The 67,402-nt window shown below is 40.7% G+C and overlaps 5 protein-coding genes across 8 annotated transcripts in view; 2 read left to right on the top strand and 3 right to left on the bottom strand.

Moving 5' to 3' along the window:
- Window positions 1–2,084, top strand: part of LOC146621723 (uncharacterized) — a 2,595-nt gene extending 511 nt beyond the window's left edge. The window contains exons 2-5 of one of the 2 annotated variants that reach the window (XM_085366839.1): window positions 269–385; window positions 559–680; window positions 805–998; window positions 1,146–2,084. In XM_085366839.1, coding sequence (XP_085222965.1) covers window positions 289–385; window positions 559–680; window positions 805–996 — 411 coding nt within the window. In that variant the 5' untranslated portion in view covers window positions 269–288 and the 3' untranslated portion in view covers window positions 997–998; window positions 1,146–2,084. Of the gene's footprint in view, window positions 1–268; window positions 386–558; window positions 681–804; window positions 1,003–1,145 lie in introns of both variants that reach the window. The other variant, XM_085366837.1, reaches the window with a different exon arrangement.
- A 25,810-nt stretch (window positions 2,085–27,894) lies between these two features.
- Window positions 27,895–30,117, bottom strand: LOC146621722 (nesprin-1-like). The gene is made up of 4 exons (XM_085366836.1): window positions 30,080–30,117; window positions 29,008–29,156; window positions 28,142–28,306; window positions 27,895–28,062 (listed from the first exon to the last, which is right to left on the bottom strand). Exons 2-4 carry the CDS (start codon window positions 29,062–29,064, stop codon window positions 27,895–27,897), a joined length of 390 nt encoding a protein of 129 aa, XP_085222962.1. The 5' UTR covers window positions 29,065–29,156; window positions 30,080–30,117.
- Window positions 30,118–39,021: 8,904 nt separating this feature from the next.
- Window positions 39,022–40,378, bottom strand: LOC146621721 (uncharacterized). Its single transcript, XM_085367101.1, has 2 exons — window positions 39,394–40,378; window positions 39,022–39,074 (listed from the first exon to the last, which is right to left on the bottom strand). Exons 1-2 carry the CDS (start codon window positions 40,376–40,378, stop codon window positions 39,022–39,024), a joined length of 1,038 nt encoding a protein of 345 aa, XP_085223227.1.
- Window positions 40,379–50,852: 10,474 nt separating this feature from the next.
- LOC146621720 (transcriptional regulator protein Pur-beta) lies at window positions 50,853–54,079 on the bottom strand. The gene has a single exon (XM_085366835.1). The coding sequence runs from the start codon at window positions 54,062–54,064 to the stop codon at window positions 53,147–53,149; it is 918 nt and encodes a 305-aa protein (XP_085222961.1). The 5' UTR covers window positions 54,065–54,079; the 3' UTR covers window positions 50,853–53,146.
- Window positions 54,080–54,705: 626 nt separating this feature from the next.
- Window positions 54,706–57,487, top strand: h2az2a (H2A.Z variant histone 2a). 3 transcript variants are annotated; one of them, XM_085366834.1, is made up of 5 exons: window positions 54,706–54,813; window positions 55,775–55,852; window positions 55,991–56,104; window positions 56,235–56,364; window positions 56,485–57,487. In XM_085366834.1, the coding sequence occupies exons 1-5, from the start codon at window positions 54,706–54,708 to the stop codon at window positions 56,544–56,546; spliced, it is 492 nt and encodes a 163-aa protein (XP_085222960.1). In that variant the 3' UTR covers window positions 56,547–57,487. The 3 variants fall into 3 exon arrangements, with proteins under 3 accessions (XP_085222960.1, XP_085222959.1, XP_085222958.1); XM_085366833.1 differs by having other exon boundaries at window positions 54,747–54,809; XM_085366832.1 differs by lacking the exon at window positions 54,706–54,813 and having other exon boundaries at window positions 55,769–55,852.
- The last annotated feature ends 9,915 nt before the right edge of the window (window positions 57,488–67,402 follow it).

The raw sequence follows: 67,402 nt of genomic DNA, 5'->3' as shown, positions 1-67,402 counted from the left end.
CTCCATAAGAAATTTATTCAAGAAAGGACTTTTTTTAATCTCTTATCCTCTAATTTTAAAGATGGATATATCAGTAATCACAGAAATAAATCACAAGCTGGAAACCTTCAAAGCTGCAAGGAACTTAAGATCATTTCCAGAAAGCATTCATGAACTAGGAACAAACATTTAATCCTATTAAGTCAAATTACTGAACAAGGAGTCCAGTCTGTGTACCTTCTATTGTTTAAGATCTCTGCTGGTCTTAACGTTCTCCTCCTCGTGCCAGAACCCCTCTGAGCTGACAGGATGAATTCACGTGTTCTGAAGATTAAAGATGGGAAGTTTGTGAAAGTCCAGAAATTTTACGATGGACTAAAGCTGTGTGCTGTTGACTCCCAAACAAGTAAGAATTTTAACAGCAAAATCATTCAGATTTTTCTAAGTGGCAATCCAAAAACAGGAAACAGCATTGTTTACACTGATAGCTTTATATGTGCACTGATTTATTGCATGAAATGGGTTATTGTGTCACTAATAAAGAAGTAAAGTTAATGTTATTTTGTTTGGTTTTTTTAGATGATCATACGGTCTACATAGAGAAACACCGCTCATACAACTGGATAGCTTTTAAATTCAATCTGAAGCGTGACAATATGGTGAAAGACTATTTCCTAAAGGGGGACAAACACTCCCTTGAGGTAAATAGAACAATGCATTTTCTCTCTCTCCGTCTCCCTGTCGATCATTCAATCTAAAACTACAGATGTAGACTTGTATCAGTTACTTTTTTTACATCTCTACGTCTGCTACATCTGTTTACAGCTGGTTCAGCTGGATCAGCTGGATAGTGACTCAGTGGAGTACTGGTTTGAGAAGCACAACCATGGAGGCAGCGAACACTACAGCCTCAAAACTGCGTGTCAACCGCAGAAATACGTCTGCATATCTCAGAAATATCTCAGCCTCAGTGACACCAAGCGGGATTTGGCTGAAGTCAAAGATGAGGCAAAGTAGATGTATGTAAGTTAGTTTACTTAGTTCTTCTTTTTATGTTCCCTTTAAAATGTTCCCAGGGTTAAAATGGTGCAGGTTCACTATATGTATCTCACATTCTTTGCAGCAGCCTTCCCTAATTATTCCTCTGTGTGCTCTTTGTCCTGCAGGCATTCACCAACAGCCTTTGGCACACATTTACTACAATCCGCTCTGTCTACAAACTGAAGAGGAAGACAGTTTATCTTTAGCTAAATCCAAGCAGAACTCTCTCTTCCTGCTGTGATTTGATAAAGTAGCTGGACTAAGTAGAGCTACAAACTGGAGATTAGTCTGGCTGGCTAATTTTGTGTTCTTGGTATAGGGAGAAAAATGCTTTGGTAGTTGGGTTGGGTGGTAAAAGCACAAAATAAAACTTTGCTCTTTTTTTCATATTGTAAACTACAGGTGGTGCAAAGGGATGAGACTACTGGCCAATCTCAAAGAAACTGTACAAACATTGTCCATATGTTTTTAAAAAGAATTTATTACAAATCCCAATTCTTTAGATTTTCGTATTCATCGTTCCCCTGTGATTGCAATATACACTCTCTGTTTGTTTCGCATGCCACGCTCAGCGACAAAGGTTTGTTCTCGGCACCACAACAAACATAGTGAAGAATTCGGAAAAAGCACTACACACCACGTTTTTGTACGATATGAGTTGTTAGCCCCTAATATGATCAGACACTGTGGCGCCCGAAGTTGGTGTGAAATTTGTTTTTGTTATAAGGAAAGTTCCCAGCGACACACCTAAAATAAATTTCCTGGTCTCACACTCTGAAATGTTTGGCTTGAATAACAAAGGAAACAACTGCAGCAGAATTTATCATGATAAGAAAGGAAGGGCGGCAAAAGCATGCAGAGTGGCTGCAGTACACGAGGTTTTTTAGAGATTTGACGAACCTGGCAAAAAGTTCTTAGTTATTACTGCCGTCAGTAATATGTGGCACACCAAGGAATGTGGTCTACTGGTGGTTTGTGTTGTTGTTGGGTCTTTTTCCTTCGCTCCTGCATTTTGTCTTGAGAAGGCTATAATCATAAAAGATAAACAACTTCTGTTTTATAAGGTGGAAAATAAAGTGTAAAAACACCTCTGCTGCCATGTGTTTGCTTCTCATTTGTGTTATTTTAGAACTTTATGATCTTACCAGCTTTAAGCAGTTCTTGCCAAAGTGAGTAAAGTGCTCATTCATCTTTTTTTAATGTTTATTTATAAGATTTTAAGTTCGAAGTTACATAAAATCACACCAGACAAAGGACACAAGATTCAAAAACAATAACATTCAAGCACAGAAAAAAACAAACAGGAAAACAGGAAAGAAAAGAAAAAATACACCGATTAGCCAGTACAAATCAAAAGTTCAAAGAAATACCAGTGTCCAAAGAAGATGATCTTCTGTGTGAGGTCTGTACTTGTATAGCGCTTTACTAGTCCCTAAGGACCCCAAAGCGCTTTACACATCCAGTCATCCACCCATTCACACACTGGTGATGGCAAGCTACATTGTAGCCACAGCTGCCCTGGGGCGCACTGACAGAGGCGAGGCTGCCGGACACTGGCGCCACCAGGCCCTCTGACCACCACCAGTAGGCAACAGGTGAAGTGTCTTTCCCAAGGACACAACGACCGAGACTGTCCAAGCCGGGGCTTGAACCGGCAACCTTCCGATTACAAGGCGAACTCCCAACTCTTGAGCCATGTTAGACAGGGCAAGTCCAGAAGATGTGGGGAACAAGACCAGGAAGGAATCAGGGTCTGGCAGAAGTGCAGTTTCACACAAACACAAAGTGCAGTCAAATGGGTTAAAGTTTATGTTGAATCCCCATTAATATGATTGAGAGAGGGCCCCAGATTTCAACAAACTTAAAATGAGTGTCAGCCAGACAATAATGAACCTCTTCAATATACAAACGTGCAACCATCTCACGTAGCCAAACCCTAAACAGTGGAGGAGATGGTGATTTCCAGGCTCTGAGAATAAGTCTTTTAAGTGCTCATTCATCTTGAGGATTATCTTACCTTCTCTCTCTCTTCATGATGAATTCTGCTTGTTCAGGTGGCTTTTCCATCCAGGCAGACTGTGTCACTGAGCATAGCACAACCTGCAGTAAGTATCTGGAAGACAAATAGAGCTCCCAAAAAATGCCTCATATTTTTTTCTTTATCCAAAGAGCTGCTGGAACAGACACAAACTCTGCAATACGAATCTGGATCAACACAGTACCGCGCTGGGACCTTTATGCTTCGTTTCCTGTTTCCCTGGTTGCAGAGGTCATCCGGCTAGGTGTTTCTTTTTAAAGTTAAAATGTCACACTGCCAGTAAATTGACCTTTTTTCATGGCAGCAGAGTTTCCCTTGAATGTGAAAATGTTCCTTAAATGCTCTTTGCATGCGTCAACAGTGGCTATCTAGGCTAAAGAGTATTTTCTTACATTTGTGTAACTAGTAAGTACATTGTTGCAAAACTGTTGGGCGGCTTTTATTTTTGTTTGTTTTTCCACAAAAATGTCTATGGTGATTTTTTTGAGAATATTTAGTGATGTCCAGCTATAGTGAAACTTGCTTAATACTTCAATATATCCACCCAAACCCAAAAGAATGAATGCATTTCACAACGCTTACTCCTGAAGGTTAATAAACAGATATTTCTTCTTGATGGAGTCCTTTACACGGGTAGATAGGTATGAAGTTATTTATGTGTAGTGAGTGAGGTCAGATTCCAGTCGGGCCCAGTTTCCTCTCTCGTGTTGCCACTGTGCTTTTGTGTAGCTGTCAGTGGAAACTTTTTAGTCTCTTTGACATAACAAGCATCCTAAAACAAAACATACACAATTGCATTTATTGTTAAACAAATATGAGAAAGTCAAAGTGCATAAAAAATGGCCATAAAAGTAAAGGTTTACAGTTTCTATCTTTTATTGTTTTATAACCATTCAAACCTGACAATAATCCTGGACGTGTACAAAAACTTTCATACGTATTCGGACAGTGACAATGGTAAAAAGAGAGTGTGCGCTCTTTCAGCTTTAAGGTTTTACATTCCAGGACACAAACCCAGCTGGATCTCACAGGTCCTCAGATGAACCTTGGAATCACTTGGAATATTACACTGCCAAGTCAGCTCATGACGCTAAGCAGAAAGAAATGCAAAACATGACTGAGGTTACAGGGCTCAGTTACAGTGTTTAATGTTAAAATTCTAAAATTCTCCTTCCTAATACTAACTGGAAGGTGACTGACTGTCCAAAACTCAGCAGAAAACTCTGCTGCTGTTACGGTTGGAAGGAGGACTCAAGCGCAGGACTCCGGTACTGATGCTTACAAGAAGAGTTTATTTACAAGTCACCAGGTGTATATACAAGAATGTGCAGGGGGGTGTTATATACAGCTGAGTGGGGGAAGAAGGGGTCTCCAGGGAAGTCCAAGGGAAAGCATACGTTCTTCAGAATATCCACTCACACGATCACAGGTTCACACTCCAACACTGCCACACGGGAAACACACGGGGAAAAATCCAAGAGGTTCTATAGACAGGGTTAAGGACGATGCACAGAGGAAAACACTCTTCACTAAACTTGCTGTAGCTTTGACTTTACTAACGCGTGGTAGACAACGATCCAGCGACGAACAGCAGTCACCTCCTGGCTTAAATGCTGCTCCCCTTAATGAGACACCTGGGTCTCATCTCCCGAGGGCGTGGGCCAAGGGCATGAACCCACAGTGAGTTCCGCCCCGGCGAGAGAGAAGAGGAAGAGAAACAGAGAGGGCTGATCAGCGTGCAGCTGATCCGCCTGGCCGTGACAGCTGCAGGCTGCAATTAAGATAAAAAATACTTTATTCATTCCATATGTGAGAAATCCTTTTGTTATAGGGCCTGAAATGACATTATTACACCAGTAAAGGGATCTGCCTCTGTGTGGAGTTTGCATGTTCTGCTAGTGTTTGCACCTTTAATTAAAGTTTAACTAAAGCTTTTAGGATTTATTTATTTATTTATTTCCATGATTTCTTTTTTTTTTTAACTCCAACTACTCATTTGTACTATGCTTTTATTTCAGAGTGCAATGATATAATAAACTGCATAATTTCCAATAAAAAAAATGATGCGATGGCAGCTGCATCCATCTATACTGTAAACATTTTATTTCAGACTTTATGATGGTGATAATAATGACTGATATTTTTTCTCTCATATAACAGTGTTGACTAAACGAAGCTAATAAACCTATTGCACAATGCTTCAGATAACACCAAGGTTTAAAGACAGAAGTCACCCTGCAGGAACCGGGCGAGACAGTGTGGAGCAACACACAGTTAAATATTACTCTTCTGAGTCTGACTCATCAAGAATTTTTTTTCTGTAGGTTGTGGTCTCTTTTGAAATTAGGACTCAACTTTTGATAACATGTTTTCATTTTTTTTATTACTTTACATTTACAATCTTGCTTCAGTGCCATGACTCCCAGTCGTTGTAGTGTTTATCACTTGAAAAAAATGATAAGCGTTCTTTGAAGGTGTTATTTTCACCACCGTCAATAAAAAACAGCCTGGCTTTGATCCTCCCGGTTTAAAAGCTGCATGAATGCTTTCTTTGCTGTAAAATCATTGATTTTATCCTAACAGCCTGCATGTGGATTGCTTACTTTATTGCACAAGTGTAACGAGTAAGGAGGAAATGCCAGAGCTCCACACTTCAGTGCTACCTTTAGGCGACTGTTGCTGTGATTTGATGCTGTATAAATAAAACTGAACTGAACAGAAAGTGAACTGCATTACCTCCAGAGACATCTGCTTCTTTTGTAACTATTTTTTTTAAAACTAATTAGCCCTGAAATGGAAATTGAGCACTAAACGTCTGGGACACACTTAAACAAACAACGGAAGACTGGATAGATGTTGTTTGAAAGCTGTCACCCTTATAAACTTTCAGCTGTGACAAACCACAGCAAGTAAACAGGAAAGTTCCTCATGCCACAAGTGGACAAAACACTGCTGTAAAGTGGAAAAAGGCCTTAATCCAAGCTAAATCCAATTATGTACTCTTCTTCCATCAACCTTAAAATTATATGTTACACTGCTTGCCACCTTGACCAATACAGACCTTACTTTACTCTGGATGTGAAGTGCTTTATCTCACTCATCCACTCACAGAGCATGTGAGCCTGACATAGAAGGCCCTCAGGGAGGTGAATAATAAGAACAGTGTGTTGTGAGGAAAATCATGCGTACTTCTGAAGGGTGTGGACACATTTGACACATATTAAATCACTCTTTTTTATTACTTGTAATGGGAACATTTATTGGTATTTTACTGGTATGCAGTAAATGCTATATGTGCAATTCTTGTGCAATTCTTCTTCTGACGAAGTTGTATTCTTGTATTTTCCTACTCAGTTGTATATAGTATTTGTATTTCTATTTTATTCTATTGTATATATTATTCTATTCTATTTTATTCTATTGTATATAGTATTTTATTTTATTCTATTGTATTTTATTGCATTCCAGTGTTTTCTCATTTCTGCTACATATCTTTGCACTTTTGCTGTAACAAAACAAATTTCCCACCTGTGGGACTAATAAAGGTCATCTTATCTTATCTTATCTTATCTTAAATGTTATGAACCAAGTTGAGACTGTGGACCTGCTCCTCAGTTGGTCTAAGCCTGCAGGCAGTCAGGATATTACAAAAAATGCCAAAAATGAGTGCATCTGGTTATCTGGGACTGGTGTGCACATGTTTTAAAACAGTCGAACTGAGATAAAACATTGAGTGAATTAATTATAGGAATTTGGATTTTTAGGTTCTAGGTATCTATCAACGTTTACATCGCTGTATTTAAGATTATTTAAGATTTTGACAGTTTTACTGTTGATCAAAATGTTATTCATGCATAGTATTTTCCATTCGTGTTGCTATATAAACATATTTTAAAGCAATTAGAAAAAAACAGAAATAAAGTACAAAACCACCAATCAACTATACAAAGCCAATAATAACTGATCAAGCTTTGCATGACGCAGGGCTATATAGTATGTCCAGAACAGGATCGTCATTATGCTGTTAGATCACATGTATCGGTGTCTTTTGTCACCGCAGTTTTAGATAAAGTGGCTATTCAGGATTATATTTTTTCTCACCTGCTTCACAGTTACTGTAAAGGGAGAAGCTTCTTGAAAAACTAATATGAATTATTAGCACTCAAAACGTGCGGCTATCCTAAATGGGCGTTCTTAAAGTCAGCAAAGAGGCACAGAAAAGAAGACCAGACACCAGCGAGGGAGGACAGACGCAACAACATTGTCATCCCCTATGTAGCCGGTGTATCAGAGAAACTCAGGAGAGTTTTCTCCAAGCATGACATCCCGGTGCATTTCAGACCCAGCAACACGCTCAGACAAAAACTGGTTCACCCGAAAGACAAAACGCCAAAACACAAACTTAACAATGTGGTGTATGCTGTACAGTGCAGCGAGGAATGCTCAGACCTCTACATTGGAGAGACCAAACAGCCACTTCACAAGCGCATGACACAACACAGAAGAGCCACCTCCACAGGACAAGACTCAGCAGTCCATCTGCATCTTAAGGATAAAGGTCACTCTTTCGGGGATGCCAATGTTCACATTTTGGACAGAGAGGACAGATGGTTTGAAAGAGGAGTGAAAGAAGCATCTATGTCCACTGTGAGCGACCATCTTTGAACAGAGGCGGGGGTTTACGACACCAACTCTCTGCCATCTATAATCCAGTTTTGAGATCCCTTCCCAGATGCCTTAACGCCCACTCACATCCTGGGCCATCTGATCTCAGGAATTCGCATGATAAGGTGGGGCCAGGTTTCACAATGAACACACCCGAAACTCTGGCTGATTGGGACCCACGCCCAGTTTCACACCTTGGCCCGGGGGGATTAGAGGATCATCAGGGGGTCCTTTTGTCCCTCTGTGGGGGATACTCCCACTAGGTGGATTTTGTGAATATGAACAATAATATTTGTCTTTATTTATTTAACCTTTTTATAAACCCAAAAAATATAGCAATATATTTCCGATCTTCTTGATTATATAGGGGAGATGGTCTGTGGTCCTAAAGGTAAGCCCTCTTCCTCTCAACTATGCAAGAGGTAGTGTTCCCAGATGGTCCGTGACTTCCCCCACAGTCAGCCATGGGATCCCAAAACTTCCAACAACAAATTCTTGTGAAAATCAGAAATAAATCGAGGTGCACACACATAGATTGACTTTATGAGTTGTATTTGTCTTTGCAAAGGGATAAAGCAACAATAACAATGTTATCGACCAGCTAGATAATTCGGTATTGTGTTGTGATCACACAATACATTCAGAAAACAGTGAGCAAAAGATCAGTCATATATCAACATGTGGTCTGTCTGAAAGATTGCATGGAATGAGAAAAAGTAAGATTTTAGTAAGATTAGGAATTTAAAAAATTGAATGACTGTGTCTAATCAGATCAAGTAGTTGGATGCCAAACCTCACAAAGCAGGAATAAACCAGCAAACATTTGTTTAACTAAACCAACGAATGGAAGGAATGCAGAGGAACTACTGAAGGATCTGGATTCGTGACATTGGCAATTCTGAAAACTGGTTTTATCGTTTTGTAAGGGAGTACGTCTACATTTAATCTTTAATCCTTTAATCTTCTAGCCTATTAGTGTTGGGTGGCAGGTGTTGAAAACACGCAGTTCTTTGAATCTTTGGGCTGAAGGAAGGACAATACTCGGTGTATCAATGCTCAATCAACAATCATTTATTTCCATACAATTCAACAATAAGAGCATTAGAACGTCCGGACGGGAGAGATGCCACCAGAGGGTCAGGCACATGTCTCAAAATGGTGACGGGTTGCTCAGCTTTTTATAGTCTCTAGTGGCCCCCAGCTAGTCGTAAAAGCCAAAACATCACATTTTTTCTCTGTTACAGCGCCTAAGTTATGACCTCGGCAGTTGTTTCTCTGCTTTCTGTAAGGTGGGGGTGTGGAATGTGGTCTATCTATCTCCCCTGTCTTTAGACACAGAGTCTCCTGCTTACAACCTTCTCTTCATGATTCAACACTTAAGCATGTCAAGAAAACAGTGTCACACATTCCCAGCAGATCAAGGATACAGAGTGATGCACATTTATCTAATGAACTAATATGTGAATATGTTCTGTTAACTCAAAAGTATAATGAGAACTAAACTACATACAGCTCACACACTCTATATTAAAGGGTATAATGTGATCTACAGCAGTATTCTAATTCAACTACTTTGATTACATCTATAAGGTAACATATAATAACAGAATAATTTAATAATTCCCCCTTTTGATCTCTGAAAGAGATCACTTACAACATGCACTCCAGGGTCGCAAGGTCCAAGTTTTCTTGATCCTGAGGCCCTCTGTCCCCCTTTAACGGGTGGACCATATGTGGGATGACCTCTGTGTTCACGCAGTTCAGATGCAAGCAAAGTTAGATTTACAACCATAACAGCAGTTACAGATGACTCTCCCATCACTCCCCAATTCTCCCACAGCTTTATTTTGGTGCTCCAGTTTTCCACTCCCATTTTAATGCCCCCTTATACCTTTCAAATGTACTTAGACTAGAACCTCTGTCTAAGGAGCTTTTAACCTTTATTTTTATTGCTGCAGCTACCAGTGTCTTCCAGTTGGGTGATTCTCAGCTTCTTTCTTCGACCTCCGGGGTTAGACCACCCTTTAGTCATTGCACAGTTCTGGGGATTATTCTGCCCCGATTTCAAACAAGGATCTGTGTGTTTTGGGTTCACCGGCGTGTCCCCCTTTTTGCCAAGAGCCTCTCGAACCTCGTTGGTCTGGTGTTCCTGGTTTTCGCCAACCCCTTCATGGTTATTGCTGTGTTTGTGGGATCCATCTTCTCCAGGAGCCCAAACGTCATGACACTTGACCCCAGTTGCTGTCTCGGCAGTCCCTACATCTGTCCCTGCTGTGAAGGGTCCTCACATCTCCGGGTCCCCGTCTGGTGTCTCTTCCTTTCTCTGCAAGAGACAGAAAACCAAAACACCTCTCTCCCTAGCCTTGATAATCTAATATTGTTATCCATTGTTCTTCTAATGATTCAAATTTGGTTTAAAATATTATGTTCAGGACTTATTCTAATCATAATCTATGTGTGTGTAAAAGAAATAAAAAATTAGTGAACCCTTTCTAAGTCTAACACATTATAAGCTTAAGTTTTACCATCGCTAATTTATTAAACACACAAATAAAGTCATAAAATGTTCATAACACCATTGTTTGATGTTCGGACTCAACTCCCCCTTTTTGACACACTCCCATGTGTCAATTCATTGGAGCTAGACACTTAAAAGAGAAGGTTAGTGACATCATATCTGGTAACTGGTCCATCCAGAGCTGTAACATTTTGAAATGTACATACAACAAGCCAAACCACACCTTGGTCACACCAACCCTTTTCTGCCCCGAAGATGTCCAATGCCATCCTAGTATGGACTGTCAAAAGTGGCTTTAACGCTGACTATCCTGACAATCCATTTTATAACGTTTCCTGGTCAGATTTGCCAATCTCTGCACCAGGGTTTTAAACTTTTCGCCATTTCCATTAGTTGTTATTTTTATTTAGTTTCGACTCCAGATTTTCAATTTTTACCAGTTGTAATTAGTTTTTACCAATTCTTTGCTAGTTTAGTGTAGTTTTTATTTTCTGAAAATCCTTAGTTTCAATTTAGTTTTATTTGTGTTTTGCAAAAATTAAGTGTAACAAAATCCCAGTTCCATCATATCAGTCATGCTCTTCTGGTTATCCTTGGGTGTTGAGACTAATAACTATTAACTCTTGCCGCACCGTGTGGTCCTAATTTTGGTTGGAGTGAATTGATAACCTTTTGAAGGCGATTGTTTCACACCTTTATTTAGATGTCCCAGTCCTGTTGTCTCGGGATACATCACGCTGTCTTATCTGGGGTTAGCTGTTTTCTGGGGATGCGGGTTGAGTGGGTGAGCTCTTCAAGAAGGGGGAGTGTGCTCCCCCTGATGAGGTCTTCTAGGTAAGCTAGGTTAACCTTCTTGTGTGAGCTTTTCAAGTGCACTTTAAGGTTAGTGGGACTTTTAGTTTTATAAATGTCCCTCATGACCCCCTGATGACCCAGTATTTCATTTTTGCACACTGTAGTACACATTTTAGTTTTTGCTTGTAGCTCTCATACTCTACTTGCCACTCCTCTAATTCCTGATGTTTCTTAGAGAGGGCAACAGTACCTTTAAAATTATATCACATGTGTGGGGGTGTGGCCTTGCCAATCGCTTTGCCCACCTTTTCAAAATGGCTGGCGTGCCCACAAGCACATTTCATGGAAAAAGAAAGGTAAGCTTGATATTTACATTTAAAATGTTTTGTTAAACTCAGATTTTTATTTTATTCTTTTTACAAGTACCCCCCTCGGTGGCGAGAAACTGTTGGTGTGGTCAAGTGGGTGCTCTAGAAACAAACGCTCAGGACAGAACAGTTATCAGTCATGTACTTCCTACAAATTTTGCATATGTTTTATTCCATATTGATCCTCTGAGTGTAATGGTACATTTTAATTTGAATTTATCCAAACTAAACACAATATTTTCTTTATTTACTTTGCTCTTGTTCTTTTGCAGTACCACATCCTATCAAATGTCCCTGTCGATTATATTCTACATTTAATAACTTACTATTTCAAGTGAGAACCTAAATCATGTGGACCAATGTTTATCATTGCATATCTCTATTCTGAATGTGGCCAGTCATTCATAGGTATTGTTAAATTTTGGCGATTTTCCTCTATAAAATTTAATTGACTTTTTTACAGTGGCCTGCTATGGTTAATAATAACATATTCCAGTCATGAGTGATATCAATAGTTATCTCCACTGTAGCATTTGGCATTCCCAATAATATAACATGATACCTTAATCAAAACACAGCTAATATAGCACAGTTTTCTTAATGCAAACATCAGTAACTCAAAATCAGCAACCACAGTGTTAAGTCTGCAGTTCATACTTATGTGAAGCTAGAGTCTCCTCCTCCAGTCTCTCTTATCCTCCTGCTCCTGAAAAAACAAAACAAAACAAAGCGAAGCATCCACCCTTCTCTTGTCGGCTGGGTGAATTGTTTATTGGCATTTACTAATCCTAAAGTGGGTGCAGTCATTGTCTCAGTATCAAGTCAGTCAAAGCTTTTAGTCGTCAGTCCATCACAGTCCATTCACATGCATACCTCCATACACATTCATACCAGATGTTGCTGATAATGGAGTCTCACGCGCAACCTATTCGAGCATCCATCACCAGCAAGATGACGTCATCATTTTAAAGGAAAACAATTCCTTGTTGTTTTTTTTTGGGCCGGATTGACTCGGTGCAATCCTTTTAGACTCAGAACTTCTCAGTGTTCCCTATAAGTGAATTTCTCCCAAGCCAATTACAATCATGGAGAAGCACACTTTGCAACTGTTTACAGTAATAATATTTTATAGCGCTTTAAATTTCAATCTTTCAGGCCTTGTTTAAAGAGCTGATTGTTAAATCATGAACTCACAAAATATCAACATATCACCACCGGTGGATCACACCTCTCAGATGTTTTTTCTCCAGTGCACTGTAACAAAAACGAAAACAGACATAACCAACAAAACACTAACAACAATAACACAAACTAGGGCCCGTTGCAGACATGTCCAAGCATAAAACTATCCCTCTCTCGCTTACGAGACAGAACACAAGCCAAAGCTCACTGATAAAATCAAGCTAGCGCTAAACCAAAACCAAACAATTAACCAGAAATTCACAGGAACATTTTGCTTCCTGCCGGGACAATATTGTGTGGGAATGAGAACCTCAGGTGCCGTAACACCTTTTGTTCCTCCTTGAATTAAAACTCAATCACAGAAAATGCCGTACTCCAACCTAAAACTTACACTATTAATTCATCAATTTCACTCTGTGCCACTGTTCCTCATCAGGGCTGTGTGAAGCACAGCAAAGAATTCAGTCAAGGCCTTGAGCCATAAACAGACATCACGCACAGACATTGTTTTCATAACCAAACCGTTTTAGAGCTTATTCCTAAAATCTACATAAATGCCTTCTAGGTGACATATAACACATTCTAAGTAATCAATGGCTCCTCATAATAATTATGCATTGGGATGTTTGTGTGCAGCATTTTGCATATCAGCATAAGCAAAGCATTCTTCATTGCATCAGCGTGTATGTGTGTGTGCGTGTGGATCACTCTTTATTGCACAAGCGTGTGCATGTGTATGTGTGTGCATCACTTCTCAGTGAATCAACATTCCCGTGTGTGTGTGTGTGTGTGTGTGTGTTTCTCTTCATTCTGAGTCAGTGCATGTAGATGTGTGTGTTTGTGTGGGTGTTTGTGTTCATCACTTTCCTGTTCTGCTGTTCTGGGTAAACCACGGCCTGAAGCATGCCCTGGGGTCCTGCCCCCCTCCTTTTTCAGTTTGTTTGCGACCATTGCTGCTGCTGCTGCTGCTGCTCAAAATTCAGTCCGTCCTGGTTCTGACCCCAATTGGGGCAGTCCTTTCTCCAGTGTCGATGTTCACCGCAGGTGAAACCTGCATCTTCTTCTGTGTTTTTGTCCATTCTGAGGTGCCTTCTGTCCTCAGTTACTCCTCTTGTCTCGGTCACGCCCTTTTTCGCCACCCGATCATCCGTGTTGGTCCATCACTGTCCTGCACAGTGTGAATGCAAAGTTATCAAGGTCAGCATTCTTTCGCTCGGCCTTACTTTTCATTCGGGCTTGGCGGGCGTCTCGTCACAGCTCTGTCAGCTGACGCAGTCTGGGAATTTTCCCCCGTGTAGTGAAACGGGCCTTAGGTTTAGTGCTCTCCGTCTCGGCTGCATGAGATCACATTCCTGCAGGTCTGTTGACATTCTCAGGTCGTTGTTGTGGGTCCAGCTGTTGCAGCATTTGGTCAGTGTCACGTATGGGGGAGAGCAGGAGTCCAGTCAGCCTCGGCTTTCAGGGCCGGCAAAGCAGCCTGTAATTAAATATGTATAGAAAAAACAAAAACAAAACAAAACAAAAACAAACAAAAAACAAAAACAAACGAACAGGAAAATGATGTTGTGTTGGCTGTGTTATTCAGAGGGGAGACAATGGGGCCAGGCCCTGTGTCAGCCTTCTCTCCCCCTTTTTTTTTTGTTTTTTCTCTCCCGATATAATCAACTCCTAACCCACCAAGTTGACAGGACAACACAGGTACATATTAAAATTCTTAAGATCATGTTTAAAAGCCCAAAAAAGGAACTTTCTTTCATTCAGTAATCACTTTTATTAATCAATCAACAGAAAACATGTCACAATTTGACTCTTTTAACCACTAAATTTGTTGCGTCTTGCCTGGTTGGTTAGACCAGTGTTCCTTTTTTTTTTTTTTTTTTTTTTTTTTTTTTAGTTAAATTGTTGTCCTGCAACCCAGAGGGTTTCTTTGTCAGTAATGTATAGACTTCATCATTTAAGTATGTTAATTTTTCTTTAACCTTGCTGGAAAATCTTCACGTGTTCATGAGTGTAAGCTGTTTCTTCATTGCGTGTATGTGCATTTGTATAAAAGCAGGTTAATTTTATCTTTTCTCAAACTAGGCGTTACCTTAAAAGGAGCCTTTCTCTCAGATTTCTCTGCTTGTGTGTTTTTGTTTCACCTTTTTGTTGTGATGCTCCGGACGCCTTCCCAACCTCCACAAGTCCGTTGGCCCCAATTTTATGTGTTAAAACTTCTCTTAATTTCTCCTCTAATTCTCTCCTCGCTGCTGTCTTTTTCACAGCTGCTGATTCGTGCTGGGTGTGGTTCCCATTACCTATAATTTTGCTTCGGCCGCTGTGCTTGTGGGGGCAGTTGGTCCAGGTCCGCAGCTTCCTGTATTAACACACTAAGAGATTTATTTTAATTTCATTTTCATCACTTTTAAACCGATAAGCAGGCAACCCGCCTACCTTGACAGCGTAAACTGTACGCCAGTCTCCCAACACATTCCTCTCTCTACTCCTCTATAATTCTCCACTGCACACCTCTTACTATCTCTCCTTTTTATTTTTATTACACCACAGAGTAATACACCCAATTATGCCCGTCTATCTCTATGTGGCTCCAAATTCCCTCTTTATTTTAATTTCACACTCGTCAGGGGACAGGCACACAACAATTTCAACCACTGAAACGAGGAATTCAACCTTTTTATATTTCTTTACTAATCTAGACTCAACGTTTGTTCGCAAAATGTGTCTTGTTCTAGTCCGGAAATAAATGTGAACCCGTGATTACACGGCCGTTCCAGTGTTATTTCCGTAGCTATGCGGGGGCCCTCACCTCCCCAAGTCACCACCTCGGCACCCGGACAACGCCGGTCCTGGCCACGCGTCCACGGACAGGAGGGTCGCCACTCCTAGGGCAAAGTTCCACAGGTACACTAGGCATCAACCTTTGATCCTAAAATGTGTATTTGCTCTAATGTCCTCCTAATCAAACACATCAACCGTCACTGTCACTGTGTTCACGCTTCACACTCCACACAAAAAACACTCAGAGCGCGCCTCACTCACACTCTCACTCAGTGCGCGCTTTACCCACAAGACAGCACCCAGAGCGCGCCTCGCAGCTTCACACACACTCTCTCACCCAGAGCGCGCTTTGACACTCACACACAACACTTTTCCTCAGCGGGAATTTTACACAGAAACCTCTGAGCTCAACTATTAGATCTTCTTAAAGCACACTGCACCATAGACCAAAATACCCCTTTCTCTGCGATTATGACCGCCACCACGGGGCAAAGTCGCATCATAAAAGTGATGCTTGCATCCCCGAAGTTATACCTGACATCATAAACCAGGTGTTGCTATGTACTTAAATTTTTACTTTGTATTATGACCGCAGCCCTTTATACTCGACTGACGCCACAAACCACCGTCAAAACCTCTATCAAATGTACTAAAACTAGCACCAACCACTACTGCACTTCACGGCCGCACCACCGGAACACGCCGTATCATAAACCAAACCTACGGACGTGTTTCGCTCTCGCGTTGCCAGCGTCCAACTGCACCGTGAAGCCAGCATCTGCTTGTCCTCAAATCAACTTCTATTTCATAGCCGGCAAAAGCCAGGACATCACTGACACCATAAACAAAATAAACAAACCTCGACTTCAATGTACTGAACTAATGGCCGCGTCTTCAGAATAAATTCTAATGTATTATTGCTACAGAAGCCAGTATTAGACAAAATTAAATGTGGAAGGTAAAGTGGCTGCATCTAGTCCAACGTAGTATGTTATTAGTATCTCGGTAGAAGCAGATTACTGCAACTAGACCAACGTAGTATGTTATTAGTATCTCGGTAGAAGCAGTTTATTTAACACACTGGAATTCAGCCTCAACTTATGTTGTTAGTATCTTGCGCCAAAAACCAGACACCGACAAATTTACTGTGAAAATACATGTGACTCAGCGAACAGATTAATTTGGAAAGCCCAATATGCACATTTGGTATTTATAATACAACAGGCTGTGCTTACCTTTTTATTTTTGGACCGGTCCTCTGTTCACCTCGCCTCACGATCTCACCAAAGGTCAAATCTGCACCTCCTCAGCACACCAAAGATCCGGGTCACACGGCACCAAGTTGTTGAAAACACGCAGTTCTTTGAATCTTTGGGCTGAAGGAAGGACAATACTCGGTGTATCAATGCTCAATCAACAATCATTTATTTCCATACAATTCAACAATAAGAGCATTAGAACGTCCGGACGGGAGAGATGCCACCAGAGGGTCAGGCACATGTCTCAAAATGGTGACGGGTTGCTCAGCTTTTTATAGTCTCTAGTGGCCCCCAGCTAGTCGTAAAAGCCAAAACATCACATTTTTTCTCTGTTACAGCGCCTAAGTTATGACCTCGGCAGTTGTTTCTCTGCTTTCTGTAAGGTGGGGGTGTGGAATGTGGTCTATCTATCTCCCCTGTCTTTAGACACAGAGTCTCCTGCTTACAACCTTCTCTTCATGATTCAACACTTAAGCATGTCAAGAAAACAGTGTCACACATTCCCAGCAGATCAAGGATACAGAGTGATGCACATTTATCTAATGAACTAATATGTGAATATGTTCTGTTAACTCAAAAGTATAATGAGAACTAAACTACATACAGCTCACACACTCTATATTAAAGGGTATAATGTGATCTACAGCAGTATTCTAATTCAACTACTTTGATTACATATATAAGGTAACATATAATAACAGAATAATTTAATACATGCCAAATGTACTTGAATACTGATCATAATTTCATAATTCATATTATGTCTGTGAAGGTTCTCAGTCATCCAGGTCATCGTAGTCAAAGGAGCTTGCAAAGAAAAGCGTCTGGACTTCTTTAAGTTGCTTGAAGACGTTTCACCTCTCATCCGAGAAGCTTCTTCAGTTCTAAGGTCAAATGGTGGAGAGTCCCAGATATAAACCTAGTGGGAAGAAGCTTCTCGGATGAGAGGTGAAACGTCTTCAAGCAACTTAAAGAAGTCCAGACGCTTTTCTTTGCAAGCTCCTTTGACTCCTGGACCCTTCACACAGACACTGCTATCAGGAAAGCACGCCAGCGACTCCACTTCCTGAGGAAGTTTGGCATGAATGCCAACATCATGTCAAAGTTCTACAGGAGTGCGAACGAGAGCTTGCTGACAGGCTGCATTACAGTCTGGTATGGGAGCTGCTCTAAAGGCAGCTGGAAATCACTACAGAGAGTGGCGAAGGCTGCAGAGCGCATAACAGGCATGAGGCTTCAGGACATTCAGGACATTTATTTCCAGCAGTGCCTCTGTAAAGCATACAGCATTATTAAGGACCACAGCCCCCCAGCATGCCAGCTGTTCTCCTTGTTACCGTCTGGCAGACGTTACAGGAGTCTGTCTGCTCGGACTACAAGACAACAGTTTTTACCACCAACCAATTCGTCACCTCAACTACAACGCTTAAACACACACCACACTTCACAGGATGCACACAGAAGAATCTATCTATCTATCTATCTATCTATCTATCTATCTATCTATCTATCTATCTATCTATCTATCTATCTATCTATCTATCTATCTATCCATCTCTCTCTCTCCATATGTATATATACATATAGAGAGTATACTGTTATACTGCTGAGAGACTTGTGTTCTGTTCATCAAAGACATTTCATTGCAATGTTGACCCTTTGCTAACTTGCATATGACACATAAGGCGGAAGCTGATAAAGCTGAAACTGAGATGTCTCTATAAATATTCTATGTTTACAATTCGCCCTCATCAGAAAACATGCAAACGTTGACTTTACTGTTATTTGACTCATTTGCAAAGGCAAATAAAACTCATAAAAAAACAACCTGCATTTGTGTACACTTTCAGTTATTTCATCCATCTATTTGGTTGGGTTTAGGCAAAGATGGTGAATTGGACTGAAACAGAGCCATGTCACTGTCAACTAAAAAAAAAAAATCCCCAACATCTTAAAGATACTTTACTACCAAGGAGTACTGAACATGCATATGTGATGAGTGAAGAGTGAAACCAGTCTCACTTTGCGGTGCCAAATGTTTTGTGCCACATATTCCAAGGTTCACTACTTATTTGTAGGGAATGAAGACTGGCTTAAACAAAATTCTGAATTAGCATTATCTCCTGGAATGTTCTTCAACTCTTATGTAAGCTATCAAGAAAGGCATTACTTTATAAATTATTACCTGTCTGAAAACCCACTTTTATTCCTTGGCTTTTAAATCACAATGAGTTTGTGCTACTTTTATTCGTCTTATTTCTTACTCAAATTTTCTCATTTTATGCTTCTTTTTCTTAAATTCTATCATGTCTTCCTATGTTTTTATCTCTTCTGATTGACTTAAATGTACAGCAGCTTGGTCAACAGTTGTTGTTTAAAATGTGCTAAAATGCATTTCCTATAGTGGTCTTTTCTAAATATTTTTTCACAGGTAGATGGACTTGATGCCAGAAACCACAATCAGATCACTTAAACTGGTAGATGCAATCCAACAAAAACACATTTCTCCAAACAGATCTAAGACTGTCGAGATATGTAGAGAGTTTTGGTTCGAATGGCTAAAGTTTGGATTATATTCAGGACATTAAATATATCTGGGACTCTCCACCATTTGACCTTAGAACTGAAGAAGCTTCTCGGATGAGAGGTGAAACGTCTTCAAGTAACTTAAAGAAGTCCAGACGCTTTTCTTTGCAAACTCCTTTGACTATGATGACCTGGATGACTGAGAACCTTCACAGACATTCAGGACATTAAATTTTCTTTCATTTCCTTACCATAAAATGCCATAATTCAAACAGAATCAAGCTTTTATCAAGCACCATCTGGTCTTCTTGAAAATGTTACAAATGAGTTATGCAGACTGGATGGCTACTGGCAGCAACCTGAAATTCCCCAAAAATACAGCTAATAGAGAATGGCCAAAAAATAGCAGTTCCCAGAAAAGAGTCGATGCAGTCAGTTTTCCATTTGTAAAGCTGATCACAAACCAATGGAATGTGAAATTTAGAAAAAAGAACTCATTTATCTGGATTCTGTTACAGAAACAGTGAACAAAAGCCATTTATTACACCGGCTCATTCCCACAATGATCTGGAGAAAAGTTGAACAGTTAAACAGAACATTGGTGGCAAACCAAAAACATTGTGCAAGCGCAATAAAAAAAATCACAACAATAACACTGTGTGGTCACTGTTTAGATTCCGAGTTGATGATAATCAACCAACAGGAAAGCAGCTGGGCATTCAGTGGAAATATGACGTACATCAATATCCTTCTGAATGAACCATCTAACACGGCAAAAATGAGAAGACGAAAAGCCAAAAATGACTAAATCACTTCACAGGTTGGCAGGTTGGGCTGCGCTCTCCCCTCTCACATCCCTGCTGGAAACTTCAAGGGTGAACCTCTTGGATCCAATCTTCTGAACTGCTCAGCTCACAGGAGACAAAAGCAAAGAGCCCTGAATCTCTTTTATACCTGCTCACGCTTTCTCCACCTTCTCGACCTGGCCGTCACATCTTTACATTTTGGTCATCCAACTGAATCTACTCATCCAGTGTCCACCTTATCTGTCTATGGGACTTAGAAGATTTAACACATAGTTTAAACTTTTAAACTTTAAAATCCCATTTTTTAACATGGAGAATTCACATTCATTCACATATGGATAAAATTCACTTCATGTTTCATTTTATGTAATTCTACTTCAATTAGAATTGTCTTTAGCACATTTTCACATTAACATTCATTGTTTTCAATTAGAGGAATACTTTCTTTTACTTTTTAAAACTCTGTGTTTGTCAATCACTTATTTATTTTTAGCCACTCTCTTTATTAAATCATACATTTTGTAAGGCAGACATTCACTAAGATTAGTTGCTCTAGTGTGTCGTTTTCATCTCCACATACTAGTTAACTTAAATATATCTATTTTAATTTATTTTATTTATATTCAATATGCCAGTATTGAGCAATTGAGCATAATTGACCCTCACTAAAACCACATATGAGTTATGTAACTGGTACATATTTATGTTTATTATGTTGGGGTATATATTGATAATTGTTCAAATCAAGTCAAGTGGCTTTTTATTGTCGTCTCACTCTGTACTGTACCACAGTACAGAGTGAAACGAGACAACGTTCCTCTGAGACCCTGGTGCTACATATGACATATAACAGACAATCAAAAAAGGACTACGTAAAGTGCAATGTGCAAAAATATATTCTGCAGATAAGTGCTTGGTAGGGACATGTATGAAGCTGTGCGTGTGTGTCATTCCAGTCACTGAGTGTTCAGGAATCTGACGGCTTGGGGGAAGAAACTGTTCGTCAGTCTGGCAGTGAGGGCCCGAATGCTCCGGTACCTCTTTCCAGAAGGCAGCAGGGTGGAGAATGTGTGCGGGGAGTGTGTGGGGTCCTCCACAATGCTGGTGGCTTTGTGGATGGAGCAGGTGCTATAAGCGTCTGTAATGGAGGGAAGAAGAGCTCCAATGATCTTATGAGTTTCATGGTCCTGGGTCGTGCGACCCAGTGTTTTGTGTTTTAGCCTATTTTGATGTTTATTCTTTGTTTAGGGTCACTAAGGCAGTCCAGCCATTTGTACATATTACCCGTGTATTACAGTTTTTTACAGTCGCTAACAAGCGTTTGTCCAAACAGTTGTCACATTTGCAAAACTCTAAACACAATTAGCACAGCATCGGTCTGTTGTGGCCATACCATTCACACATTTCATGTCGTGTTCACCCAATATGCAGTCAGTGAACACATTTCCACAATGCTTACATTTTCTTAACAGACAAGCTATACCTCCCAACAAAATTATGGACTGTTTTTGTAGTATCTACGAATGTTAACACACAACATCCCACAATAGCAAAAACAATATTCCAAACCTTAGATACAGTATAAAAGCCTCTGCTTCTGCAATGATATCAGTACAAAAACAATATCAATATCAAAAATATATCTCAGCTGATAATAAACAAACAACTGAATAATTGAGACACAGCTTATTTATGTTGGGTAAATTGGGCCAACCACAGCTTCTTCCATTCTGGCTTAGACTCAGTGGGGTTTATAAGGCAAGACCTTGAGGAGTGATGTTTTTGGAAACAAAAAAAAGACAAACACTGTAATGTCTGGTCGAGGAAGAGTAAGAGCAAGGGGCCCAGGGAGAAGAGCAGGCCCAAGGAGAGGGCAAGGTAGAGGTGTAAGAATGCGTGGTGGTGGCATTCCAAGGGCTGCAAGAACAGTAGTCAGTGATGAAATTCGTGCCACTATCATTGACCATGTAATCAACCATGGTCTTTCACTAAGAGAGGCTGGTGAAAGAGTGCAGCCCAATTTGAGGCGGTCAACGGTTGCCTCCATTATACGCATCTTTCAACAAACCAACAGGTAAGTATTGCATTTTACATGGATTGTTTCTATTCTCACTTGACATGTCAATATGGTCATACAGTAATGCATATGTTGAATTTTTTGTCTTTCTAAAGAATGCAACGTCTTCCACCCTCTGGGGGAAGAGGAAAGCTCCTCAGTAATGATCAGGAGCTTGCCATTGTAGAAATGGTTACTGCAAATAATGCAATAAAACTGCGTGAAATTCAAACTAGAATTGTGGCGGACCATGAGATATTTGACAATATCGATAGAATCAGCCTCACAACCATTACGCGGACATTGTCCAAACACAGAGTGCGGATGAAGCAGCTCTACACTGTTCCCTTTGAGAGGAACAGTGAGAGGGTCAAGGAGCTACGATGACAATATGTCCAGGTATAGTGTATATTCAATCCAATGTCCAGTTCTATAAGCTTTGCACTTTGCAAGTAGGTAACCTACACAATACTAGGTTACAGTACAGTATGGTATACAGTAATAACATGACTTACATAAACTTTGTTTCAGAGAGTTATGGAATTGGAGGCCAACCAGGCCCCTCATGAATTCATATACATCGATGAGGCAGGATTCAATCTGGCCAAAAGGCGTCGACGTGGACGAAATGTAATTGGAAAAAGGGCCACAGTTGATGTGCCAGGACAGAGAGGGGCAAACATTACCATGTGTGCAGCAATTGCAAATGCAGGATTACTCCTTCACAGATGTCAGGTTGGACCCTATAATACAGAGCGCTTGCTTGCCTTTCTCAATGATCTCCACCAGCGCCTGGTTCCAGAGCAGGGTCAGGAGGGTGAAAACATGAGGACCTTTGTAATTACCTGGGACAATGTGGCTTTCCATCACTTGCAAGCAATAACAACATGGTTTGAAGTCCACCCAAGACTGGTAAGTCTCTTCCTTCCACCCTATTCACCTTTCCTCAACCCCATAGAGGAGTTCTTTTCTGCATGGAGGTGGAAGGTTTATGACCATCAGCCACATGACCAGATGTCCCTCCTTGAAGCCATGGATGCCGGCTCCAGGGACATCACAGTTGACGATTGCCAAGGGTGGATCCGACATACCAGGCGGTTTTATCCCAGGTGTATCGACTTGGATAACATCAGATGTGATGTTGATGAAAACATGTGGCCTAACCCTGAAGATCGCAGAGATTAGATGCAAATTTTTTGCCTTTTTTTAGCCCCCCTCCCCCTCCCCCCCCTTTTTTTATCTTGGCTTTTTGCTGTTGTTTTTTTGTTCAGAATGCTCTTGTGTGTTTCATGGATATTTTGTTCACTGTAAGCAATACTGTAAAACTTTCTCTGTCCTATCATACCGTGTTTCTACTGTACCTCCTGTGGTAAACAGTAAAGAAACAAAAACTTGTTTGCTTTTTACTGGAATGCTTTTGAATGTGAACATTACTGTACATGTGGACATACAGTTACCAACCAAGACATTTCTGGTGTCAATATGGTGGATTGCATGTTTCGCATGCAAATACCTGTGACACTGAAACATAAAAGTCTATGCAGTTTTTGTAATGTCAATAATAGCCAGTATTTTGAAACCTGGTGTACTTTGATTGACTGCATGTACCTTGTGAAGTGAAAACAAGTGTTATTCTTTGACAGACTAATTTCATTTTGAGTCAGATTTATAGTGTTTTTGTACAGTTAGTGTGTGCAGAGAAAGATGTGTTCTAATTTTGAAATGAGGAGTTAGTATATATTTAACAAAGTGTATTTTTGGGAAGGATATTATCCATTTGGCCAATTGTGTTTTGTAGGTGTGGGTCTGTGTTAAGAGTTTAGAAAAAGTATCTGAAGTATGGGTAGGCGCTTGTTAGCGACTGTAAAAAACTGTAAGTCTCCCTTGCCCTTCGTGTGTTTATGTCTGCGTGTCTTATATTGTCAAGTCCATGCTGTCAGTTATGTCATCTCCCCTGTACTACGTCTCCCCGGTTCATGTGTCTTGTTTAATCTCCATGTTTCCTGTTTTACTTTGAAAGTCTGTATTCACGGTCAGTGTATTCAGTTTCACTCCTTCTGTCCTGTCGTTAAGTTCAGCTGTGTTCCCATGTGTGTCTCCACTTCCCCTGATCACCTCATGTGTGTATTTAAGCCTTCTGTTTTTTGCATGTCATTGTCAGGTCGTCTGTTTGCATCCCCATAGTGTTTCGTCATAGTTTACTCAGTGTTCATAGTTTGTCATCGCATTTTCACTGAGTTTCTTAGTCCTTTAGTTTTCTGAGTTTTCACAGTTTTCTTAGTTTTCATAGCTTCATGCTTTTTCGTGTGCCAACATCCAAATAAAGGATCGTCTTCTGTTCAGCCAGCAACTCCGCCTTTCAGCATCTGCTTTTGGGTCCTGTTTCCATTCACATCGGCGCACCCCGCCGTAACAATGAGCTGCTCTCACTATCCATTGTAGGGTATTGCAATCCAATATGGTGCAGTTACCATACCAGACAGCGTTGAGCAACAAACTGGGTTAACCAGCAGTAAATAGATAAGTCATGGTTCCATTAACCATTAAAGCACTTAAAGTAATTTGTCTGATTCAGGATTACGTGTACGATGATTTGGTGACATAGTTCTTACCTTCCTGCATGCCTGGAGACACACACAAAGCCCTCAAATTTATATATATATATATATATATATATATATATATATATATATATATATAAACCTGCTGAGTCTGAAACCAAATGAGCTCAAGGAGCAAGGAGATAACTAAATGGGGAGACAGACATAGAAACGTACTTTATACAGGAGAACTGAGAAGAATTTCTCTTCAAATAATCACTGAAGAGAAACCTGTGCACTAACAACATGTTCCTGATAAGATACAATCAACCTATGAATAGATAAACATGTACACTGGTCACAGCTGCCTTAACTTACCGACACAGAGGTGCAATGAGTCATTGACTTAATGTGGCAAGTCCCTTTGTCATTAACCAGTGGAGGAGAAGAAGGAAATGACAAGTGAATTTTTTCTACAAATTATTTTTGCCATGGTGACACTCCAAAAACAAAGCCAATAATATTCTAATTATTGCTTAATCGGAAAACTCAATTTGATTCTTTCTAGATTTAACAGGTTCTGTGTTTACGTGTATTTGACTTTCTTAAAACCACAGGAATTTGGGCTTTTTGAAATTTACTTAGGGTCTTTACACATCAAATCCTTTTCAGACACATATTCTTAGTGCAGCCATTCACACTGACCACATGGTTTTGCTGGAGGATTTTGCGGCATTTATTTTTAAATCAACCAAGCTCGATTTTTCAACTGACCAATCAGCATTTGGCAACATATGCTTGTAACTTTATTGAATATAAAAGTAGTTTTTACCTCAGCGCACAGAGAGATGCTGCTCTCTGAAACCATGTTTCTGCCTCCCTGTGTTCCCAACTCTGCCAACAAACTGCCTCACTGACACCCTGAAGTATGTATGAAGGCAGCTGTGACAGAGCTTCAGTCCCTGATTCAAACAGTAAAATGTGAGAATTGGATCAACCCAGAATCTCAGTTTCTTCTTTTTCTTGTTCAGAAACATCAGAACCTGCTCGTCATGGCTCGATGTCGACTTTATTATTTTTTTCACAGCGCGTATTTTTGGAGACATTTTTTTTCCCCCAAACAGCGGGTTCAGTGTGTATATATTTAACACGACAAGTTCGGATCATGAAAATTCAAAAAAAATAAATAAATTTGAACTCACTGTAACGAGCACAGATGCTAATAACATGCTTATAACAAGGTGCAATAATAATTAATGTGCAATAATAACAGTGTGCAATACACATACACTTATTCTTCTTTTTTATACTAAGTTAATATACTGTGTTGTGTTGTTTGTTGCGTTGTGATGTGTCATATCGTGTCGTGTTGTGTTATATGTAGTGCCGACGTAGGACAGTTTTTCCAATTTCATTGTACTACTGTACTATGTATGACTGTGCAATGACAATAAAGAGTTATCTTATCTTATCTTAATGCTAATACTAGGTTGGCCCCTCATTTGCCTTCAGCTTGAATAGAAATTACTAGAAACTACGTAAAGTACATGACAAGAAAGTGTCTTACAGCAACTACAGAATATAAACAGAGATTCACAAGGGATAAACAAATGGCTAAATACAAGTGAAACCTGTCTTGGAAACTGTCAGTGTGAATCATATGCAGGTGTTGGGTGTGGACATGACATAAAACGGCTATTTAAGAAGCTTTTCAGTCAGCCTGAAAGTACTTTCTGACAAACATTTTGACTGATGCTTCTTAAACAGATTTTATGTCAAGCCCACACCCAATTCCTGTGTATGACTCACACTCTTTATCAACTATCCAAAAATTTGTTTTGTTTTCATTTGCACACAAAAAACAAAACAACAAAATAGAATTCGACTTCCTTGTGCACTTGTCTATGACCTGTTTTACTTCTTAACTTTAAACGTTACTGTAAAAAATCGACTTTTAAATTGTTCTCTCATTCACCTGACAGAACAATTCTGCAACAATGCGCCCGTATACAAATGGATTGCATTTATACCTCACATTTCTGATCTCAACCTCACACTGCGCGTTACGCTACAAGGCGCATTTACTCCTTTGCACACATTTATACAACCCAACATTCATCCCTCAATTTTCCGACCCTTTTATCTGATTCGAAATCAAATTCAAAATCAAATTATTTAGCGTGACTATAATGTTATTAATCAGCAAAAAGATCAAAATTTTCCAAAATTTTACTTGTGGGTTATATTATGTTGTAACTAGTGCTGTCAATGTTAATCTCATTAAAATGATGTTAACGCCATAACTGCATTAAGCTCCATTAGCAAGTTAGCGCGGATCGCCCAGTGCGTGGGGCTGCACGGCACTAACATGTTAACGAGCTAACTGCGCTAACGCCTTGACGCAGTGCAGTCCCACGCTCGGGGCGATCCATGCTAACTCGCTAACGGAGTTTTGCTGCGTTAATACGGTTATGACATTAATGTCATTTTAACGAGATTAACGCTGACAGCAACAAACATGCGACTTCTGCTTTCTTGCTGCAAACTCTAAGGTCAGCATACACTCAGAAAAATAAAGGTGCCAACTGGAACCAAAAGTGGTTCTTTAGACTGATGCCATAGAAGAACCTTTTTTGGTGCCACAAAGAACCTTTCAAACAATGGTTCTTTGAAGAACCATTTCGTTCAGTGGTTCATTGAAGAACCTTTAAAGGTGCCCCAAAGAACCATCAAGAAATGGTTCTTTGGGGCACCTTTAATGGTTTTTCAAAGAACCTTTTTAAAAATGGTTCTTTTAAAAGAACCATTTTAAAGAACCATTTTAAATCTTTCAAAATAAAATGCATCATAAATTGAATTTGAGCAGGGTAAAATAAATACGAGCACAGCATAGACATATATTAATGGTTTATTGTCATTTTGTAGTAACCAAAAGACAAAAAGGCATTTTAACCCTCAGCACAACATCACTACTAATACACGTCACACATTAGTGTTTTAAACAGTAATAATTAAATATATTTGCTATACTATAAATAAATATATATATAAAAATACTATATCTACAGATAACACAACAAATAATACATGTATTGTTTAATTAATAAAACATCAGAAAGTGATAAAACACATTAGAAATAGCAATAGCTTCATAACAGACCAATAAATCAACAAATTTTCATCAGCAGATGCTTGCATGTCCAGTAAAAATATTTCAACAACAAGTTTATGATTAAAATGATCAATGAACTTCAGCCTTACGCTATGTAATGTACGTTTCATGTTGTACTCATGGTCCTTTGTTAGTCCAGTTTAGGATAATCTCTCTGACGTATGTTTCATATCAAATATATGTCATATCAAAACAAGCCCACACCTGCAGTTGTTTCAGTTTTTCACTGGTGCTTCCTGTCAGCTGGTCAACCTCACTCAGGCGGACATCCATATCAGCCAACCAAACGACAAGCTCCTCCCTTTGTGCTTCAAATCCCTCCCACTCTGAGACAAGGAGCTGAAAGAGATAGAGAAAAGAGTCAGTTATAAAGAAGAGAGAAAAGTGAAACCCTCCTCAGAAGGTCTGACTCGCATACCTGCAGTTGACCTGTGATGGACTCCAGTTTGGCGTTCACGTCATCCCTCGTCGATGCCAGCAGCCGAGTCTGCAGGGTGCCCTGGAAGAGCTGAGTTAATGTTCGACTCCTCCTGGTCAGTCTCTCCAGCTGGATGAGCCGAGGTCTCCCCTCTCGCCGCTGCCTCTGAACACAGAAATACAAATTGCATCTGAAGCAGGAGGTGCAGGTTTTTTTTGCTATTCTTTTCTAAATCCAGGCTTGATCACGTGGAGGTATTTGGAAAACTTTTTTGGCCAGTGGACGATTGTTGTCTTGCAGAAAGTCAAATCAAACATATGCGATACACAATCAATTCACAAGAACACATTGTAAAAAATAAGTCCAGTTCTTGCCTGATTTCAAGTGAAATCTGCATCAAAACAGGGTGACAGAAGTAAAACGAGAGCACAAAGCCTCACTTTGTACAAGCCTGCTATTACAGTTCTCCTCTAAGCAGACGACTTTCCTGTTTTCAAGGCACAACTTGGGTCTGCTGTACGAATCTTATGGATACACACTAAATGAAACAATAGTGTGCATGACTCCAGATTCTGATCCCTCATCCTAATATGGTCCCAACATAGCAACAGCAATAAAGCAAATGTTGAGGCTTCAAAATACAAAGTCTATAAACCAATGGCTGACATGGGTTTTATCATAAGGGTGATAAATATACAGATTTCAGTCTGTCTTAGAGATTTGATGTTCATTTACCTGCAGATGCACTATACGTGCCTGCTCCATGGTTTTTCACAACATTTTGCACATCACTATTTAATACAGGAAGTAGGTGAACTAAAACAAGTCATCGTTCTTTGTGAGAGGACCATATTAATGAAACAAACCTCAATGACATCATAGGGATCCCTAAAGATGCTCCTGCTGCTTCTCTTCCTCCTCATCCTAAGCTTCCTTCTCCTTGTCCTCGCCTTCCATCCAATTGTAATTCAACCTAATTGTGTTTCTCCCCCTCCTCTTCCTCATTTTGTTGGAGCTGTGAACACAATTAATGTGAATCTGGATTAATTTGTGCAAACAAGAAAAATCTACAGTTTTTTGGTCAGAGGTGCTCTTGTGATTTAAGCCGGGTAGAGTAGATTTATGTGTTGATGCTACCTGCTTCAGCTCTGGCTGCTGAGTGATATTTACACCCTGGCTGGATTACAAACTTTAACCACGTGCTGAATTTGGCCCAGCGTTGATACCTCTTGTTAGTATAACGACCTCTTCTTGGCTTGTATGTATGATGGTGGATAAATGAAATATACAAAAAAATTAACTATATTACAAAAGAACATCTATCTTGGAAACATCAAATGACCGGAGCATAACTTGTCAACTAGTCCGAAACTAAGTTATGCAGGAACAGTCAAAGACACACCTTCTCATGTCACATTTCTATTCATTTCTATATAATTCAATTAGACAATAAAGAGTTATCTAATCTAATTATTCATTCAAAACACTTATGCATAGCTGTATTTTATACAGCTCATACAGAATTCAAAGTACAGGTTCATGTGAGTATTTAATGTACGGCTCAGATCTACAGAATTTCAGAGTTTCTAGAGCAGACACAGAGCTAACATCACAACAGGCTTCAGGCGCCATTTTAGTGACTTTAACAATATGTAAAATTTTAATTTCGGTCTAGCTGACATTAGGTTATGTACGCAGCACGCAATTGAACCACATATTTTAGAAGCCAAAGGTTCAAATTAGCTGGGAGCACCTTCACTTAATTATAACAGTGGTTTTGTTAGGAAAACAGTTTTTGTATACCAGATACTAAATTGCGCTGACCTCAACGGCTAACGTATCTAGCTAATCGCTACTGTTAGCACAACATTAACAGCCATCTACAATGACGAGTAACAAAAACAAAACAGTAATAAGGTTTTAATGAAAATGTTTTACCTTTTCTAACAGTCCCAGAATCCACAGCTTCAAAGTCCAGCAGGTACTGAAGACTGTTATCCGCCTAGCTGTCACCGTCCATGAGTTTTTTTCCCCCCAAAGGTCAAGGCCCGCCGCTCGCACACTCTGTCTGCGCATGCGCATCCCAACGACTGACCCTCTCTGTCCGCTCCCGGGAGGTTATCCGGTTGTTCAGTCTGACGTCACTAGCCGTGTCTGGGTCTAAACTCCGCTGCAGGTCCATATATCAAACTATCACTATGGCATTACTGAGAGTTGAAAAACTGTCTAAAGTCTTTCATCTTTAATAAAATGATCAGCGTTCTGCTCTACCAGGTGTAACAATTGAGTTTAGCATCCAGGCATCCATGAAAACGGAATTTATGACATTTAACGGAGTTAGAAGTTAGCAGGGAGTTAGCTCGCTAGCTTCTATCTAAATACAATATAGCATGTCCTGACTGCAGGGTTTTGGATACAAATTAAAACGTACAGCTCTGCTATCACTTCCAGCATAAATGAAGACAGAAAACTAAACAGCAGTGACGTTTGTAGGGTTACTGAAGTTGGGCTAGCTGGTATATAATGATTTGCTACGTGACCGCTAGCGACATAGCTATGTTAGCATAATATAAACAAGCTAACTTTTTTTCCACTCGATAAAAGTTAACGTGAGTTTTCTCGGTGGTCAGGAACAAATGTAATCGCATGGCAGGATGCTGTAAAAGGACCAAACTTCAGCCAGGAGAACAACTGAGATAATCCATCCACAATACGAAGTTAGTCATTCATATACTGCTGCATGGTCTGGGCTGTAGTTACATCCTAAGGTTTTAAAAACTGAGCTTAAATAAATGATTAGCGGTAATAAAAGCCGAGGGAGGTCAACAGGGATCACTGACTGTTTTAGGAGCTTTTTGAGATCAAATAGAAGAAAATACATAACATTAAACATGTTAACAACACAAAAGCCATATTAAAGCAGACTACTTTAGACCCGGAAGTAGGATTCGTCGCGTCATCACTGAACAACCGGATAGTATGACGTGTTCTGACGTCACTCTCTCTCTCCCTGTCATTTATTAACACATATTAACAAATTGCTCAGTGATGAACAACTACTCAGATCATTTACCTAAGCAGTGCGCTTTGTCAAAACGAAGTGTGTTCATTACACTGACATTCTGTTCTGAAATTGTTATTTACTTGTATTTTATAATTTGACTTTACATACTGCTGGGTGGTTTGTAAAGTTTACAATAACTAGTATTATCATTATGCTATATTTTCAAAAATATATAATAATCTCAAAAGTAATGCCTTGGAGTAGAAAATAGTAATGCTTTATTAAAATTTTAAACTAAAGTACAGTATTTGAATGTGTGTATTGTGTCTACTGTTTGTTAACTCACCATATTCCTAATGGGTTTACGGGGTTAGGGGTGTGTGTGTGTGGGGGGTTAGGGTCTTTAGGCTTTGGCCCCCCACCCCTGCCACCAGTATATTTTTAGCAGATATTTCTAACTTTTATTTGAATATTCAGTTTCCTACCATCTTCTCTTAAAGGGTAATTGCCAGGTATCCCGCCCTCCCCCTTCGCACACACATGCACACAAAGAAAACACACAGTATAATTCACAGCTTCGTTATAGTGAATAAATATTTATGCCATTTACACCATCAAACTTAGATTGCTAAGGATGAAGAACCTTTTGTTCTTTAAAGAACCATTTGTAATAGCTGAAGAACCATCCACAAAATAAAAAGGTTCTTTGACGTATGATGGTTCTTTAGAGAACCATGAAGACATCTGAAGAACCATTTAAGAACCATAATTTTTCTGAGTGTAGAAGTCAAAAGGCCAACTTGAGATAAATCATGAAGTCCAACTTCATGAAAACCAGGTGAAACAGTTTAGGAAGAGAGGCCATAGCAAAGAAACTGAAACACGTATCACCATTGGATCACTTTTGCCAAAGTTCAGGGGTCAAAAGATATTTGAATTTTTTCTGGATTTAGTTAAGAGGGTGAAGTTTTAGAACTTGCCTAGCAATATACAGCAATAACCCATTCATCCATTTTCTTCCTCTTGTTCTTATCAGAGTCACGGGGGGCTGGAACTTCTAAAATAGGACGAGAGGCAGGGTACACCCTGGACAGGTGGCCAGTCTGTCGCAGGTCTAGCACAAAGAGAAAGACGACCATTCACACTCACATTCATACCTGTAGGCAATTTAGAATCACCAGTCCAGTTGGCCCAACTAACTGCATGTCTTTGGACTGTGGGAGGAAGCCGGGGTACCTGGAGAGAAAACATGCAGACACCACACAGAGAGGCTGTGGCCACATGAAGGATTTGAACCCAGGACCTTCTTGCTGAGAGACAAAACTGCTGTACCCTGTTTGTTGCTGCTTAGCAACGAACATAAATAACTGAATAAAAAATGCACATGGTACATGAGTACCTATGTTCTTCTATCCAGAAGCACAGCATACTTTATTACTATTTTTGTGCACAATTTTCTTTTCAAATCCTTTAAATTGGTCAGTGTGTTTGTGTTGCTATTGACTACATGTAAATTCATCACACTTTCTTTAACTGACTGGCATAGAGGCACAGTGAGTCACTTTGCACTGTCATCTACATGGTGTTTTGTTAAGGGGCATGTTTCCACAGCACGAAAACAATAATAACTTTATCTGTGTTATTTAACGTCACTCTGGTCATATGTATGAATACACTTTCGTGATTTTAATAGTTTCGGCAATGGTTTCGGTGGAACGACGTACGTGACTTGAGGCGGAAATGAATGGATTGCAATCCAATATTTTTCCTTCTGTAAATAGCCTATGAGTTGTTCCTGTCACACCGCTGGACGTGAAGTGTGGACACCCAACTCTGCGAACAAAACTGGAAAATGAGATGATGTAGGATTTTCAAATTGATAGCATAGGCAAATCTACTAAAAATCTCAGAAAAGTTCAAATATAGTTTTCTGAAAATCTTGTGAGCACAATAGCTTGAGGAAGATGTCACCTAGGTTTAAATATTAATGACCTTGAAGAATTCTCCTTAGATATTCAAACTCACACCATACATCCATCTGTTAGCGTTTTTTTTTATTAACTTATTGAATAGGTGTAACTAATGAAGTATTTGGTGATTGTATATGTGAGGAGGAAAACCAAACTTTAAACATCTCTATGCTAATCTGGTGGACATTAAGAGGTTTATTAGTATGAACAACATCATGTCAAATACAGAATAAGAAAAATGTAATCAAGCAAGGATATTTTCACCTATTTTCAACTGATGGTATATAAAAATGTGCACACACAGTTAAGCCTAATGCCAATCGTATCATGTTTGCTACATGAGTTTCTAAGACCTCTATCTCATCAACATGATCAATACGTGCCATAATTTCAAAATGTTATGGACAAAACTCTATTTTGGTCTAAAATTAACATTGTTGTTAACAAAAGTTGCCAAAATTGTATCAAATGCGATACAAAAAATATACAATAAATTTCTGATAAAACTACATCATAAACAACATGATATAGCAAAAACAAAATGTAAGGGTTAGAACTAATTTACTGATCATCCAGCAACACGAACAGATATAGAGAAAGTGTTGAGAAGTGTGATGTTCCCTAGCTCTTTGAGTATAAGGTTACAGGTATGTGCTGCTTGACGAGAAAAGGCTGAGTAACATTTAATTTGGTTTATTTTATTTCAACTGAAGGGAGTTCACACCATGAAAAATCAGGTTTTAACAACTTACAAAATAATTTTTATTAAAAAGATGTTTTTCATCTTACAGAGTTTCTGTTAAATGTCCCACTTTTCTTTTTACATCCACCAAAGTCTTCAAGGTCAACATAATTATTTATTTGTCAAAAGTTGATATAAAGCTTTATAATTGCAAAACTTTGATTCTTAAAAGTGCGGGATGTATTGTCAACATATAGAAAGTACTATAATGGGATTTAAAATATCACGTCACATCTGACCAAAGTGCAAAGTACATTTAAAAAGAGCAATTAATAAAAAATGAATGAAGACAAAATAAAATACGAGTCCCTTAAAAGCACAGCGGACAGTGAGCTGGCTCGGTGGTGGACTGACCTCCTGGAGTGCTTCTTGTTTATATTGTGTTGCATCTGGAAACTGAGTTTTGAGGACTCAAGTTTTTTAATGCTCATTCACAACTGATACATTTAACTATTAAATCCATTCATCCAGGCTAGGCCGGACGGCTCCCCGGTCAAAGTCGGGCGATGGCGGTATGTGTGGTTTGTGGCTCAGCTGCAGGGGAGGGGTGGGTGCTGAGGAGCATAGTGCCCAGAGCTGGCAAACTTTCGCCAGTCAATGCTGGAAATCCCATAAAAAAGTGTTTCTGAAAAAGTGGTAAATATTCCCATAAACACGCTCCTAAACCTTATGCAATATGTCATTGCCAAATGGGAAAGGGTATCATATTACTATGTATTAAGATGTCACTCAAGTTCATGCATGTGAAGGCAGGTGAGCAAATACGTTAAACAGTACAGTGCATGTAAGAACACATTCTGGGAATTCTCCAACGACTTCTGTAAAAAGTTGTTATTTGAAGTTGTGTTTTACCGGTCTGCAACAAGGTGGAAGCACCATTTGCATATGCCACAAATGTGCAGCTTACACTGAAAGTTCTGCTTTTGTAAAAACCAGCCTGCAGTCTTGCATATGCAGCTTTATGCAGAGAAAAAGTTGTTTTCTCTGAGCAAAACTATTCTATCATCAGAATTATGTCAACATTGATATTAATATAATATAATCTCACCCTATCCCCAATGTCCTCCTCTGTCATACGTCTGCCATCTGTCCTCGTGCCTGGCAGCTCAATCTTCAACATCCTTTGTCCAGTAGATGTTAAATATGGGGCCTAGACATTTTGTGGTGTTATAACGGTGCTCCCTTTTAGCACTGATATCTGTCTTTGTTTGATGGAAATTGTCTCTAGAAAAACACACAAATGTAACCTCTGTTACCAGTTTATTTGTGAAGACCTGTTTGGAAGCTTCACTTCAGAATTTTTGCCATGTTTGTTTATTGAAGCCAGAAGTTTCCACATTTCCACATTTATTGTTTGGATGAGCTTTAATCATAAATTGTATGCATATCATATATTATCTGATAAAAAATAGCATATAATATTTCATCTGTCCCAATTATGTAACAATTTAAAAATCAGAAAAAGAACTATATAGAGAAGAGTTATGAAAAATGTTATTAGAAAGCGCAACAGGATTATTCCACTTCAGTTAAAGAAAATACAAATTTTACTGCATTTATTTATAGCCTAACCCACCAGGTGAAGATATTGATGTCTGGGTGGAATGTTGTGACAAGAAATATGTGTTTTTTCAGTTACTCAGTATATTGTGACATAAATATGACAAAAAATGTTTAGCAATTTTGGACTCAAATAGATGAGGTGCAAAGGTTATATGCATTTCACTGGTGCATCTTAACACCAAATTGTAAAAGAATATGTTGATATACTTAAAAAATATAACTTTACAGCCTTGCAGATTTCATGATACTAGATCGGGATAGAAGTTTGACATTTGCATGCCATACTTGATAAAGTTTCAGTTCATACCAGTCCATGTTTATCAATATTGCATGAGTAGTTTAGGAAACATGACCATTTCAAAAATAGAATTTTTCTCAATTTGGACATGTTTGCGAAAATTCAGGGGTTAAAAGAAGAGCGATACTGTAGTGTGGCACTGCCACCTATAAGTTCTCTGTCGTACGTTTGAATCGTTCTGTGCGCAGTTTCCATGTTCTCCCTGTATCTGCATGGAGTTTCTCCAGGTACTCCAGCTTCCTTCTGCAGAGCAAAGACATGCGTGGTTATGTGTTAAACCTGCAGCAGACTGGCAACTTGTCCAAGGTGTACTGTGCCTCTCACATCATGAAGTGAAGAAGTGAAAGAGGATGGACAGTTTGCAGCTCGAGGTCAATTTTGCTCAATAAACCATTGAGGATCTTTTGTGGTTAAAATAGCCAAACACAGCCCTGTCTGCATAGCTGCTGCTGAACCACTGCATTTTACCAGTTTCAATTTTTAATCTCAGTTGACATATGATGTTGTAAAAACAATAATAATAAAAAAAAGTCCTCACCTTTGTTCATCACTGCAGGGGAAATAATGCCGGCTGCAGGTTAGCAGCAGTTTGTTGATCTCTGCTGCTTTCATGTGGCGTTTTAGAGGTATTGCCATTACCTGTTACAGATAACTAAAATATTCCAGTATTATGAAGAAAGCATTATGTCCTGTCAGTCAGCACTGACAATATAAACAAGTCCTGATATTGAGATGGCATTTAATTAACCTGCAACTGATGTTCCTTTAAATAAAAAAAAAGCCTAGTATGACTTCAGCAATGAAGGGTACTTTCCAGTCTTGATAGCCCCAGTCAAATTTGCAACACTGGCATCTTTTATTCCTGAACTTACATGTCAGTGAAGCATGCAAATAACGGCAGGAAGATGGAAAAGAGGAACCGCTTTATCTTCAGCTTGTCGGGCCAGTAAAACAACAGGAACAACAGAAAGGTTCAGATACAGGACGGATAAGAATAGACACAGAGGCACATAATAAATAATAAATAAACAATACTGATAATGAAGAGATATGTGTGTGCGCGCGCATCTCTCTGCAGTTTAGTTCAGTGGATTGGAGCTCATCGTCTCTTCCATTCATGCATGGGATTAGGATGACGCTCTATCGTGTGCACAAAAAATGTACAGTTTGCCTGAGCGTGCAGCAGAGAGCATTCCTCACACATGGCAACATGGGCTAAAAATAGCCCCTCACTCACTATTATAGGATATTTGCTCAGCAGCTCAGGTCCACATTTGTTATATACATGCTCTCTTAAGTTGCAGTCATCCTTCATCACAGTCTTCTCACCATCATCTAAACCTGCTGCTGATGGATTTTATCAGACAGCAGGAGTGGAAACACTTGTATCATCAGAAACGCTAGAAACACACAAGCATTGCACACTCCATTGACTATATAAGCTGAATTTGTGCATCTCAAAAAGGGTTATTTGAAATAAATTTTAAAATCACTGCTTACTTTTAATTCAATTGATTTAAATGTTAATAATGCACATCTGGTTTTTAGCATATATAGTTAATATTAGTCAGTCATAAGGTCACAAATGTACCTTAAATGAATTCAGCTTAGCCTGGTCACACCGAGTAATGGCCATTATCAATCTGATTTAATGTTTTAATATATATATGGGAAATAATTAGGGATTATTATAGCGCTATATATTCATTAAAATTGTTTAAAATAGTTTGAACAACCTTTTTCTCACTTGAGGAATAAATCATTTACTGGGTTGCAGGCACAGGACATAAATCAGTGTATTAAATAATTCTAAAAATAAATATATAAATAAATATATTTACTAGGGGTGCAACGATATTCGTATCGATATTGAACCGTTCGATACAGTGCTTTCGGTTCGGTACGTATATGTATCGAACAATACAACATTTGTAATTTATTTTATCAACTTTCCTTCTGACGATGCTGTCTGTGTTGAGCGCTCAGTGAATCTGCGTTCGACTACTCCGCCTAGGCTGCACTGTCGAGCGCAGATCCACTGAGTGCTCAACACAGACAGCATAGTCAGAAGGAAGAGCGCAGGGCAAGCTAGCGAGACAGAAGTTAAGCTCTCCAGATCTGGCGTTTGGAATTATTTTGGTTTTCATGTGACGTATGACCCTGAAGGTAAGCGAGTCATGGACTAAAGTAAAACAGTATGTTGGATGTGCCGTGCAATGCTCAATTACATGGGTGGGAGCTAGTGTGTTAGCGCAGTTAGCTCGTTAACGTGTTGGCCGTCTAGCCCCATGCACGGGGCGATCGGCGGTAGCTCGTTAACGGAGATTTGCCGTGTTGTGGCGTTAAGGTCATTTCAACGAGATTAACCTGAAATCACTAGTGGGAACACAACGAATATGACTGCACATTTACGCCGACATCATCCTAGTGTCACGGTGCGGCATGGCACACCGTGGAAGGTGTGGGGAAGGAGGACCCAGGCGCGGTGCTCTACGTATAGACAGTGTTTATTTACAGAGGGTGATATCAAACAACAATAAATCCCCGTGTTTCTCCCCAGACTCCCGTGTCGTGTCCTCCAAGTGCTCTCTGCTCCCGTGTCTGCACTCCCGGTGCTCGCTGCTCCTTAAGCCTTCCACGCTCCTCCTGCGGGAAACAATAGCGGCAGCAGTCAGGACACTGAACAATGGCAGGCATACACTACACGACCAAAACCTAAACTGGGTAACTAACGTGGAGTCCCAAGCAATGATCCCGCGTCGGTGGGAGCTCCAAGACTCTCCTAAGTAGCTCCCCCGACGAGCCCTGATCAGCGGCAGGTGTGTGGCTTCGGGTGTGGCCAGTCCTTCCGCAGGGCCACACCCCTCAGGCCTGCAGGTGGCTGAGCTCCATCCTCCAAGCATCCCCGCAGACATAAACACACACACTCACATCTACAATCATGGAGGAGAGCAGCAGCAATACCAAAGTACATATAATAATAATAATAATATAATACATAACTGCTCAGGGATCCTGGGTCGCCCAGTCCCAGGACCCTGACAGTACCCCCCCTCTAAGGGTCGGCTCCCGACGACCCCAAAACCAAAACAAAAAACAGCACAACCAACCCAGGGCGGGCGGCTGGGGGAACCAGGACGGAGGGCCAGAACCAAAACAAGCAAAAACAACAAAACAACAAACCGACCCAGTCCACAGTCTCAGAGTCAGACCGCGCATCCCGCAGCGGTGCAAAAAGAAAACGAAAAGACGCCACAAACAGTCACAGGCGGCCCATCAACACAACAAGAGAGTTCAGGGGGCCTACCTTGAGCCCAACGGCGGCGACGTAGCAGCAAAACAGTTCAGGGGGCCTGCCACGTGTCCGGTGGCGGCGGCGCTGCTCCTCCGGCGGCCAGCCACGGGTCCGGTGGCGGCAGAACGGTTCTGGTGGCCTGCCACGGGTCCGGTGGCGGCAGAACGGTTCTGGTGGCCTGCCACGGGTCCGGTGGCAGCGGCGCTGCTCCTCCGGCGGCCTGCCACGGGTCCGGTGGCGGTGGAACGGTTCCGGTGGCCTGCCACGGGTCCGGTGGCGGCGGCGCTGCCCCTCCGGCGGCCTGCCACGGGTCCGGTGGCAACGTCGCTGCTCCGGTGAGCAACAGCGAGGCGTGGCAACAGGTCCATGACGCGCCGATCGCTGACGTGGACGCACCGGATGTGGACGGCGAGGAGGCCGCGCTAGACGTGGAGGTCCCTCCGGTCCGCTGACCTCCTCGGCCGGCAGCGAGAGCTCCTCCTCGGCCGGCAGCGAGAGCTCCTCCTCGGCCGGCAGCGAGAGCTCCTCCTCCGGCTCGCTGAGCTCCTCAGCTGGCAGAGCGGGCTCCTCCGGCTCGCCGAGCTCCTGCTCGGGCATGCTGAGCTCCACAGCTGGCGATGTGGGCTCCTCCGGCTCACTGAGCTCCTGCTCGGGCATGCCGAGCTCCTCCGGCTCGCTGAGCTCCTCAGCTGGCGGTGCGGGCTCCTCCGGCTTGCTGAGCTCCTGCTCGGGCATGCTGAGCTCCTCCGGCTCGCTGAGCTCCTCAGCTGGCGATGCGGGCTCCTCTGGCTCGCTGAGCTCCTGCTCGGGCATGCTGAGCTCCACAGCTGGCGATGCGGGCTCCTCCGGCTCACTGAGCTCCTGCTCGGGCATGCCGAGCTCCACAGCTGGCGATGCGGGCTCCTCCGGCTCACTGAGCTCCTGCTCGGGCATGCCGAGCTCCTCCGGCTCGCTGAGCTCCTCAGCTGGCGGTGCAGGCTCCTCCGGCTCGCTGAGCTCCTGCTCGGGCATGCTGAGCTCCTCCGGCTCGCTGAGCTCCTCAGCTGGCGGTGCGGGCTCCTCCGGCTCGCTGAGCTCCTGCTCGGGCATGCTGAGCTCCTCCGGCTCGCTGAGCACCTCAGCTGACGGTGCGGGCTCCTCCGGCTCGCTGAGCTCCTGCTCGGGCATGCTGAGCTCCTGCTGCAGCTGGACGAAGTCTGAGGTTTCCCGAGCTTGCACTACCCCCCGGGCTTTACGCAGGGTGCAAAGGCAGGCGGAAACTCCCTTGAGCTGGCCGAGGTAGGGGTTTCCCTCCAGGATTGCCTCGATGGCGTTTAACCCCACCACTCTTGCCCTTGTGTTGGTGGTGTGAGTTACCCAGTCCATCAGGCGTTGGACGCGGGTGAGGCCGCTCTCTCCGGACAGGGCTGCTGGAGTGGGTAGTGGAATGGAGGCTGCCGCTGGTGGAGAAGATGGCTGAGGGGTGACTGCATGCGGATGAGATGACGACGGTGTTACAGCTGCAGATGGTGAAGCAGCGGGTGGTGTAGATGGTGAACGGGATGAAACGGTAGGCAGCGAGGTAGATGTCGCGGGGAATGATTCAGCAGGTGACGGCCGACTTACTAGCTGGGCGATTGGCTGTGGTACGGCGACCAGCTGGGCCGCTGGCTGCGCTTTGGCTACCGGCTGGGCAGCTGGCCGTATAAACATAGCCCCAGAGTAAACGGTAGAGGTGAGTGACGAAGAATTGTCCATATGACTCACCACAGCCGGCTGTTGAGATGTCTGTGGATTCAGCTGCGGTGAGGAACGCTGGCGGCGCGAACGTCGTTTCTGTGTCGGCGTCGGGGCCGGCGTCTCAGGCAGTGAATCCACCAGCTGTCCGAGCTGGTGGGCAGCCTGAGGAGGAGAGTGGAGGTGGAGGGTGGAAAGTAGGAAGTCCAGGACCACCGCATTAAGGGAGTCCACCAGCCAGGGGAATTTAAAAAGCATCTCCTGCAGCCGCCTCTCCACGGCGTGACGCGAACCTTCCGCAGGCTTCTCCCACCATAAGTCACACATGCGGTACACTTTGTCCATAATTTCCCTCCTGAGCCTCTCCTCGGAGACCGCTGGGTCCATAAGTGGCGGGATCATTCTGTCACGGTGCGGCATGGCACACCGTGGAAGGTGTGGGGAAGGAGGACCCAGGCGCGGTGCTCTACGTATAGACAGTGTTTATTTACAGAGGGTGATATCAAACAACAATAAATCCCCGTGTTTCTCCCCAGACTCCCGTGTCGTGTCCTCCAAGTGCTCTCTGCTCCCGTGTCTGCACTCCCGGTGCTCGCTGCTCCTTAAGCCTTCCACGCTCCTCCTGCGGGAAACAATAGCGGCAGCAGTCAGGACACTGAACAATGGCAGGCATACACTACACGACCAAAACCTAAACTGGGTAACTAACGTGGAGTCCCAAGCAATGATCCCGCGTCGGTGGGAGCTCCAAGACTCTCCTAAGTAGCTCCCCCGACGAGCCCTGATCAGCGGCAGATGTGTGGCTTCGGGTGTGGCCAGTCCTTCCGCAGGGCCACACCCCTCAGGCCTGCAGGTGGCTGAGCTCCATCCTCCAAGCATCCCCGCAGACATAAACACACACACTCACATCTACAATCATGGAGGAGAGCAGCAGCAATACCAAAGTACATATAATAATAATAATAATAATATAATACATAACTGCTCAGGGATCCTGGGTCGCCCAGTCCCAGGACCCTGACACCTAGTGCAAAGACAAAAACAACAAGCATGCTACTAACTTTAGCCGAGTCATTTAGACAGCTGTTAGCACATGATTCTCCTTATGCTGCTGAGAATATAGCCCAGAAGAAGCGGATAGTATAGCTTTTATTTTGGAAAGAGACATTTCTCTGTAATAAACTCTCTTTTCCAAAGATGAGTGATTCCTCAATCAGATACAGGGCTTGCAATATCGCTAGCCCGACGTCCTGGGGCTAGCGATTTTTTTCAGTCGGGCTACCAAAATCTATCTCTTCCCTGCCCGTCGGGCTATTGTAGGAAGAAAAATATATGTCAATGCTTTTGCATTCTTTCAGAAATGTAGCTGGGTAATTATGTCATTGGCATCGGTGAGCCACTGTCAATATGTGACATATTGAAATCGCGTTTGAATTTGCGCTTGTTTTTTTGCTTTCACTTTGCAATCGCGCGAACTGTGTATAGAGAGCGACAGCACTGATCTGTGAGTGATGAAAATTTGTGCACCAATTCCTCTGACATCGTCTTATTAATCGTTAGCTCACTATGCAAACATGACAAGTGAAATCTCCCGCAGCAAGCTTAAACATGTGAGAGGTTGATCGCGCAGAGAATCGCTGAGCTTATGTGAGTGTGTGTGTAAAAGCAGGAGGATATATATTTCATTTCTTCTGAGCCAAATAAGACAGGTCAGGGTGAAGAAGTGACAGCCAAAGAAAAGCTTACCACAAAACGGAGAAGTTATGACAAATCAGACTATAAGGCAAAAAGAAAGTGCAGCTTCATGGTTTCATGGACAAAAGAATTTCTGTGGCTGCAATATGACGAGCTAAATAACCAGGGCTGCACATAAGTGGTCCACAGGTGCGCATTCGCTGTCAAAATAAAAAACGCGCACAAGGGTTAGGGTTAAATTTAAAAACTGTACTTTTGAGTTAAAATATATTTTTATAATTTTAATAAATGACAAATTAAAAAGGCATGAACATTTTTTTTGTATCGAAAAAATATCGAACCGTGACACCAAAGTATCGAACCGAACCGAACCGTGAATTTTGTGTATCGTTGCACCCCTAATATTTACATATTTCTAGTTACAGTAAATCTACAAGGTGCGTCCAACTCATAAGGCTGACAGAAACATGAAGAGACTTAATGAATAAATTAAGACAACATCTGTCTTTAGGGCTTAGTCTTAAAAGCGTAGCATTAATTCAGATAAGCCCTGAAGTTAAACACAGCTGATCACTCCCAACCTTCATCAGCTTGACCCGTAACATTCTACGTATCTACCAGCAATTTTGTTAAATATACTTGTTCAGCTGCTTGTTAATGCAAACCGCTAATCAGCCAATCACAGAATCGGATTTAGGCGTGTAGACATGGCCAAGACAGACTGGGGAAGAAAGGTCATTTTTAAGAGACTTTGAACATAGCATGCCAAATCACAACAACAGTTGCTTCAAGATGCTTTATAGTGTAAGGTAAGACCCTACAAAACTTCCTGGGTAGGGAAATAAACCTGTGTGTTGTTGGAGTCAAAATATGTAACATCTTGTTAGGGCTCTAAAGCCCATATGCAGGGTTGCTTCAACTGATTGTAATCACTAATTCTGGCTCATGGCTCTTTCCAAACAACCGCTATAGACCATCTGCTGGGACAGGGGTTTCTTCTGGGTAGAACACTCAGCAGCTGAGTCATGTCTGCAACGTAATGCAACACACCCATTTTGAAATATACATGTGAAATGTCACACTTTTAGCTTCATTGTGATTCATGATGTTTAGTTGCGATATAGACCAAGAAGGCAAAAAATTGAAAAATTGTGTTTTATAAGGTTTCCAGAAAATCTGAGCTGAAAATGCTTTCAAAACTTAAATATATGTTACATCATATACTACAAAAAATATCCTTTTTGCACCAACAAAGAGATTCCAAAAGTGCTCAGTTCAGCTGAAAATGTTTGCATATCACTGTATGTTATGCAATGTGTCCTTTAAAAATATGAGGATACTGAACATGTGAAGGACAGAAGACATGTCACGCCAAAAAAAAATATCTACAACAGATGCACAGTATTTTATTGTCATGTCCTAAAGAAATAAGAACATAACTCAGCAAAATCATAGCACGATAGCTGAGAAATGCATCCGGTGTTTCATTTGATCAATCTACTATTCACCCACAAATGATGAGTCAGGTCTTATGGAACGATGACTCCAAATTTGAGTTCAGAGGTCAGGAAAGAATTACACAATTCAATGATTGTCTACAGTCATGTTTAAGACACGTAGAGGCTCTATCATAGTTTGGGGCTTTGTTTTCAATTAGTGGTATTTGACATTTTGTCTAAACAAACTGCCAATGCAGTAAAAGACCTGCATAGAAAAACACAATGGAACGCTATCAGTCATGGATTGGCCTCCCCATAGCCAAACCTCGACATTACTGAAGCAGTGCGTGATCATTTTGTCAGAGAAAAGAACAAAAGACCTCCAACATCCAAAGAAGAGCTTTGAATGTCCTTCCAGAAGCTTGAAGAACCCTTCTTGAAGGCTATTTACACGAATTATGGATTAGTTTGCCTAAGAGGGTTCCGGTCGTGTTGAAGAAAAAAGATGGCCACACCAAATATTGACTTCCAAGCTCATTAGAACAAATTCTGTTTGCTTTACATGCTATATTTTATGTATTTCCCCTTTTCTTGGCAAATTATAAAGAAATTGGGGTGGCTCAAGACTTTTGTACAGTATTGTAGATACAGATATATTCACATTTTGCATATACGAAATGTTAACATACTTGCATATATACATATCTAAGAACTGACTTAATTATACACATGTGCTGAATTTCTGTTACAACTGGATTTTGAAGTTTGATAAATGATTCATACTGATAATCATCTAAGTAACTTAAGTTGCGTGTAAATGGAAGAGTCTGAAAAGATTCCACTCTTTGAAATGCGAGGGTGTGGTTGTATTATATTTAACTACCTACTCATATAGCAGACACATCTGGGGCTAAACATGACAACTCAGAGCACTTTTGGCTCAGTTACAACACTGGTAAACGGCCCAAAGCTGGACATTATGTCACATGCAGATGTGCGTGGTACAATCTAGGCAGATACACTTACCCTGAATAATTTGTGTCAGCCAAGGTCAAATTAGGATATAAGAGACCTGCACATGTAGGACATAGTTGGACTATTATTACTGCCTGGGTACTAACAGTATGAAGGTGCATTAATATATTCATCATGATTTAGGTTTAATAGTAATTTAATTCCATTGTTAAGAATTTGCAAATAGAGCAACAGTATTTTGAGCATTTTAGACAAGGACTCATGACAAGTTAGAGCTGGTCATTGTAACTGTGAAGCTCAGTGGGTGATCTTTAGTCAATCCATTTTGATCTAGAATGAAACATTTGAGCAATGGTTCAATGAACATGTGACCAATAAATCCTCTATCAATATAAAAGTGTTTTATATTTCTTTTTCTGACAGAAAGTACTTAAATCACGCTGTCCTTCACACTGTTTCCTGCACTGATACTAAACATTTTCTGGTTTCTAGACATCTCTGACTCTGCTATAGACAATGAGTTCAGACTGATTCTTGAAGTTGGCTTTAATGTGAGGACTCAGGGCTGTGTGTCGGACAGGGTCGTCTGCAGTACGGGGGCCCCACAGGGAACGGTTCTGGCTCCGTTCCTCTTCACCATCTACACTGCAGACTTCTCCCACAATTCCACCCAGTGCTTCCTGCAGAAGTTCTCTGATGACTCTGCAATAGTCGGCCTAATCACTGATGGGGACGACAAGGAGTACAGAGGACTGACTCAAGACTTTGTGGACTGGTGCCAGCTGAACTACCTCCAGATCAACGCCAGTAAAACCAAGGAGCTGGTGGTAGACTTCCGCAGGCACAAGCATTCTCCACTGCAACCACTGAACATCCAGGGTATGGACATTGAGGCTGTGGACAGCTACAGGTACCTTGGTGTTCATCTGAACAACAGACTGGACTGGACTCATAACTCAGACGCCCTCTACAGGAAAGGGCAGAGCAGGCTGTACCTGCTGCGGAGACTCAGGTCGTTTGGGGTGGAGGGCCCACTCCTGAAGACCTTCTATGACTCTGTGGTGGCTTCTGCTATCTTTTATGGTGTGGTCTGCTGGGGCGGCAGCATCTCTGCTGGGGACAGGAAGAGACTGAACAGGGTGATCCGAAGGGCCAGCTCTGTTCTAGGATGCCCTCTGGACCCAGTGGAGGTGGTGAGTGACAGGAGAATGGCGGCTAAGCTGTCATCCCTGTTGGACAACGTCTCCCACCCCATGCAGCAGACTGTGACAGCACTGAGCAGCTCCTTCAGTGGGAGACTGCGGCACCCACGGTGTGGGACGGAGAGATTTCGCAGGTCTTTCCTCCCCACTGCTGTCAGACTCCACAACAAAGACTTTAACTGAACAAACACACACATCCACACATGTGCAATAACACTAAGTGCAATAATCTTTTCTGGCATCGTTGTATTTTTACTCAGTTGTATATAGCATTCGTATTCTATTTTTATCTTATTGTATATTTTTATTCTATTTTATTCTACTGTATATAGTATATTATTTTATTCTATTCTGTACAGCTGTGTACTGTATTTATTCTTATTGTATTCTAATTTTTGCGTCATAACTTTTGCACTGTCCACTTCCTGCTGTGACAAAACAAATTTCCCACGTGTGGGACTAATAAAGGTTATCTTATCTTATCTTATCTTAATCATCAGCTGAGATGCTGCTTACACAACAGAACTGTTAAAGTAGTGATGCTGACGTTGTGTTAATGTGTGTAGACAAAATGCTCTATGACAGAGCTTCGTGTCACTCAGTGGTCAAAATACTGTAAGTCTGAACTGGTTTCATCAGGAATTGTCATGACCTTGTAGGAACCATAGTTGTCTGTCTCTCTGTGCTTGGTATGCAACAGTCTCCTGCCCAGGGTGTATCCTGCCTCTTAGTCTACAGCAGCTGGGATAGACTCCAGCACTCCTGTTACCATGAACTGGATATCAGAAGACGATGGACATACTTGACATACAGCCTCCTTCTGAAAATATCACTTCCTTTTCTCATCTACTCACATGCATCACCTGCAAGGTGGACTCCATACATACATGGATACATTTCGCTGAGTGTGTCACGAGAGGCAGAGGTTTGGTGATGTCTTTAACCCCCACCACCTCATAGAGATCCAATCCACTGTCTTCTTCATCACCTCTCACACTTGTCTGCTTTGAATGATGGATGGGCAGCTTAGTGTGGCTTGTATTTCTGGAGCAGGCCATCAGGACACCAGCACCATGTGAAATAATCCCTTCTTCCACTGACACCCAGCTCAGCATGGTATTACATGCCCTTGAGCTGTACTCTCTCTCTCATTCTCTCCCATTAGTGCTCCGTCCCTCTTCGTTTAGCCTCTCTGCGCACTCTTCATCACTCTGAGCTCAGGGAGATCATATAAACTGGCTAACCCATGGCGGAGGGGGTGGTGCTGTTTGTGTGAACTTAAATGTGTATGTGTGGATGTAAGGCCCATGATGTTCGGATGAACTGCAAGGTTAGAGACAGTGGAGTACAAAGCAGGATTTAGCATCACTGCTGTGAATCACAGAGTGAACTGTGCTGCTGCTAAGCATCAAAGAGACGTACCTCCTGAACAGCTGCAACGATATTTGGGAAACAAAATGTGGTAGCAGACAGCCTGGAGATACAATGCATCATTACTACAAAGCTGGCACATTAAATCCGAGTCGTTCATGTTGTTCATGAATCACTGAGGTCATATTGAGGGTTTACTGAAAGTATGAGGTGCCTTTTTCAGGAAAACATTGAGTGCTTCTGATCCTTTTATTTAGAAATTGTGAAACTGGAAACGTAATCACATCTCTAGTTTGATCCCACAGAGCTCTGGCTCTGCTCTGGCTCTTATCATTTCCTCAGCGGCAGTCCTGACAAATCCTGATGAAACCAGTCCAGACGAAGCAAAGCAGTGCATCACATAGAAACGTCACTCTGAGCTCAATCAATTCGCTGACACGCAGCTGAACTGTTAGAAACCTCATGATTTCACAGCTTGACTCCGTAAACACGACCTCAGCTGATGATTAATATAAACGTCATGAACTGAGTTTTTTGAACAGAGTAAGGTTTCCATTACCCAGAAACCAGAAAAAGCCAAGCAGCTTCCCATATACATGTTCACCACACTGCACTGTGCTTTAGAGTAATATAAAAAGGCTCACTTATATACTTGCATACGATATTAACACTAAATAACACAATACTGTGCAAAAGTCTTGAGCCATACCATTTTTATTTTTATTTTGCTAGGAAAATGTGAACAGTAGTCTTCATGAACTGTTATCCAGGCTTCTCGAAGGAATTCAGAGCTCTTATTTGTATATTGAACTTTTATTCCTTCCTTCTATTCGCTCTCAAGATGATCCCATGCTGCTCAGTAACGTTGAGTCAGGTCTCTCACTGATAGGATTCCATTGTGCATGTGTTTTCCCTCATATGCTTTTGCTGTATTGGCTGAGGGTTTGGGATCATTGTCATGCTAAAAAAAAAAATGAAGCTGTTGCCAATCAGATGCTTTCCAGATGGTAGTGCATGGTGGATCATAATCTTTAGTTTTCTGCATACACTACTGGCTGTAAGGCATTCCTAAACCATGACAGAGTGTCCACCATGTTTTAAAATGGCTGTACTCACTAGTGAACCTGTCTCCGGACCTCCTCTGAACATACTGATGATAATTTCTCCATAAGATATGTTTCCTTTGATTTTCCGACGGTGTAAGTGACTGCACGTCTGTTCCAGTTAACAGACGCTTTACTTTCTGAACCATCCTGGTGTGAAAGTGTGCTGTAAGGAGATTAGCTGGAAACTAAATGAGCCCGGATATACCTCATATAGAGGGATAATACCTTGGTCGTATGACTTATTATTGGAGATTATGTATCAGAATTTCAGGAGCGGGACCACGCCTCCAAACACACTCCTTCCAGTTGTCATCTATATAGGTTCCCCCAGTTCTGCAAACTGTTCATTCTCGTTTACGTTCCCCACCCTCCTTGTTTTCAATTCTTTAACTTCTTCACTTCTATTTAGTACATGGGGATCTGCCAGGCCCAGGAGCTGTCGCCAGGCCCCTTCAAGGCCTTCCCCAAACCGGAGCTCAATTCATTTAGTAGGTAAAGCATTCACCTTTACCTATTAAAACGCTGTCAAGCCTAAAATGAGAATGTGGGCCCAGCTAGTGAAATGCTTTTTCAACTCACTGGTTAGCGCTGTTTATCCCCCCCCAAAAAACAAGAAAAAGATTTAAGTCAAATTGCGTATTGTAGGTGAAAAATAGTAAACTAATTAAAGAAATTCATTTTATTTCAGAAGTCATTAGGCCTGTATGGATATCTATTTTTAGGAATTTTTTTTTTTTTATAAGATAATAATAAACTACAATAAACTATCACGTTATTTAACATCACTTTTCTGCCTATGTGGGTTCTCTCCAAGTACACCAGCTTCCTCCCACAATCCAAAGACATTCATATTAGACTAACTGATGATTGGCAGTAGATCTGAATCTGAGCATAACAGGTTGTCCGTCTCTCTGTGTTAGCCCTGTGATATACTGGTCACCTCTTCAGAGTGTACCCTACCAAGCATCCAATGACAGCTGGGACTGGCTCCAGCCCTAAAATGGAAACTAGATAGATGGATGAATGTTGCTGCTTATCTTAATCTGCCTGTTGGAAGTTCATTATTATTATTTACTTCTTCCTGTCAACAAGGTGTTTAAGACATTCCTCAGAGATTTGCATCCAGCTTTACATGACAGCACCACACAGTTTTTTTTTTTTTTGATGACCGCACATCGCTGACATGGTGACATGGTGTGCTATCCTGCTGGAATAAGACATCTGAAGATGAATATGCTGTAGTCATAATGAGATGGAAATTGTCAGCAATAATGCTCAGATATGTTGTTAAACCACGATCAGCTGATGCTAAGGGGCCCAAATTAATATATAAGGCATGATGGATCCATGGTTTTATGTTGTTTGCAGCCAATTCTGACCCTCCCACCCGAATGTGGCAGCAGAAATCAAGACTCATAAGAGCAGGCAACATTTTTTTAAGCTTCTATTGTCCAATTGTAGTGAGCACGTTTGCAAAATAGGTTCAGTTTACTGTTCTGTAGCAGTTTCAATGTTCAGCATATTGCGCATTTATATATGCTTGTCTAGATACCTCGGTTTATCAACAGTTGATTATTTGAGTTGCTGTTGCCGTCCTATCACCTTGAAACAGTCTGGCCGTTCTCCTCCGACAACAACAAGGCATTTTCACACAGGGAACTGGATGTTTTCTGTCAAATTTTCTATCAAATGCATTATCACTGCAGTTGATACTTTAGTGTAAAATTTATTTCATTTTTATAATAGACGTCTTAAATACAGATTATGTTTTATTGTCCCATCCTCACCACTCATGACGAAGGGCTAGAAACCATTGTACTAAACTGGACTGTGCACAAAACAGACTCAGCCTTGACTTGTTACAAGAGAATAAGCTGCAGTCATACCTATATACCGGTACGTAAATTAAATAATAGAATACTTCTTCTACTGCTGATAAAGGGCTTCAAGGACTGATGTGTCATACCACGTCATATCATGTAACTCCACAAATTTTAAATGAAAATTTTTTAAATCATCTTGAAGCTACAGCAGGTAACTGTATCAGATTAATAAAGGTATTTCTAAGTAAATTCTCTCCTTGCAGCTTCTTAAAAATCTGAATATTTGATAGTTTTCTTATTATATTAAACTGAATATCAAGTTTTAGACTCCTGTTCAATCACACCCAGCATTACAAGGACATATTATTGACGTCTGCATAGTAATGAAAGCATTTTTGATTATATTGCTGAGACTTTATGGGTTTAGGTAGCAAGTATATTATTTGCTGTCTGTCTTTTGTTTTGGGAAATAAAACAAACAAACAAAAAAAAACACCACACCTCTCCTGAGCAAAAAATCTTTTTTTTTTTTATTTCTCGTTGAAAGGAACTTGGTAGAATACAGCAGAACACACATGACTGAAACAGCTGCCATTTCACGTAACACAGTACAGGAAGAAGGATGTAGTTCAATCGCATGTGTAATATCATATATAGTATACTCATATCAATAGAAAAGAAAAAAAAAAACTATTGCTCCCAGGTGTTTATTTTTTTCATATGGCATTTCTCTGCTGTGTTGAAGTGGGTAAAGTAAAATTCAACGAGAGGTTTTGCACACCAAAGGAAATGGGACAATGAGAGTGACATTTCCCAGAATATGTGGGAAAGTTGTGGCTTTTTTTTAAATTAGGCTGTGAAGTAAACTTTCTTTTGTCTATTGCAATGCAGAAATAAAACTTTAAACCGCTCTCAAAAAATATGGATAAATACCATTATACAGCAATCAGAATATGCAAAAGAAAAGAACACAAGGCAGCTCCGCGTAAGAGCAGGCATGCAAAAATGATCATATTTTAAAAAGGAGCACTAAAGACGAAATGTCGATGACTTCAGGTGTTTATGTTTGCGCCATTTGGCAACTGATGGAAAGCCAATTCATGACAAAACATGGGTTAAAAGGTGTGGACTGAAACGAGGGGACAACTCGATGCTCTGTAAAGTGAACTGGAGTGCTGAGTGTTTGCTGACAAACTACTTCAGTGAAGTTGTTTCTATAAATTGCTATAACATACTCTGTTATCAATTTGTTGTACTCTCTTTAATTTCCTCTAAGGAAAAAAAAAAAAGACATGTTAGGAAAAAAGCAGGTATGAAATATCACCCTGGACATTTGCATCCAAGTTTAGTGTTTTAAATAAGCCACTTTAGGCAGCATTATCTATTAAATGTCTCGTATTTCTAAGACATATTTTAATATATCTCTTTTGAAAAATAATTCTATCTATACTTGATCTTTTTTAGTAAGTAAATCTCTTCCAGTATATATATTTTTCTTTATGTTCCTTTAGGTACAGCACCCCATTATGGGTTTTAGTTTTCCAAAAGCACCTAATTTATGTTACAATCAGACTGAATAATACTTCAGTCATTAATGGTCTGAGTTCAAGATTAGAGGATCCAAATGGTGAACCCTAAGTGAGTCAACAAGATCAATACCCTTGAGACTGTAGCTCAAGCCCGGCAATATTAAGCTTTTTTTAAATTCGTGACCAGTGCTACAGGCCTGAGCTCACTGCGTCCCCCTTTGAGAAGAAGGTCACAGGGGTCAGATGTGGCCATGCATCTTAGGAGACATCATCAGTTGCCACAGATGGCTCAGCTGCAGCAACTGGCTGACCAGATCTGCACCCAGAACCTCTTGAGGATGATGCACAGGCACAGGTAGTGCTGATATATATAGATATATACCCCAAAATACAGATGGGACTTGCCAGCCCTGAGACACAACGAGCCACGTGTGAGCAGGCCACACCGCAATTCAGCTATCGGAGCAAGAAGTCAGCACCTGAGGAATGCCCAGGAGGGAAAGTGGAAGGGTGCAAAACAAGGAGAGAAGAAGGGTGGGAGGTCATTTGAACTCATTTGGATTGTCTGTAGAATCCAAATGAGTCGTGTGCTTGTAACAGATCACCTTACAGGGAACCTCACTGGGCTGAGAGGATGTCCGGCGATGCCAAGGGTGCCACCCCACTCCCATGTAGCTGAAACTGTGGCTCTGAGCGTTGTGGGTCTGTCTGGGCAAGCTGTTCATTACAGGTCACTTTAGACAAGAAACACACAGCCATGGTGAACGGTGCAGGTGCTCTGGCTCACTGGCACACTGCACCTGCTGGTTTGGGTATGTCACATGTTTCACACTTCCTTATTATCATCACACAGACTACAGGTCAGCGCCAGGTGAGCTCTTACCATTTGATGTCAACTAGAAAGTGGTACCGGTAATCTACTGCTGTGTCTCTGCCAAACTTAATTTGCTGGGCTACATGTGAGGTCATATGGACAATCAATATATTTATATTTATATATATATTCATATATATTTTTTAAATCAAAGGGGAAATCTCATACAGGAGCTGACTACTGCAGTCTGCACTCAATTAGCTATAACATCCACCTAAACTTTATAACATTATTCTCTTATATAGACAGTAATTTCTCAGTCAAATATACTTTTTTTTTTTAATTATTTAACTCCGGATTAATTTCATCATGCACAGAATAGTCGTTCCTCTCTCTCCGTTTATATCCAGGCTTTGCATCATGTTGTCAGCTCCATCACAAATAGCCACCACTCCTCTCTGCATCAATCGTCGTCCACATCGTCTCCCTCCGACTCCTCTCCGGCTCTCCTCTCGTACATCTTATCCCGGTGCCTCTCCTGGATCTCTTTCATTTCCTCGGCGTAGCGGCTGAACGCTCCCCCGAACTTGCTCCACGCCTTGAAGGGGATTGTTATAGAGTTTCTGTAACTGGGCTTTACTTCGCTCACCCGCAAGAAAACTCCATACTTGTTGGATCCAACGTCAAAGAAGAACCGCTTGGAGTCCACCATGATTGAGGTGCCCTCCGGAAGCTCGCTGTAGCCCCCGGCCCCTCCGCCACCGGCAAGCTCTTCCTCATCTCCCCCGTAGTCGTCTATCAACTTGGCCAAGGCGTCACGGAACTCTATTAAGCCTTGGGCCGGGAGTGCGATGGTTTGTCCAGCCTGCAGGCCAGCACCGGGAATGCCACCCACTCCGACTCCGAAACCAGGGCCTCTATTGACGGTCTGTCGGATCCGGAGAAACCGACCCCGCTGGTTCTCCTTTAGGTCGAGGTAGTATTTTCGGTTCTCACGCACCAGGAACTCGCTCTTCAAGGCCCGTCTAGGCCCGGTGTCATCCCCACCGGAGGACTGAGCAATCTGCTCCGGAGTACTAGGCCCAAGTTGGGCGTAGTGCTCTATGAAATCCCCCAGGTAGTCACGGAACTCCGCCGCAACTGACATAGAGAGGGTCAGCCGACTTTTGGAGCCGCCAGCTCCGACTTCGGCGATTTTGATGAACCGGCCTTTGGCGTTCTGCTTTACGTCAAGATAGAAACGTTTATTCTGAATGTCCAGCCGCTTCGACGCCAGTTCCTGGGTCTCCGGTTCCCGCTGGTAATGCTGAAACCCGCCGCCTCCACCCCCTCCGCCACCGCTGCTGCCACCGCGCTCACTACCACTATCCCCATCCGCCATCTTCGCCACCAGCAGCCCGTTTTCTCTGCGTATCTTTGACCCCCACCCCCCTTGTTACCGAGCTCACGGAGGCAACCGGACGCTGACTGCTGAGCTCCGGTTGGCTGTTGTGCCTGTCAGTTAAAACATCAGACGAAGAGCCCAAGTTTTCATTCGCTATTTCTCCTGCCTGTCAAGACAACGTAACGGCTTTCCAGATGACATTCGAGGAGATACTGTATTTGCAATCCATAACTGCTTATTGATTATTTGTAGCATATGTTCAGTGGAGTACATGTCATTTAGAGATCATTTTACAGCCATAACTAATTCATGTATGACGCCAGTAGAATAATATACACGTTTGAAGACGTTATTCGTGTCCTTGCACTGAATTTCATGGATTTCACTGAATTAATCCGAGCTATAGCCCGCTTTGTTATGTATTTTGTACGGTTTTAGGATGGATGTCCCTGGAAGGACACTACACACAAACACACAGTCCCGCCTACTTCGTGGTTTCGTGCGCAAAGACAGGCACGATGAGCTTAGGGTGGGGGATGGGTGGAATTTCTGCAAAGGGCAAGGCTATTGGTTTAGACTGAGATTCGAAGTAACAACGCACTCTCCTATTGGCTCTCTCGGCTCCCACGAGGGGTTGCATGCAAACGATTTGCGAAAAGGTTTATTGTTTCTTTGCTTTCGGGAGCCGAAACTGTTTGGAATCTACTCAGCGCTACAATAAAATAACGCGTCGGGAAAAATGGTATGTGAACTCGGGGTAATGCTCAACGTGTTATAGGATATATTGCCGTTTTTTAGCTTGAATAACTGTGCAGTTGTAGAAAGTCCTGCTTTGAATTTGAACTGGGGAAATCCGCGCAGAATGTGTGTGGTTAACAAGCTTGCTAAGAAGCTAACTGACAGCTAAACCATTAGCATTATCGTTACCGTAAGAAGTTCGATTCGTGTGGATTTTCGGCTAAAAGTAGACTGCTTTTAAGCTTTGAGTGTTTGTTCCGAGTTGTTTTGGGTATATTTGCAAATTTTTGGAGGTGGGTCGCTCATTTAAGAGATTAAACTGCTCTTTGAGTCGGTGTAGCCTGTGGATGGTGCTTTAGCAGTAACTGCAAGCTAACTTTAGCTAGTTCGTTGGCTTAACGGCTGGTTAACTGTTAGCTGCTGAATAATTCCTTTAAAATAAGTCTGCAGGTGATGCAAATTAGTAAAGACTACTTTGTGTTTTATTTGAGTCCAAGTGACTTTGTAAGTCCAACTTTCTTTGTCAAAATCTCTGAATGAAAACTTGACCGCTGACGGTCTTAAGGCGGCGCGTCTGTTTTGTTTGTCGCGGGGTCACTGCCAGCAACCTGCTGACAGGTTCTCGTATTTTTTAAGGAACGGAGTCGTTATTGTCTCTATTAAATCGGTTATTTTATCTTTAGGGTGTATACTTGCTGTTTCCGGGGCCGGTTAACGTTGCTACTTTTCATTTCTGTTTTATTTTTGATTGGCGGGAAAGCGACAACTGTTGAACCGGGCGTAACGTAAACTACTAGAACAATAACACGGAGAGCTCAGCGGTGACTCTCTAATTTATTCAGATTCGATTTTGCTATGTCACTTTAAGTCTTTTATTTTTCATTTAATACAAGTCAGGCGTATTCGTTTCACATTTGCTTCCACTTTCTGATTTCATCTTCTTCTTTTCCGTTTAATCACTCAATGCAGGCTGGTGGCAAAGCAGGAAAAGACAGTGGCAAAGCCAAGGCAAAAGCGGTGTCGCGCTCCCAGAGAGCTGGTCTGCAGGTAAATGTCAATCATTTGTCGTGGTGCAGTTTGTGGCTTTGCTGCAGTTTGTGGCTTTGCTGCAGGTGTTAAACGCCACAGGACGTTTGCTTTTGAAAAAGAAAATTGGACCACTATCTTACTTCTGTTTCCTGACAGTTCCCAGTGGGTCGTATCCACAGGCACTTGAAGACTCGCACAACCAGCCACGGTCGTGTAGGAGCCACAGCAGCTGTTTACAGTGCTGCCATCCTTGAGTACCTCACCGCTGAAGTAAGACTTCCCATTCCCTCCATTTTAAACTTTGTTTTGATTAACAGTGTTACTTAATGTCAGCTTTGGTTGTTTTCACTGTAGCTAATTTTTTTGTTGATATGAATCCTTGTTTCTTTGTTTTTTCCAGGTACTAGAGTTGGCGGGTAACGCCTCCAAAGACTTGAAAGTGAAGCGTATCACTCCTCGCCACTTGCAGCTGGCCATTCGTGGTGACGAGGAGTTGGACTCCCTTATCAAGGCAACCATTGCTGGAGGAGGTGAGCTGGCAGTTTTCTGGACTGATTAATCGATATTTTATATAAACCATCTGTGTACAGATTGTATTCTATTTACAGATTATATATGTAAATCTCATGTACATTTCCTTTTGCTTTCAGGTGTCATTCCCCACATTCACAAATCCCTCATTGGGAAGAAGGGCCAGCAGAAGACTGCATAGATGCCATGTTGACCAGAAATTTGGGGGCTTGGGCTTTGAACGGACCAGGAGTTCACCTTTGTTCTTTTTTATTATTAATATTATAGCAAACGAAGAGTGATTGTTAGCCTTTGTGTTTGTTATATTTACCAATAACTAGATAAAAAGTACAGAAAACCCCTTAAAGACAGTAAACCCTTTGTATGTTAATGTAGAGCGTTTGACTGGGGAGTTAATGATTATTTGAAATGGTGGCAGTGAATTTGTTTGATTGGCCTGGCTCTGTGTAATGTTTTATACTGAAAAAACAAATTGTTAAACTGTTTTTTATATAAAAGATCTTGTTTTGTGGTTATTTTCTCTGAAGTTATGATATTTACTATGACACATTTTTAAGGAGAATTTCTTTTTTGAAAGTAAATTGGATAACAGCTAAATAGTAAAATGGTGCTTCTTTTCCTTTTGACTTACTGTAAAAAAAAAAAAAATTGAACTGCACAAGAATAGTGATGTATTAAAAGTTACTTTTTTTTTTTCTTACATCAAAATGAAATAACGTGTTGTAACCGCCTGCTACAGTGTTTTGTCTTAATGTTTACAGCAGTTGAAAAAATGTGTTAAACTTGAAACTACGTATTAACAGTGTAATCCTCAGCTAATTGGGAAACACTGATTGTAAACTTGTTGCCTCACTGTGGAACACAAGTCCTGCCATTTGTCAGCTACATATCACCACTGGGTACATTCAGTACTCTGATACTTTGGGAAGATAAGTAGAGGATAAGTAATCAGCGCTGAAAACATTTGTCTACACTACCAAAATATATAGGCATGCTAAAAATATATTTATATTCCCCTTCTAAAAGTCCATTTCATTTTTAACGTTCAGATTTTGGAGCCTTTTTTTCTTTTTCTTTTTTAAGCTGTATTCAGGGAAATGACTTTGCCTATTTTATCTTTGAATAAACACCATTGGCATGTTATCTCTGACTTGGTTTGAAACATAAACTCATTTATAGAGACTGGAACATTACGTGTGACGCTGCAAATCATGAGCATAACTCCAAATATGCTTCCACATTGACTTATAGTCGTATTTTGGAAACTCCAGAATGGTTAAAAACAAGACTGTGCTCTTATGACTCAAAACAGCAGTACCAGATAAAAGCTTTCTGCATAAAAATAATTTCAGAAAATTAATGTTAATATAAAATCCAATCAAAACTAAACTATAAAGTAGCTTACGTTTCTGAGATCTTATTCAAGTTAGAAATTTCAAGTGGTCTTAACACTGGTTTAGGCTTTTATGTCAGGAGGGTTATCCCCTACTATTGCCAGTTACTCCGTACACTAAATAAGCCTGTTCTTTTTTACATTGACATTAATAATAATTTATCCTACAGCTAAATATATCTCCACACTGAAAATACCCCGAACGGAAAACATGGGAAAGTTTTCTAAAAACTACAAATCGTCTATTTCAATTTATATACCATCAGTTCTCTTAACATTCTTGTAAAATTTACTGACAGTTGTTTTAATTGCATGATTGTTATGCATCACTAAGATAGAGGGTTTTACGACATGTGATCAGATATTTAAACCTGCCTTAAGTTCCATTTAAAAAAAAGTGGGCAGTGATTGCATTTAATAGTGATGCAATCACTGCCCACTTTGATAGGAACCCCTGTTCCACTGTTTGTTATCTCAAATATATAATCACACATCAGCAACTTGATGCATTTAAGCATACAGACATGGAGAAGATAACCTGCTCAACTGATCATCAGAATGGAGAAGAAAGCTAATTCAACTTTGAACGTTGTTACTGGTTCCAGATTGGCTTATTTCATTCATTCATTCCATTCATTCGCTTCCGCTTTTCCTTTTCAGGGTCGCGGGGGGAGCTGGAGCCTATCCCAGCTGTCATAGGGCGAGAGGCGGGGTACGCTCTAGACAGGTCGCCAGTCTGTCACAGGGCCAACACACAGGGACAGACAACCAGTCGCACTCACATTCATTCACACATAGTGGCAATTTGGATTAATCAATTAACCTATCCCCACAAGCTGCATGTCTTTGGACAGCGGGAGGAAGCCGGAGTACCCGGAGGGAACCCACGCAAACACGGGGAGAACATGCAAACTCCACACAGAAAGACCCCGGCCTGATGGTGGAATTGAACTCAGGACCTTCTTGCTGTGCGGCAACGGTGCTAACCACCGTGCCACCGTGCTGCTGGCTTATTTCAATATTTAAGAAATTTCTGATCTGCTAGAATTTTCCTGCACAACCATCTCTAGGCTTTACAGGAAATGGTTAAAAAAAACCGAGAAAAGTGGCAGTTTTCTTTGTCCCACTGACAAAGTGGACAATAGAAGAATGGAAAAATGTTGCCTGGTCTGATGATCAGAATAATGCTTCTGCAAGCATCATGTAAACGCTACGCCATGAGTATTGATGCCGACCACGTTCTTTAAGATCGCAGCATGCCCATCTTCATATGGCTCCTTCCAACAGGTTAATGAACCATCTCACAAAGCTCCGATCATCTCGTACCGGTTTCTTCATCATGACAATTTAATGATTTAATGTACACAAAGTCATCACATCTCAATCCAATAGCCCCTTGAATACATGGTAGAACTGGAGATTCACATCATAGATGCTAGTTGTTATACACCCACACACTACTTTCACACTACTGCTTCAGCAATCAAAACTGGATATTATCATATTTGTAAATATTTTGATTACTCTCTTTTTGTCTCTACAATAAAAGATATAAGGTTATTTAAGTGAGCACACATAAACAAATCAGGCTGATGTAGAATATAATTGTAAATGAACTATTTATTCTCAAGAACAATACTATATTAGATAACATCCCGCTTCCTTATATCATTTAACTGTAATGGTCTCAGTTTGGCTCATGATGTGATCAGCTGTCTACAAAGTTTGCAGTTACTTGCAAATTTGTAAATGCAAGTTCTGTATAAGTTGTCTTTGGTGATATCTCCTATTTATTTATTTCAAATTACTCTGCATCTTAGTTCTAACTAGTTTAGTTCTATTAAAGTGGAATTTCTGAATAAAAATAAAAATGTAGTCATGCATTAATTACAGAAGAAGTGAGAGTTTTAAAAAGGATCCAGTTGTTAAGTAAACCTCATACAGTGATTGGCAGTTTTCAGCTCAGCTGGGGAGAGCACACACCTCTCATGAGAGCAAAAACTTTCCTAGAGAATATAAAAAGAAAATATCTAATATTTGTTTGTGACACAAGGTCAACTATGGCATCTTTTTGGTCTTTTGCTTACAAACCCATCAGTTACTCTGATCCGCCTCGCTCCTGCTTCCTGTCATACCCGATTCATCCACTAGATGTCCTCAGACTTCTGTTCCAAGTCCTCTGTCCACCATAAACCATCTTACCTTTCCCTAATTTTCCCAACCACTGTCTAAATATTTGCCATTTTTCTTTCTCCCATACTAGAGTATTAGTTGAGTTCTCAGTCACTACTCTGATTCCTGATCAAGCCTATATTTTGTGACAATCTGAGGGCAAACCTCTATCTAAGAATACAGAATAGAATAGAACTGAATAGCCCTTTGTTGTCATTGTACATCTACAACAAAATTATGGGTGCTCAACAATTAAGAGGGATACATGCAAAATAGGAGAAATATATTCCGAAATAAGAAAAAGGCACACAATAGAGAACAAGATGTACAGTGCTTAGAAGTAGTGAAAAGAAAAAAAAACTTGGTCTGAGGTGTTACTCATGAGTCTGAAGGTTTGGGACCTGATTGGCCTAAGCTTGAGTTATGCATTTTTCGCATGTTCCTCGTTGCATGTGGGGTTCATGTCAATACCTGGGAACGCCTCCCTGCACAAACCATGACAAATACACTACCAGTTTACTGAAATCATTCAAAACTCTGGAGAACATGCTTTTTGTTTTCTTGGTGAGAGTTGGACTGGCAAACTGGAAATACTCAGCCATTCTGACTGATGACTGTGACCATAACCCCGTCGTTTTTCATAGGGCTGCTTAAGGATAGCTGTTTCCATATACTTAGATGAACTTAACCCAGCTTAGGTCTCAATGGGAAGCCTTGAGTTATCGCTGTCTTGATGTCATCCTGGTGTGTTTATGCCAGACATGAAGATCAAGGGGTGGATCTAACTGCACAATCATATGATTTTATGCTACTTTATTCTTCTTTTTGACAATAATAGGTACCATAATGTACAAAATAAACAATATGCATTACACTCAGAAGTAATGCCTATTGTCCATTTTTTTAATGTGTATTCTAGCCTTATGTTTCCAAATAAACAGAGAAAGCTAAGTATTTACCCAGTCATTAAAAACCTCATTTTTTTGCAGTGCTTTTTTATTTTTCTATAATCCCTTATGACAAGCTAGTTTTTATGTTTTGTATCACCACAACACCTCATTGTCGTGCACATATTCATTCCAAAGTATCACGAAGCATTGCAGTACTAAACAAGGCAAAACAGGTATTCGACAGAACATCACTTCATATTCTCTACTGTTCACTGGTTTCACCATACTTAAGCTATTGTGCAGAGGTCTGGGGCAATAACTATAAAACCACATTACATTCACTTTTTACTCTTCAAAAGAAAGCAATTCGAATCATCCACAATGCAGGTTATAGGGAACATACAAACTCTCTATTTTTGCAGTCTGAAATATTGAAAATTGACGATATAGTGAAATTCCAAACAGCACAAATTCTATTCAAAGCAAAAAATAAAGAACTGCCAGGTAATATTCAGAGTATGTTTTTTTTGAAAGAAGGAAGTTATAATTTAAGGGGTTTTTGTAACTTCAAAACAATGAAGGTACGTACTACAAGAAAAGGCTTTTGTGTTTCTGTTCAAGGAGTGAAACTATGGAACAAACTGAATATGGAATTAAAGCAATGTCCAAACATAAAACTGTTCAAAAAGAGTTATAAAAATATGATCTTCTCGATCTATAAAGAAAAGGAAAATATTTAAATTAAGTGAATGTCTCTATTTAAAAACAAACAAACAAACAAAAAATTCATGATGTGATATTATAGTATATAGTATATCAGAAATCTGTTCACTATTTTTATTACAAATTATATCAGTAAGGAAGCTGACTAAATATTCACTGATAATTTATGGGACAGGGGTGGGATTAAATAAGTGTATACTTCTTCCCACTCCCTTTCAACATGTAAATTAATCAGAATGTTTTTTTTGTATGTAATTTGTATAGTATATTTTTTTTTCTCTCATTTCTTTTCTAAATGTACTTGTATATTGTTCACATGTTGAAATAAATTACCAATCAATCAATCAATCAATCAATCTCATTATTTTTGCAGTTCCCACAGGCTGAAGCGTCAGATAATATCTTTTGAACTGCAAATTACATGGAAGAGACGAGTGATGAGACGGCAGAAGATCAATCACCTCTCTGGGTGACAGGAACAGAAGGCCAGTTTATAAAAAAAAAAAAAATCACAGATACTTCTGAACTTTTGTTTACTTATGTCTGACTCAGAGGTGTAATGACTCTGAAATGATGAAACGCGTTGCTTCGGATGTGTGGTGGCTCACAGGATCTTATTAGAATAGAATAGAATAGAATTCAACTTTATTGTCATTGCACATGCACAGGTACAGGGCAACGAAATGCAGTTTGCATCCATCCAGAAGTGCTTTAGTGATATAGATATATTACAATATATATTAGCAATAATATAGATATGTGAGTATATTACAGAAATGGGTCTATTATGGTATGTTATAATGTACACGGTATGAAGTATGTTGTGAATATTCTATAACTATAAGTATGTACAGGCTGTAGTGAGTACAAGCTATGTACAGGATATGAACATTACATTGCTAACAGGGCTGACCTTTGCGGACAGTTCTCGAATACACCGAGACACTTTTTCTTTTCTCTTTACACGACAAACCTAAACTGAGTCACGGCGTTTCATTATTTTTTTGCCCATTATCAGGTCCAAATGAAAGTGGAACAAAACATCTTTCAAAACAGTGTCAGGCAGTGGATGCTTCTCAAAATACATGCGTTACCCTTTCTTTTAACCAAAAGATTGAAGGCAGATGCTCTGAAAAGGTTACAGATTTTAATGAGGAAATTGCAAACAGAACAAGTGAGAATGATGCAAAACAAACTCTCGGGGGTCTGGCTCAATCTCTTCCACAGGATAAATCTGCAAGGATCCACACTCAGATTATTCATTTAGAAGTAAAAGAATCAAATCACTCGAGAAGCGAGATCCCCAAAGTAGTTCAGCCAGACCTTCAAATCAGACTCTGCTCCACTCCCAGGTTAATTAGCCTGGAGCTCAACACAAAAGTCCAAATCTCCATAAAACTTGACTCTTAGGTTCAATGCTAAATATCTCCCCAGGCTCCACTCTCCAACTTTTCCCACTATTCACCAATAGTTCTTGTAGATGGGCTTAGAGCCAGCCTTCTCCCCAAGCAATCAGCTGGCCCTCCAGGAATAAATCTAAGCTACAAGCAAAGGTAAGTAAGACTGGAAATGGGAGCCCAAGTGATACTACCAACAACATAGTACAACAAACTGGGAGTGAACGACAAGGAGAGCCGGGTTTAAATACTGCAGCTGATAGTGATGAGAGACAGCTGGAGTTCAGGTGGCCACACCTACTCCTGGGAGGAGGTAAGCAGGTATTTCTGCCCATACGCGCCCACGTGGAGTTGTAGCAGGGAGACGGAGAGAAAGGCAGATCAGCACCTCGAGCACAAGAGGGGTCGTAATGTCCTGTGGTGCTGTATTTAGGTACAGTTATGAATTTCCAGAATTTCTTTATATTTTCCACAACATTCTATCGACTTCCATTTTCACTTTTTTCAGAGCGTGATACCTAGATCATTAAAATCTACATCCACATTATCCCTGCATTTTTGAAAAGGTCTCCAATGAACAAATATCCTTCTGAATCTTTTGGATCCTATTTTATTTGTTTATTTCATATCGCATATAAAAGTGCAAATTTGTTCTTCTTTTGGCCTGATGCTCATTGCTGTCTGATTTCATCATTGTTCAAGCTTCTTCCTCTAACCTCGCCTTCACAGTGTTTTATTTTTTGGTATAATGTTTGTTGTCTTTTAATAATTTCTCTGTATTATTGTTGGCTCTGAACTGAGCTGAATAATAACAAATTAAACTTAACATTTTTGACACATTTTGTAACACTTTTTCCCAGCAAGGACAGGCATGAAAAGTCTGTAAATAAATGTAAATAAAAGTCTTCTTTCTAAGTAATGTCACTACTTTCCTGAAGTGGAAACAAAATGTTCTGGACGAAACAAGCCAGTGATAATCAACCGTCTCCAAGACCTGGTATCATTAGTCACATATTGAGTGATTGAGCTCATGGGTGGATTAATTTAACACTAATATCTTTATTAGGTGAGAATGATCAGAAAGCCCATGAAACCTGAGAAAAATGTTTTTTATTGTGTTTTTTTTTTTTTTTTTGCTTTGTTTTGTTTTGTTTTTTGCAGTGCATTTGTAGCTTTGTAGCAACTTCACACAATTCTTCTTCTTATTGTGTGAAGTTGTAGTTCCCAAATGGTGCAGAGGCACACTGTTGTACCTAGAGATTTTGTGTCAGTCTTAAGTACTGCAAGTGCACAACAAGTAATGAATTACATTTGAATTTGCCATATTTGTACACATCAAAGGGTGTGACTGATAGCAAGGAGGATCACACCATGTGCGCGGGTGTGAAATGCATCACTTTCATGTGCACAGTGAGCCACAGTTTACTCGAAATTCTCAGTGTTATGAAAGGTTCCAGCACTGCAAATATGCTATCAAAGGTGCCTTTATCTAACATTATAATCAGAACAAGAACTGATTATATTTCAGAGGACAAAGTATATATTTTTTTGCAAAACTGAAGACAGCTGTGACTTGAAATGTCGCACACTTTCTTATTTTAGAGATACCCAGAAGCTCAGCCTCTGGGTCTAGATTTGGTCATACCCATTGCTGACCCATTGCTATGGCCTTACCAGGAGAAAAGTGGTGGACTAATGAAAAGTTTCATCCTTACAGCTAATCATGTGGCCACAAGGAGCAGCATTATTGTAAAATATCTGCAAAGGAACTCTTTGATTACCATCAAATATGATGGCAGATTACTCCTTCACCTTGTCCATCAAATCCTCTAAAATAAACCTGATGTTCAGACTTTCAGGTAAAAAAAAAAGTTGGTTATGAAGCAGCTGCAAACTCAGGAACTCCAGCACATGAAGTAAAGATTTCTGTGATTGAGAGTGACATCAGATGTATTGTCCACATGAATGTGGGCCTCTGTGGGAACACATGAAAGCCAGCGCTGCCTCACATCTTCAAAGAGTAAGAATCATTTGTTTATTCTTACATCTTCCTTTGTCTCCTTCTTTACAGTTTTCTCCCGAGGATGGTGGGAGTGTGACAGCCAGAGGTCAGCCTTCAGCTCCCATTATATTCTGCACTGCCTGAAATGCACCACACAAAACGGGGACAGCTTACATGGTAAGAATTCAGAAATTCTTTTTCAACTTGTTTCTATAGTTTTCAAACCTGTAAATTCCTGAAGTTATTTAATGTAAAAAAAAAAACAACTTCACGCATTCTAACAAAGCGTGAAGGATTCCACATTACTTTTTCCTTGAAGAAAGTAAAATACGGACTAGACTGTTAGTATCAGTGGGGAAACAAAAAGCAGCTCCTCAAGATATTTTCAAGTAAAAAGATTGTCACAGTATGTGTTGTTATGTGATTGTGTGCAGAAGGTGCAGTATCAAGGGAAGAGAGAGACACAATACTGGAAAAAAAAAAGGAAATGCAGGGATGGTTGATTTAAAGCTACACTAAGCTACAGTGTAAATTAACCAGGCACTAAATAAGATGCTTTAAACTCCTCTTGGAATTTTTTCTTGGTGTTTTGAAATAAATAGTAGCCTGTTTCAGCTCATGTTTTAGTTCAGAAGAATGCGTTCAGTGTCACTCACAATGTGTTGAGCTACAGAAAGCAGCCGTTTATGGTGTAAAACAACAGCTAAGAAATCATTTTTTTCATGTGGTGACTAGTTTATCTGAATTAGCTTTTTCCATGTTTTGACTGTATTATTCATTTGATTAACCTCCTAGGACCTGGCGTCCACATATGTGGACATCACATTTTGGGATGTCTTGACCAAAATATGAAATTTTACTCTACAAGGGCCTGATAACCACTTACGAGGACATTATACTGCAAATGTTTGATTGAAATGTAAAACAAATGTCCTCGTATGTCAATCTTATTTTTGTCAGAGATAAAATCAGGTATAAAAAAAACCTGGAAATTCTTTGTTTTTATATTCATCAGGTCCCAAACAGCCCAAATAGCAAAGAGAATTTAAAAATGCATGCCATGAAAGAGTTTGGGTCTTAGGAGGTTAAGCACACACAACCATTCATCTGGTACAGTTAGCAGAGGGGCTGCCTCAGCTCACAGTGGAGAAAGGATATCTTCAGTATACCCAGGAGTGTACAGTGCAGTCAACCAAACACAATGAGTCCTAAAATATTCACACAGTCCCTTTCTAGAAACTATTTAATAAAATATTTAAATAAAAAATAAAAATAAATATAAATAAATATTTAATAGCAGAATAATTATCATATTTAATTTAAATGAGGTATTAAATCTGCATGTGCCCAGTTGTTAGGATATGCTATACTGGATATATATAGCATATCCTATTGTCCTGATAAAATATCTGAAGAGACCCTTGTCACCTTTACACTCTCAAAAGATAAGGTAAGCTCACCAAAACGCTGACCTCTAAGGTACCCTTTACACAGGGAATTTATCTGTATCACACTAACCCTCTTAGAGAAGCATATTACTGCCAAATTATGATCAGCGACTCACATAACTAATATTGCAAACATACGTGTATCTTTTTGGCACTCAAAATTAGGATATTCTGATGCTGGCCGACACCCCAAACACTGCCCGTTTATCTATAATGTACCTACCTTCCCTACTATCTTTGTACTTGTTTCTGTGTCCCATCCTTCCTTCTTCTTTCTCTGTTTGTCATCCTCTCTCCAGGGGGTACCAGAGAGATCTTCCATTTATGGGAGCTGCGATTGATCCACAGTCAGGGCTCTAAGAAACCACAGCCTCCAGTCTACTTCTTTGCTTTTCTGTCTTTTTTCTGCCATCTTCATTATTAGTAAACCTTTCAGTACCTGCTTTTGAGGGTACAAATAGCTACCTTGAAGGCCAGTAATTAGCTCTAGGAGGAGCTTTTGTGTAAACTGGAACTGTAGAGACAGGTACAATGGAATACTGCTTTGATCTGAAATGCTGTGCAGCTACTACACAGTTGTTATTAGTTGTTATCCAATGAAACACTTACAGATTTATACCTTTTACTTCTAAATTATTGAACAATTTAACTTAATTAAATTAAATTATATTTAACTCTGCCTTGTGGAATGTACTTTGAAAGTGTATCAAACTAACATCAAACTAAAGACATGTCTGGGTTAAAAGCACCCTGGATATCCTTTAATCACAAGGCTTTTATTTTATGTACTGATGCTATGACTTGTCAGCCTTTTTAAGCCCTTCCAGATGAACTGGATTAAGGTAAGAAAACCATTTGAATACTGTCAGGAACTGAACAGCCCTTCTGGTGACCTACAGGTGTCGTTTGTTGCGGTGTGGTTGTGAAACTGAAGGTAACACCTACACAGGAATAACTTAATAATGAAAAGAGACGTACGCTTGCTTTGATCTTTGATGTAAAGAACATGTTC

This window comes from Diplotaxodon limnothrissa, linkage group LG12, assembly GCF_057381915.1.
Source record: "Diplotaxodon limnothrissa isolate DT_005_m linkage group LG12, D_limnothrissa_male_GT1.1, whole genome shotgun sequence".
Classification (NCBI taxonomy): domain Eukaryota; kingdom Metazoa; phylum Chordata; class Actinopteri; order Cichliformes; family Cichlidae; genus Diplotaxodon; species Diplotaxodon limnothrissa.
The sequence above is the reverse complement of the archived record's forward strand: the minus strand, read 5'-3'. Positions and strand labels throughout refer to the sequence as shown.

Coding starts and splice junctions, on each gene's coding strand:
- LOC146621722 (XM_085366836.1), bottom strand. CDS start 29,064: ATGAGGAGGAAGAGAAGCAGCAGGAGCATCTTTAGGGATCCCTATGAT. Junction 28,307..29,007: donor ATCCCTATGATGTCATTGAG/GTTTGTTTCATT, acceptor TTCTGTGTTCAG/AGGCAGCGGCGAGAGGGGAG. Junction 28,063..28,141: donor CCATCACAGGTCAACTGCAG/GTATGCGAGTCA, acceptor TATCTCTTTCAG/CTCCTTGTCTCAGAGTGGGA.
- LOC146621721 (XM_085367101.1), bottom strand. CDS start 40,378: ATGGACTGGGTAACTCACACCACCAACACAAGGGCAAGAGTGGTGGGG. Junction 39,075..39,393: donor TCCGGTGCGTCCACGTCAGC/GATCGGCGCGTC, acceptor CCGGACACGTGG/CAGGCCCCCTGAACTGTTTT.
- LOC146621720 (XM_085366835.1), bottom strand. CDS start 54,064: ATGGCGGATGGGGATAGTGGTAGTGAGCGCGGTGGCAGCAGCGGTGGC.
- h2az2a (XM_085366834.1), top strand. CDS start 54,706: ATGCAAACGATTTGCGAAAAGGTTTATTGTTTCTTTGCTTTCGGGAGC. Junction 54,814..55,774: donor CGCGTCGGGAAAAATGGTAT/GTGAACTCGGGG, acceptor CACTCAATGCAG/GCTGGTGGCAAAGCAGGAAA. Junction 56,105..56,234: donor TTGAGTACCTCACCGCTGAA/GTAAGACTTCCC, acceptor TGTTTTTTCCAG/GTACTAGAGTTGGCGGGTAA.